The sequence below is a fragment of the Macaca mulatta genome, chromosome 6 (genome assembly GCF_049350105.2).
Source record: "Macaca mulatta isolate MMU2019108-1 chromosome 6, T2T-MMU8v2.0, whole genome shotgun sequence".
Taxonomy (NCBI): Eukaryota; Metazoa; Chordata; class Mammalia; order Primates; family Cercopithecidae; genus Macaca; species Macaca mulatta.
The window spans coordinates 80,678,766-80,744,953 of NC_133411.1; the positions used below are offsets into that span (position 1 = coordinate 80,678,766).

The 66,188-nt window shown below is 41.6% G+C and overlaps 3 long non-coding RNA genes across 4 annotated transcripts; 1 reads left to right on the forward strand and 2 right to left on the reverse strand.

Moving 5' to 3' along the window:
• Positions 1–15,720: 15,720 nt before the first annotated feature.
• Positions 15,721–17,615, reverse strand: LOC106998798 (uncharacterized). The gene is made up of 3 exons (XR_001445339.3): positions 17,418–17,615; positions 16,438–16,513; positions 15,721–15,828 (listed from the first exon to the last, which is right to left on the reverse strand). It is a non-coding gene; the product is annotated as an uncharacterized LOC106998798 (long non-coding RNA).
• Positions 17,616–18,808: 1,193 nt separating this feature from the next.
• On the reverse strand, positions 18,809–49,540 carry LOC114678688 (uncharacterized). Its single transcript, XR_003730151.2, has 3 exons — positions 49,407–49,540; positions 19,535–19,642; positions 18,809–18,942 (listed from the first exon to the last, which is right to left on the reverse strand). It is a non-coding gene; the product is annotated as an uncharacterized LOC114678688 (long non-coding RNA).
• On the forward strand, positions 31,253–50,004 carry LOC106998809 (uncharacterized). Of its 2 annotated transcripts, none has more exons than XR_013418382.1 (5): positions 31,253–31,524; positions 34,081–34,168; positions 35,457–35,582; positions 48,624–48,781; positions 49,608–50,004. It is a non-coding gene; the product is annotated as an uncharacterized LOC106998809 (long non-coding RNA). The 2 variants fall into 2 exon arrangements; XR_013418383.1 differs by lacking the exon at positions 31,253–31,524 and adding an exon at positions 32,168–32,680.
• The last annotated feature ends 16,184 nt before the right edge of the window (positions 50,005–66,188 follow it).

The following is a 66,188-nucleotide window of genomic DNA, read 5'->3' on the forward strand; positions in this document are numbered from 1 at the left end:
GACAGTGAGTGAGGGACTAAGGGCACATATCCCATAGGTCCTTGTGGACTATGGGCAGGACTGTGGGTGTTATTCCAAGTATGTGACAGGAAACCACCGGAGAAGGGAAGGGAAGTTTTACAAAGGAGCTGCTACAGTAATAAAAAGCAGCAAATTCCGCTGCCTTTGTGTCCCTGGATCGGAACGAAATTTGTTCCCTATTTTAAACAGAAGCCTCTACCATGCTTGAAACTGTAGTGCAGCTCTTTAACCCTGGCAATAACTCAAAGCAATTCGATGTAAAGACCCATTTTTAGTGTAAAGGTTAAAATGACAGCAAAGACTATTGCAGGCAAATGCAAAATCCCTCACTAAATCACATAGATTTTTAAGCTAGAATAGCATCTATCACTCACAGCTCACCTATTTCTCCATCCAGGCACGACTAGGTATGCTAGCATTTGTGTGTTGGCGGGAATAAAGCTTTTTTGCTCAGAAGTAATGATGGGGGATGTGTTCATTTAACAATAAAATCTCATTTTTTTTCTGCCTGCCTGCTTAGGACAAAGGTCTAGGGTTCCTTTCTTAATCTACAAAGTCTGCTCTTCAAGTTCTGATTGGGGACACCAATTTTGAATTGTCAGCCACATAACTCCTATTAAAAGCTCACATAAAAGAATATATTTAAGAGGGTTTTCAGTTTTCCATCAAATCGTTCCAAGGGTCAGCAGAGAATATATTTATCACAACATCTTAGGTGTAGCCTGAAGTGACATGATGAAGAAGAAATTTTTTCAAAGCGATTTCATCATAAAAATATTCTTGGCTGGGCGCGGTGGCTTATGCCTGTAATCCCAACACTTTGGGAGGCCAAGGCAGGCAGATCACCTGAGGTCAGGAGTTCCAGACCAACATGGCCAACACGGCAAAACCCCAGCTCTACTAAAAATACAAAAATTAGCTGAGTGTGGCAGCATGCACCGGTAGTCCCAGCTATCCAGGAGTCTGAGGTTGGAGGATTGCTTGAACCTAGGAGGCGAAGGTTGCAGTGAGCCGAGATCGTGCCACTGCACTTCAGCCTGGGTGACAGAGGGAGACTCCATCTCAAAAAAATAATAATAATAAATATATATATATATATATATATATATATTTGTGTGTGTGTGTATATATATCCTTGTGATTTTTTTGTTATATACCATACATCATAATCTGTCCCTGTTTATTTTAACATGTAGAATTCTAAAATGCCAGTTAAAATGCTCAACCTTTTCTCCTCCTTCTACTCTTATATTTGAGTGAGATGTGCATCCTTGATTGTGCCCTGTGTTGATCATGTAGCTTTGGGTGCTCCCTGGCATCCAGGCTAGGTACTCAGGAAGAAATGCCAGCAGTCAGCCAGTTAATCCTTCAAATCAAACCACCAAACCACAGCCAAACTGTACTAGTAAATTCTCTTTAGAATCCCTTCACATCATTTTGACTTCAGATCATGTTGAGTGTTTTTATTAAGAGCCACTGTGAGAAACAGCCATATTTATAGCGAGTTGTTACCATGCCCATCATGGAATAACCCATGCAATAAATCGCTCTCAGCCCTCAGGACGTTTCTCTCTGTGAAACAGCATGCTTTTTAAAAACAAGAACTCGTGAATATAGCTTTTTTTTTTTTTTTTTTGCTTTAATTGATAGGAAACTTGGAGATATTTTCATCCAGTATTAGTAGCATTCATCAGTCTACATTTCTAATATATCATTCAGAAAACACTGACAGAGCTCCTCCTCCATCCAGGTCCTGGGCTAGTCTGGAATGAGGGGCACTTGTAATGTGCAAAGTGCTTCTTCTTTCTTTTCACTAGGGTAAACTAAATGGCCTCTAATGATACTTCTAGCTCAATGTGTCTCTTTCCTTAAAAAAAAAATGGATCTTACAGACTTAGAGGATCTTATTGTGGAGTATGTGTCCCCAGACACCTGCATTCCCTACTGGGCTTCCCAGAGGAACTATGCCAAATTTTTATTAGTTACATGATGAATTTTGTTGAAGTTCATGATATATCATTTGCCATTTTAAAACAAATGCCTACTTTAAGATGCCAAAGGTGTATGGAGTCTGAAGATGTGAAAGTATGTTTTGACACTGCCTCTGCAAGCTCAGATTTTGGCTGCAAAGACCCTCCTGTATAAACCATGGTGCAGGCTGGAACACAAGACCCAGAAATACTTTAGCCACGTTCCAAGTATTTGCTTCTAAATATTTAAGAAGCCAACTCTCAGATGCCTCCAAGGAGGCAAATAGCAGTGAGCTATTGCTAGCTCCTAGGGCAAATGATGGCAGCCTTTGTTCCCAGTGCCTTTTAGATTTGATGTGGGACACATGGCTTTGCAACATTCATACAAACCTTCTTCCTCTGTTTCCTGCCACCTCAACATCCACTTCATATGAGATCCGGACACGTAAGCCAAGTGGTTCTCACACCAACAAGACTCCCTGGGAAGAAATCAGCCATTCTCAGTTCAAAAACACACAGCAGTGCTCCAACCACTGGGAGAACACTTCAATACCCATGCCCTTCTCACACCCACACTGTTAAATACACACATACCTGCATTTTCGCTAGACAATGCCTATTGCTTCAAAAAGTCTGGAATCCTGTTATATCACGTGGATGATTTAAAAGCAGTGTTATTAAATTACCTTCTAATTAATTGGCTCTCAGTGTTGCCAAGCCAGATCGCTAGAGGCTGAGTCCCTTTGTTATATGATGTGCTTATTACCAAAGCCAATTCTAACAAAGTATAAACAACTATAAACACAATTTTGAGAAGGCCAGGGACCAGCATGTAACCATTTCTAATCCACGTTTCTATATTTGCACCAGTTTATGCCACAGGCTAAGGGTGGGATTAAATTTACACATGAAGGCAAGTTGGGAAAATCGGTTTCCCAAGAATTTATAATGCTTTAAACATAGAGGTCATTCCATAAATATCAACGAGATTGAGAATGTTTCTCGAAGTGTACATTCTAATATTTATTGGTCCTGGGCAGCCCAATAATCCTGCCAACTGAAGCTATTTGGGTCCACTCTCAGGCCCAGCTGAGTTTTAAGACCAGCTCAAGCCTTAGATTGAGAAAACAGAAGCATATCTGGCTTAATGTGACTTGAGGTTCAGGAACTCGTCATTCTTGCTGCTACCTTTCTTCAGACACATCTATTCTATTTAGTATCATTCCATTTGTCTCTTGTTCCAACCCAGTCAACCTCCTAGCTCATTCATCTCACCACCCATCTTTCATTAATCCCCTCTAGTCTCAGAGAAAGGGTCCCTGCTTCTTTTTAAAGTTAGTTTCAACCTGAAGGCTCACCTGACACCCACCTCTGCCAAAGTCTTACTCATTAAATCATTTCCTCTTTGCTATCTTCAGAAGTTACATCCTCCCCCACCCCTTCGACCTACCCATCTTGTAAAATCTTTCTGTCCCATTTTAAAAATAAATTCCCCTTGACTCTGTTCCCCTCCCACCATAGCTTTCTCGCCTTCTTCCCGTGATGACGAAGCCTGGCACCTCCTCTTCTCACTTCCCAATCTCTCCTCAACACATGGCCATCTGTCATCTACCTCCAATGTTCCAGAAATCCAGCTCTCACGAAGGTTACCAGCGGCCTCCCTGCCACCCAGCCCACTGGTAAATCTTTCCTACTCATCTTGTGCCATATTTGGCCTTGTTGGCTGTGTCCCAAAACCACCTCTGGCTCCTGGCCCATCCTTTCTTTCTGATGTTTCTCTTTTCTGACTATCCTCTCTCTGTTCCTCTTCCCTATTCTTCCTCCTTTGCTTCCCCTATGAAATACTGTTGCTGCCTCTGACTTTCTTCTCTTTCTCTTCTACTTGCTTTCCTTGGAGGCAGTGTGGCCCTGTGCTTGGTCATGGATCTTTGAAGTCAGACTTACTTGAACTTCACATTCTGGTTCTGCTGCTTAAAAACTATTAGGCCTTAGAAAATCACTTTGTCTCTCCAAGCTTCAGCTTTCTCTTCTATAAAATCAAGGCAAATGATCAAAATAACAGTAATAATAATTGTTCTTTCACTGCTCTGTCATTCCAAGCATGCACAGGGCTTAGCCCAGTGCTACTATACGGAAAACTTGATGCACGGCAGCTATTACTATTTTATTATTATCTTCATCACCATGACACCCAGAGTGATCTCTTCTCATCTTCTCCCCCGACCTCAGTTCATGCACAGTTTATGACATTCACCTCTCCATCCCCAACCCTCTCATGTCCCCTGAGCTCGAGTGTGTGCTTCAAACCACCCATCTACTAGGCAGGTTCTCTGGAATGTCCACCAGTACCTCAAACTCTGCCTGTCCTGTTAGAGACTGAATTGTGTCCCCACAAAATTCATCTGTTGAAGTCTCACCTCAGAATGCAGCTACATTTGAAGATAGGGCCTTTATGTAGTTAAGTGAGGGCATTATGGTAGGTCCTGATTCAATCGGACTGGTGTTCTTTTAAGAAGAGGAAAACTAGACACGCAGAGAGACACCAAGGATTTGTGCACACAGAACAGAGACCATGGGAGGACACAGCAAGAAGGCGGCCATCCATAAGCCAAGGAGAGAGGCCTCAGGAGACAGCAAACTTACTCAGTATCTTGATCTTGGACTTTTCAGCTCCCGAAAGTGAGAAAATTAATTTCTGTTGCTTAAGCCACCCAGTCTGTGGTATTTTGTTATGGCAGCCCTAGCAAATGAATATATGGCTTAGGCTGAAATTGCTAGGTCTTCCTTAAAACATGCTCCTCCTCCTACTGTAGACCCTCTTTGAACTTACCTGTATCTCTTTCTTCTCCCTAATGACCCACATCTAATCAGTCTCCAAGACTTCATAGTTTTAATTTCCGAATAGCTCACAGTCTATGCACCACCTTTCTTAACTCTGGCCTGCATGATCTTTCATCTGGTCTATTGCAATAGCTCTCCCACTCCATTTGTCTCTCTCACCATAACATTTCTCCATTTCAATCCTTCCAGGATACCAGTTACATTAATCATTCTAAAGCACAGGCTTGTTTGCATCTGCTGTCAACAAAAAAGTCCTTCATTACTCCCACAGCCTAGCAGTTCCTCAGCCTGACACTGAAACCGTCCACAGTTTGGCTCTAGCTTACCCATCAGCCTTGGGCCTTGCTATATCCTTCCTCAGACCTTTATTCTAACCAAACAGGAAAACGTACTATTCCTGAAAAAGGACTCTACCTTTTTAACCACTCCCTGAACTAAAATACCTCACCATTCCTTGTTTCCATTCCACACCACCAAGGCTTTCTTCCCTATTTCCTAGAGGAAGGGATCTTTGCACTGGTCTCAGCCCCCATGATAGTTCATAAGGACAGCCTGTGACACGTGTGTATCCTCTCACTTCTCGTTCTCAACTGTAAACCCAATCAGGCTAACTCTCATTCACCCTTTATCCCTCATGATGCCCAGCATAGTCCCTGGCACATGTCTCTTCCACAGTCTTGATGGAATGGGCAAATGAACAGTGCTGATTGCAAGGTCGTGATGACAAATAGCCTTGACACCCTAAATAAGCCATCTCAAAAAAGAGCTGCTATGTCTGATTTCCCTCTAGTAAGTTAGGTTGTTTGCTCAGATAACCAAAGCGAATCACTAATCTATAGTATTTTCTAGAATTTAAGCACTAAAGATGAGGCAAATAACCAAAGAGTTTCAAAAAGAAAATGGTGAGAGGCAGAGGACCCAGTTGTGATGTCATTAATACTCAGCCATCATAACTGGACCTTAACAATTCTCCAGGAACAATTTTCATCTTTATTAATGACCCTTTGAGAGCTATCCTCATACCCACCCCAAACTGTTCAATCTGTAAGAAGCATTTTCCACCAGATGCCATCATATCTGACCTTTCTAGCTTCCCAAATGATCCCCCAAGCCCTGCTTCCTCCCCTTTCCTCCCCTTCCCATGATGATCAAACATCCACTATAGAACATAAGTGGCATGGAGCCAGGTCAATGGTGTGCACTGTGGAAGCTGTTCTGACTGCTCGCTGCTGGCAGCCGCTGCTCAGGCTCAAAGCATTATAGCACTCTGGTACTTTCCCAAAGGTATTCTCAAAGGGCGTTGATGCATCTGGGTTCTCTTTCTACTGATCAACAGAACATACATTTTTAAGCATCAGATTAGACACAACTGTTTGGGTCATTTTATATGGTTTCTAAATTGAGAATGAATGCATCTCCATGTTCTGTGCCAGTGACTGACTGTCAGAGGCAATCACAATAGGGCTGATCAGGGGTAATTATGAGGTGGCTGCTTTGCCATGGCCCTCATGTGTTATAACTTGCTACATCCATTCTAAGAAAGGGAGATTCTGCCAAGCTAGTTCCTAATTTGCTCATCTATTTTGGCAAACAGAGGTATAGTCTCGTCTCTCTTAAAAAAAAAAAAAAAAAAAAAAAAAAAGAATGAGCTTGTCCAAACAAAGCCTCAAAATAAACTGCAGGAATACCTGAGACTCAGAATGTGTAAGCTCACATACTCATTAGTCAGACACAGTCTCTGCCCTCTGAGCCTCAGTTTTCCTGTCTGCAAAATGGTATAACACCTATTTCTCTCACCCTCATTATTGTTTGAATCCAACCAGGTGAATGAATATGTGATTTAAAAATTATAATACACCACAAAACTATATTACTTATTTTGCATATATTTTATAAGTAACAATGCTTAGCTTTCTTATCTACATCTGAAAGTTTCCTGCCATTAAATATTAGGTATTTGTGCCAATTACATAGTCCCCTGCTGCCCACCACCACTAAATTTCAGTGTAAGTATGAATGAGAATGTGCTATATTTTGCCATGTGATGGATACATGGTAGGATGCAGTAGATACTCATGGAATTAGTTAATTGCTTAGTCCCACAAGCTTTTTCTGATGTGCCTGTGGTTACACAGTGGCCAGATTCATACTCCTTAGTTCTATGGTTCTTTCTACATAGTTTACAAAAAACAATGGGCCAACCAGCAGAGGGTCTGATGCTATGGAGTAAAGTGTTTTATTCACATTCTGCTTGGTTCACTTCATTTCTCCTCTATTCCCTGGGAGGCTTCTGAGGCTCCTCCACCGTTTTCTTGGAGAAAGGCTCAAGTGGGAGATGAGGAGCTCGAGCTCCTGGGGCTGAGACTAGAAGGGGTGTGGAAGCAGGTACGGGAAAAGTGTACACACAGGACTTTGATCAGAAGACCTGGGATCGAATCGAGACTCTGACACTTTCTACCGAAGCTTCAATTTTCTCACATTAAAAAAAAGGAGTAATAAAAAGGTTATGTGATGAATAAGATAATGCTACGGATTCTAATTATTTTCATATCATAAAAGATGCAAGAACCCCTGAAGTTAAAACATTGTTTTATTTGATCATGGAAGTATTAATATAAACATGACTGTGGTTCTTAAATGAGCAGCCATGTTCTTCTCCAACTCATTCTCTAAGGGTTTCTGGGAGTCAGACACAGTGTTGCCAATACTTTATCCTCACAGAGGCTTTCAGTCTGGCCCTGTTCTGGCTTTAGTTGGTGGTACATACGTAATCTTCTAATATTCCTTATCTTCCAGGTGTTCTGAGTTCTTTAGACTTATTTAAGACTTTGTCAAAGTTCTGAGAGCCACCGTCTAAAAAGCTGAATGATGGTACACATATAACTAACGGGAGAACATATTCTGGGAAAATAAAACTTTTTAAAGTAGATTAGTTTCTCATCATACCATATGGTCCTACAAGTGATCAGATGCACTTCTATGTGCTGTTGATAGAAAAATAGAGTATATTACATATACTTTTAATTGTAAGGAATTACATCATTAAAGAATTTAGAAATAGAAATTGTCTCTTATTTGAGTTAGAAGGAGTATTGGGGGAAAATTAGAACATCACCATATGGCTAACCTTAATTCTAATTTGCATTTTAATGGAAACGAAGCTTTAAATGCCTCATTCTCTTCAGAGTCTTTGAGACCGTAAGCCTTTTGTGGTTCTCTCTAGCTTAAGCAAACCAGATTTCAGCTAACTGGCTTGCCAGAGAGTTCATACCACCTAAAAGCATTTAAGGTGAAAATGTTACATATTGATTTGTTAAGCCACGTCTCTGGGAATCCTTTAAACCCTGCTGCCAAGAGTACATACTTTTTTTGTAAAAAAAAAAAAAAAAAAAAAAAAGTTTTTGGGCCAGAGCAGTGGCTCATGCCTCTAATGCCAGCACTTTGGGAGGCCAAGGCAGGAGGATCGCTTGAAGCCAGGAGTTCGAGACCAGCCTGGTCAACAAAGTGAGATGCATCTCTAAAAAACTTTAAAAATTAGCTAAGCATGTTGATTGCATGGGATCTATGATCCCAGATACACAGGAGGCTGAGACAGGATCCCTTAAGCCTGAGCCATGTTTGCAGCACTGCACTCCAGCCTGGACAATAGAGTAAGACACTGTCTTCAAACAAAAAAAGAAAAAAGAGAAATGTTTTCTCTAATTTTAAAGGTAGTTTACACTCTTTGAAAAAGAAATATAAAACAATAGATTGTCTGGAATCTTAACATCCAAAGATAAGCACTGTATATTTTTCTACATCCGTTTCTATACACACATAAGCAATTATAATTTTTATTGTTTTTATACTTACAAAAATGAAATACCAGATTTCCTATTTGTGATCTCTGCATGTTCCCCTAAAGCATGTTGTGAATATCTTTTCCTGGTCACATATGTAAATTAACATCAAGATTCTTATTGGCTGCAATATTACACTATACGAATATGCCATGATTTATTCAACTTGCCTCCTGGTGGTATATATTTAGATTGTGATGGGATTCAGGACACACTACCTCAAGATATGACACCTTGGCATTTGAGAAAACTGCAGAGAAAGGAGGGTCTCTCTTTCTCCTGCCCTTCTGCCCTGGAGTAGGCCATAAAACCTAGAAAAAATTTTCTGACCTTCTCCTGAAGTAGGTCATAACAAGCTCATGTGAAAGGTGCCCACTCTATACCCACAGAAAAGGAACATTCTCATTTCTGAAGACACAGAAACACAAGGGAGAATCTAAACAAACAGGCCTTTCTACGTTCCCCCCAGTTTATTACCATTAGATCATACCTCCTTTGTCCAATCACATTTCTCCACAACAATCGACTCCTTCATCAAACTTACCATAAAAATATACAGGTTTCTTTGTCTGAAGCCTCCTGTATTGTATAAAACATATTAAATAAAACTGTATGGTTTTCTCTTGTTAATCTATATTATAGTGCCTCAGCCTTGAACCTAGTGATAAGTGAGGAAAAGAAATCTTTCATCCCCTACAACTGTTTCCAGCTTTTATCATTACAAACAATGTTATAATAAGCATCCTTGCATACCGATCTTTGAGTACCTTCTTAATAACTTTAATTTTTAAAAATGGTACCCAATAATTTGATACATCTTTTTGAAGGAAACATTTTGGCATAACTGAAAAAAGAAAAAAAAAGACAACTTTCAATTATTTAAAAGTTACTAAGTATGTCAAAGTAATTCAAGGATGGTCTTCAGCAAATAGTGCTGGGGAGAAAATGGATGTCTATGTACAAATAAATGAACCTCAATCTTCACTTTACCCTATAAAATAATTATCTCAAAATGAGTTCTAGATCTAAATTCTAGAATACTATAAAATTCTACAAGACAACATGACAAAATCTTTATGACTTTGGAATAAGCAGATTTCTTTGGTAGAATGCAAAACATGCAAACCATTTTAAAAATTGATAAATTGAATTTTATCAAAATTAAAAATGTCTCCCCTTCAAAAGACACCACTAAAAAAATAAAAGGCAAACCACAGACCAGGAAAAATACTAGCAGAAGATAAGTTCAATAAAGGAGATCAAGAATATGTAAAGAATTCTTATAACACAATAAGAATAAGATAATCTGTTAAAAATAAATGGTCAAATAATTTGAAGAGAAGGTCTCCAAAGATGTGGAGACCTTTGGTAAAAGGTCACCAAAGATGTGTAAATGACTTATAAGCCCATTAAAGATGCTCAACATCATAGTCATTGGGGAAATGAGAAGTGAAATCATAATGAAATACCACTACAAATCCACTAGGATAGCTAAAAGAAGAAATATTACCGTATTAGTCCATTCTCACACTGCTATAAAGATACTACCTGAGACTGGGTAGTTTATAAAGGAAAGAGGTTTAATTGACTCACAGTTCTACGTGGCAGGGGAGGCCTCAGGAAGTTTACAGTCACAGTAGAAAGTGAAGGAGAAGCAAGGTACATCTTACATGGTGGCAGGAGAGGGAGCGTGTACAGGGGACTTTACCACTTTTAAATCATCTCTCACTAACACAAGAACGGCATGGGGGAAACGGCCCCCCACGATCCAATCACTCCTACCAGGTCCCTCCCTCAACACATGGGGATTACAATTTGAGATGAGATTTGGGTGGGGACACAGAGCCAAACCATATCAATTACCATACAAAGTGTCTCTGAAACTGGGGTGTGGGAACTCCCACACTTTTCTGGTGGACATGTGAAATGTTCAGCCACTTTGGCAAACAGTTTGACAGTTCTGTCGAAAGTCAAACATATACTTACAACTTAGCATTCCCATTCCTAGGTATTTATCCAAGTGAAATGAAAATTTACGTCTGTGCAACAACTTGTACTTGAATGTTCATAGCAGCATTATTCATAATAGCCAAATATCCATCAACTGGTGAATAGATAAACAAATTGTAATATGATGAACTACTACTCAATAATAAAAAGGAATGAACTACTGATACATGCAACGACATGCAGAATCTCAAAAGAATTATGCTCAGTGAAAAAAGCCAGATGTAAGAACATATATCCTATGATTTCATTTATATGAAGGTCTACAAAAGGCAGAATTATAGTGAGAGTAAGCAGATCAGTGCTTCAAAGGGATGAGAACTGGCTGTAAAGGGATGAGGGACTTTCCTAGAGTGATGGAAATAGTCTATAGTTTGATGTGGCGATAGTGTATATGTTTCAAAACTCATCAAATTATATACTTAAAACTGGTGAATTGTATTGAATGTAAATTATGCCTTAATTTAAATAAATCATGGAATTATAAACTATAATGTTTGCAAGAGATAGCCTTACCCCAGTCCTAAACTTCATCCCATCCATCATCTTGCAAGGAGACCCCCATTTTTTTGGTAAAAACAATTTTTAAAATTGTTCTGATCCATCAAACAAAAATGTTGTCCACATCAACAGGCTGTTTCAAATTCATCACAGGAAAGAGATTTGTTTCTTCCCAGCCTTGCCCAGGATAAAGTTTTGTCTTTGATTCTTAATCTGCCAAATATCTAAAAGCAGACTAAAAATTTGTCAATGCTCCAAATATTTAGAACAACTTAAATGTTTGGTAAAACATGGAGTGAATAGCTGAACATTTGATTGAGTTTTTCATTTTTCATCCAGGTGTTCAGATGCAAAATGAACATAAGAACAATGAAGTGGATGGGCAGATTTCCAAGGCAGCTGGAAGTAAATGGGACAACTGTATGACCTAAAGATGTAAATCCAAAATTTCACATTCAAAGCAAGTCAGGAGGTAAAACTATACCACGGAGACGTGAGGGAGATTGTCAATAAGACTTTCATGCCTCAGAATTTGATGATGATGGTGATGATGGTGATGATGAGGGTGATTGATAACAATTGCAGCAGCAATTATTTCTTGAGTGCTTACTAAGTATCAGGCTCTGTATTGAGCCATTTACATACATTATCTTATTTATTCTTCACAATAGCCATGTGAATGAAGTACTGTTGATAGCCCTGCTTGACTGTGGAGAAAACTGAAATGTAATGAGTTCAGGAATCCTCCCCAATTTTGCACAAGTAGTAAATGTTGGACAAAAGGATCTAATCCTAGAAAACGATTCAGAGAGAAACACAGAGTGCAAGGGGAACAGAGCTTGAACTAAGTTTGTTGAAAGCAGCAGATTGGAGAGTTGGGGCAGACACACGAGGCCCACAGCTGAGGGGAGGCAACAGTGTTGAGGTAGGGTGAAGGGAGCAACATGATAGCCACAGAAATCATTAGAGAACCATAGTAGATCCAACTTTTGTGGCCAAAAGTACTTCAGTTTCCACTATTCTGTTGTTAAGGGATGTTAGAAAGCACTTTATTTTCATCTAAAATAGACTAACAGGAAAAGTATTCCAGTTTTCCCTTATCTCATTATAAGCTTTAAGATGATTATTTTCTTCCTCATAACTTCTGTCAAAACTTTATTTTGTCCTAGAGGGTCTCTCTCCCACAAAATCTGGACCCATGGCAGGATGAAGTCCTCTTGTCCTGCCACTCTGTGCAGGGAGCAGTGTCTCTGAGGTGCCAAGACCAGAAGATGCCATTTTGGTCCTATAGACAAAACCAAGAGGTTTGAATGGATCAAAATTTTCTAATTAAGTCCTGATTCATTGATTTAAGTATTTAAAAATTAGTCAAGTTTTGTGTCATTCTGTCAATCTAAAATGGCTTTGTTCTTTTTCTGGGAAAACAACTCTTTAAAAATTGTAAGATCTCACGTTTATTGAGCATTTACCATGTAGCACATAATTTGCCTAGCACTTCATATGCATTGTCACATATGAGTTTCATGATACTATTATCCTAAATTTGCAGGCACCGAAACCGAGAGTAAAAAAAAATTTCAAGGGGCCCATGGTAAAGGCATGGCTGAAGCCAGCAACTCTCTGACTCCAAAGCCCTTGCTCTTCACCTCTTCTCCTTCCTGACTTTTCCTTTGGAACCAGACTGAGGAGAGTTAGATGGTTAAAAGACCCAAGTTTCTGGCCTGCCTGTGTGTCTTTGTGAGTAGAAACCTGAGCCTCACAGAAGCTGGCTATGTATCTTACCGATGGAGGTCTCAAGGATGTTTGCAAGCACAGCTTTCTTCCGGGAGTGGTCATCACACAGCAGCCCAACCCACAAAGTTGCCCCTTCTTGCATTATTTATGGGTGTTCATAGAGGATTCAATAATTGCAACATGTGCTACGGGAGTGTTGCAATGCATTGGCAACAAGTTCTTAGCTTTTAGTTAAGACAGTCAATTCCAAGGAGTTTTCATGGAGCTAGTCAAGATAGAAAGGCAATGACTAAGGTCAAAACCAACAGTGGACTCAGGAAGAAATGGTGGTACTGCTCTTGACAGATGGCTGTTGCCTCTTACCTAGGTACTTCCCATACCACTGGGATTGTTGGCTTATTTTTTAAAAGATATTAAAAATATAACAAGGAGGAGAAGGACCAAAAAGGAAAGGATTTCTCTAAGAACTATCTCCAACTTTGTTTTATTGTAGGAAGCATTGTTAGTAATCCATGCTGTAAGGAAATCAGGAGAGTAGTTACTGCTGGGAGGGGTCCCAACTGGACCGAAGCACAGTTGCACACCTAGGTCCACTAATATTCTGTCTCCTAACCTGGGTGCTAGTTACACACACAGGTATGTTCAGTTTGAAACTTCATGGAGCTGTATACCTATGATATATACACTTGTCTGTATGTATATTACGCCTCCATAAAAAGTAAAAGAAGAAACATTGCAGACGAAGATGACCAATTAAGAACTTCACCCTCTTTAAATCTGGAGCACAAAACTTTGCAAGAAGCATAAGTTAAAACTTACCTGTGATGCAGACCCAGGTATCTATGGCTCTGCTAAAGACCTCAGCAATGGCCACTGTCATGGGTTCCTTTTGGTGACCCCCTGTGAGCAGGTCTCTCTTTAAGGCTTTGGACACCTCCAGTGGAGAAAGAGGAAAGGAGGCAGAGCAGAGGTCAATTCACTCTGACTCCGACCTCCCACAGAGACCAGACTGTTGGTTCCTGCTCATTTTCCACACTTCATTTCTGATTTTAGTGACTGTCAGCACTAACATACCTATCACAGATGCCTGCCTGGCCTAACAGAAAAGACTAGATGGTTGTCTGCCCTCAGCAGAGGGATTCCCAAGAGGCAGCTCATACCACATGCACAAGTCTTCTTAAGCTCAGGATCTCCTGAGTTTTAGTTAGAGAAAGTCTAGGAATAGGGTATATTTATGAATTTATTTTGTAGTAGTTATAAATAAGTACCCTATGTTAAATTAAGTTTAGCCTAAAGCTGCCCCCTTACATATTTTAAGTTTGGCCTAAAGATTTCCAGATAGTGAACTGAAACCTAACTGGATGTATAAAGAGACTATAAACGACTTTGATACAAATCATTGAGTTTCAGCCAATCACATGTGGCCAAGTGTTCAAACCACATTCAAACAAGACAAACACCCGGCTATAACCAATCCAGCTGTTTCTGTACCTTGTTTCCATTTTCTGTCTGTCACTTTTCTTTTTCTGTCCATAAATTTTCTTAGACCATGTGGCAGTGCTGGAGTCTCTCTGAACCTGTTCTAGTTTGGGGGCTGCACAATTCACAAATTGTTCTTTGTTCAATTAAACTCTGTCATATCGAATTTGTCTAAGGTTTTTCTTCTAACACCTAAAAATTGTTTCCAAAGAGAAAAAATATTTTTTTCTTCCTCAAATCTCAGGTTCACCAAACTCCTCACAAATTTATATCAGACAAGATGCTTTGTGCTGGAAAGAAACAGGTTGACACTCAGTGAGACACAGGAAAAGTCAACCAGCACACTCCCTACTTCCAAGAATGTAAGTGGTGAAGGGGATGGAAGTGGTCTGGCAAATAAAACAAGATTCATCAGATATTGATCAATCAATATTGAAGCTGGAGCATAGGTACATGGGGATTTATAATACTCCTCTTTCTAACTTACATAGTTTTGAAATTTTCCATGATTCTAGAAGTTTTAACAAGATGACAAGACATTTAAGGTGAGTGCCAGATGGCCAGTATGGGTGATTAAATCTAATACGATCAAATTCACAAATGAAGACAAATGTTCAGGTTATAAAAGAAACTGTCTTTTCATTGAGGAGGAGTCCTTCTCATTATCAACAGGGTTTGGCATTAAACAGGAAGTCCTAGAGGTGAGGGATTTTTCTCCTGTCGAGTGCTCATTTTGTAAAGCTATTCCACCTGGTGTAGTAGATAATACGTGGGCTTTGGAGTCAGGTTGACCTTGGTTTGAATACTAACTCCATTGTTTACTGGCTATATAATCTCAGAAGCAATATTTAACTTTCCAAAACTCAGTTTCCTCAACTCCAAAACACAGAATTGTGCCGTGAACTAAATGTGTTAAAGTGCTAAATACAGTGCCTAGATTATAGAGGGTGTTTACTTTTAGCAATGTTGCATTAATATTACCAACATCATTGAAACAAAGACTATGCATATGGTATAAATTACATGGATGCTTAATCTGTTATTTTCCTGAGGTATTAGCATTCCCTTCCATGATCTCTGATAGTAGTAACATTTATCAGCTTAAGATTTACCAAGAATCTGTATGATTTTAGTGATTTGAGCCATTAAGCTAATTGGGTCATGTTGTAGAATTCTCTCTCTAGATCACATTCACTTTCTTCAGCTGATATGTTGTAATGCCTAGAAGGTCATCTTTGACATCCTAATCACAAAGTTAAAGGCCTTTTCCTGTTTCTCCTGCTCTTTGATTCTTCTACAGCCAATGGGCTATTGGCCATTCTTCCTTCTTGAAATTATACTCTTTTATTTTCTGACACGATGCTGTGTTGTCCTGGTTCTCTTCCCACCTCTTGACAGCTTGTTTCTTTTTCTTCATTAACTCCCTCTTTACCTACCTTTTAAAAATGAGAAATTCTTTAGTTCAATCTTTGGCTCTGGCTTTCCTAGGATATACCCTCTCCTCTTACTTCCAACATCTCCTCCATGCAGATGACTCCTGAAACTCCACCCAAAACCTCACTGACAATCAAAACAACAAAGCAATGAACATTTTACTTGATCACTGAACCTTCACCAAAACCTCAACATCTAGATCTAAGTTTCTCATCTGAGCTCAAAACTGTGTTTCTCTACAGATTCCTCCATTATTCCAATCTTTTAGGACTGAAATCTCAACTTTATGTCTTCCCTTTCCTCTATGGAAATTATCTAAGTAGTGACCACTAGAGTTCGGATGTGGTTCATTTGTCCCCACCAACCCTCATGATTAAATTTCATTCCCAGTGTAGCAGTGTTAGGAGGTGAGGCCTAATGAGAGGCGTTTGGGTCATAGGGGTGGATCCCTCATGAATAGATTAATGCCTTCCCTGGGGTTGGCGGTTCTGAGTGAGTTTTCATTCTATTAGTTTCCACAAGAGTTGGTTGTTAAAAAGGAACTGGCACCTTCTCTCTCCCTCTCACTTCCTCTTGCCATGTGATCTTTACAGGAGCTGGCTCCCCTTCACCTTTTGCCATGAGTGGAAACTTCTGAGAACTTCACCAGAAGACAACCAGAGTTCGGTGTCATGCTTCTTGTATAGCCTGCAAAACAGTGAGCTAAATAAACTCTTTCCCTTTATAAATTACCCAGCCTCAGGTATTTCTCTATAGCAACACAAAATAGACTGAGAGTGTGACCAAGTCTTGTTGATTCTTATTTCACAGTGCTTGGTGTATTCCTATTGACAACAAGCTAAATCAGACTCTTTTACCTTTCCTAGGATTGCTGTAAAGGCCCCTTAATGGTTTCCTCAATTTCAACATTAGTTACCTCCATTCTATACCTCACATCTATGTCAAACTACCCCTCCCCAAAACACTGTCAGACCATGCCACTCTGCTACTCAGAAGCCTTCCAGGACTCTTCATTGCTTACTGGATTGTATCTAAAACTTTCAGCTCAGAGTTCAAGAGCCTCCACAATGGGCCTCAATATACTTTTACTACCTCCCCTTCCCTCAACTTGTCTACATAAAATAACAACTCCAGATAAACTTATTTACTCATTCTCTTCCAAATATACTTTGATCCTTCCATTCATCTTTCTTTTTCTTAGACTACTTTCCCCACCAAAACTGCCTTCCTAACCTAATCCTAACTCCCAAATAGGACCAAGGTCAGATCTCACTTCTTTAGTAATGATGTTCCTCATTCCCTAAGTTGAACTAATCACTCCTTTCAAAAAATTTTCCACAATTATTATTCAGATAATACATTTGGTAATTAACCACTTACTGCCTACTGACATCTTTTCCATGATTGCTTGCTACTATTAAGTGCTTTATTGTTATTTGTTTTCATATTTGTAAATCTTGTATCTCCAACTTGATTGTTTACCTCTTCTTTTAAAAGGGGCAAGCCTATCCTCTTTGTATCTCACAAAGCATTTAAGAGTAACTTGTACCATGTATTAACTTTTTGTCCAAATAATTTTAGAAATGCTTACCTCCAATAGTTAGGACCTATTCAGAGTCATCACTGCATATTCTTTCAGTCAATATGTCTTCATGATGGTTCTCAGAGCTTTGAGAAAGCATGCATCTCCAAAATGTGTGGTATTCTGTCATGGTTTGTCCTGGATCCTTCCTCCCGGCTTCATGTACTACTTACTATATGGCAGATTTGGCCTTTAACTCTACCACTAAACCAACTGAATGTGATTTCTAAACATAGAGAGTAGACAACTAGATTAGTTATGCTGTAGTAATGTGAACTGAGAATTTTCTTCCCCCTACCCTACACAGATCTTACTCAATAAAATTGTTTTTAAAAATGTGGGCTTGATTACTCACTGTTATTTTCATCTAGTATTATTTTAAATATTCAAGTGTTTTGAAAAGAAATGAATGTGATATGTTCATTGAGCTATTTGTAAGAAGCTAGATATCTGCAAATTGTGAAATACAGACAACTAGCAATTATCCTCATACAGATCCAGGCTTTTCCTGATGACTAGTGATCTGTGGTCTGTTGCCAACCAGTTGTCTTCTTCCTCCAGCTCACACCCAACCTACTTTACCCAACCACACTGAAAATAAATGTTCACTTGGTCCAATCTACTAATATTAATCTAACACAGGCTGAAAAATAAATACCTTATGTGCCAATCTCCATTGATTTGCACCAGCTGCCTGGATTGCAGTGATGCAAAGAATTCTAAAGCTATATCCAGATTCATCAGGAAGGGCCTGTTTGTGAGTCTGCTATGAGCACAAGACAAGATGTGTTGGCACTTGAACCATGAATTTGCAATCTCCAGCCAAAACAAAACTTACTCACTTAAGGTGAGTGCCAGGTGGAATAGCTTTACAAAATGAGCACTCGACAGGAGAAAAATCCCTCACCTCTAGGACTTCCTGTTTAATGCCAAACCCTGTTGATAATGAGAAGGACTCCTCCTCAATGAAAAGACAGTTTCTTTTATAACCTGAACATTTGTCTTCATTTGTGAATTTGATCGTATTAGATTTAATCACCCATACTGGCCATCTGGCACTCACCTTAAGTGAGTGGAGTTTCTTGCAGGGACCAAAGTAAAACTACCCCTTTGCCCTCTGAAGTTTCACTGAAAACTCAGCTGACAAAAAGAAGATTAATAGGAGAAAAGGCGTACAAAATTTTATTGTAATGTGCATAGCATGGGGGATCACCAGAGAATGATAGAAGTGATATACCCTTTTCCATAGGGGAGGAAGGAGATGGGAAGTGTAGACATTTCTTTTAAGGAGCAGTAAGTCATTAGGGAAAAATAATGGACCTGGGAGGTGGGAGGCAGACATTATGGGAAGGTGAGGGGTGGAACTGCACAGGAACAAAGGTCATCTTGTTATGCAAATTGAGTCCCACAGGTAATCTCTTGGAGTTGCTCTCAGAAGAATAGATGAAAAGACTGTCTTGGCAGGGTGAAGATCCCCAGTCTCTTCTCTTCTCTTCTCAGGTGATTAATCTTTCCTGGTTATTTGATGATGTCCCTAAGGAAAGCATTTAAGATAATTGCATTTCTTTTGGAAAAAAGCTTTTTTGGTCACATGAAGAAATTCTAGGAAGAGTCCCTTCTTGTGCTTAAGAGACAAGACAAAGGTAGAGGTAGCTTCTAGCTTTTTTGCAAAGTATTGGCTTTTCAGGCACCTATGCTCCTCAGCACATCACAGCATCAGCCTTTGGGACATCATTTTCTGGGCCCCAACATTCCCAAAGGCAAAGATTCTCTTTTATTCATCTCTACACATCTTCCTCTCTTCCCCTTGTACTAAGTCATGGCAGATACAGCCTGCCATGAAGTTGGCACCATTAGAGAAAGTATGGTTGCTTAGCTATATCTGTGCCTATAGTGAACGTGTGTACTCTTAGTCACACCCAGTTTCTACTTCCACTTCTTATGGAAACAGTCCCCATCTTCATTTAGAAATCCATTCATCTCTTCTTTTCACTCTATGTGGTCCCAGGGAGATGACCATAACACAAGCTCATTGTGACATGTGATTCAGACCACCCAACATGATTATTACATTTTCAATAACTGGCTTAGAAAGGACATTTAACCCTATAGGCATAATGAGATACCTTAGAGTTTTCTTCAGAGGTGTTTGTGAGGGAAACAATCACTCTTCTTGCTTGCCGGATTTGAAACTAAGAACTATTTTGCTGTCACATGGAGTGGAGACTTTTAAGCTTACCAAAAAAAAAAAAAAATGATTAAGTCAAAATATGATAACAATAGTTGTGATTAACTAACCTAAGCCCCCAAATCTATCATTCCTGAAGCCCTGCATACCTTTCGTTAATAAATTCCCTTTTCTGCTTAAGCCTTTTTGAGTTTTCTGTCACTTATTATTGACACAGACTCCCTGAGACAAAGCTTTATAAGGACCTTCTTTGACTCCTATCAACTGCAAAAACAATATCTAATAAAAAACATGAGAAACGGCTGTGTGGGTGGTATTTATGCTGATGTTAGGAAAGCTCATACCCCAGCAGTAGAAAACATAGCAATTCAAAAGCACATGTTCTGGGAAGTGACTGCTAGCTGGGTCTGTTTTTTGTTTTATATCATTGCTCTCTTCTATGAGTACCAATAATTGAGACTAGGTTATATACTTTATAAGTGCTTCAACAGCAGTGCAACTGGGCCAGGACGGGAAGTTTGGCAGCTGAGTCACCTGTCAGGATAGCGTGTTGCAGGAAATCTCCAAATCAAGGAGATACGCCTTCCCAAGAAGAGGTGGACCTGGACCAGGCAGCTGTGGAAAAAGTTGGTTTCTAGCCACAGGCTTTTTCTGTAGGCAAATTAAACCAGCCTAGGTTTCCAATCTAGGCACAGAACAGGCACTCCAGTCTCAGACACCTTGATCCTTTCCATAGAGGACAAAGAGGTAATGGGGAGAGGCGATAGCCTATTCATTCAAGAAGGTAGTTCTCAGGATGAAAGTTCATCACAAATGTGTGTGTCCTCTCAATTTTGGCAGCTTTGTTGCATGACTTGAATACTGGATCATGTCAGAACATTACCTAGAGGAATATGCCCACTGCTTAGTGAGTATCTTTGACATTATTAACCTTGAGTAACTTCAGGAAACAGTAGAGTCTTGGCCATAATGATTCTCTTCATCTTAGGTTGATATTTTTTCCAACTACAAATAGTAGCTTCCCGCTTCCCCAGATCAGACTCAGAGCGTGCCTTAAACGTCAATGCTGAAATACTCATTTCAGCTCCAGGAAAATAAGTCTGTTGTGTCTCAAAAGAATTGTTCTCTGAGGCAAAACTATCTTTTGCTGCAACGCCCCCACAAAAGCCTGCAGGAAAGGGTCACACAAGTATCTACAAAGGAAAGATCAGCAAAGATTTCCTTTCTTCTCTTTCCCTTTTTTTCCCTTTAGCTCTGAGCTATGAACATGCTTAAAAGTCCAAGTGATGAGATCAGTTCTGAATGGTCCTTGTTCTTCAGGATAAGTTCAAAGGTATCAAAAGTCAGCCTTTAAGGCTGAAGGAAAAATGCTTTCTACTTTGCCGCCAAAAGAGTTTAAAGTCTGGGGGCTTCATAGAAATTCCAAGGTGAGAACCAGGAGGGAAGTCACAGATTGTTCCCCGAAATTGGAGGATATGGCTTTTTTTTTTTTTTTTTTTTTTGTAGGCAAATCAAATCCACACAGCTGTGCCTTTAGAACAATAGACACACCTAGATGATCACACCAGGATGCTAAGAAAATGTCCCCATGAGACAAACAGTGAGCATTCTGACATCATATACACTGATTGGCTTTTTAAATTCTGAGGCCTTTTCACACAGATTTTACCCAGATAAAAATGCAAGCATCTGAACCATATGCTTAAGTGTTTTCTCTGTACCGCTGGCTGGAGCAGCTGGCAAAACATGATGTCGGACTGCTAAAACTGTTCTGACAAAAGCACTTTAGTGGGGTCTGCAGGACAGGGTCTGAAAGATGTCAGAATTTTTAAAAGGTACTAATTGCTCAAAGGATGAAGCAATCTCTCTGAAAACTAACCCAGCATTTTAATAGAACCCAGAACAATACTGAGAGAATCTCAGAGGGAAAATCTGCTGGTTTTCTAACTCCTGCTGATAAAGAGGAAAAACATAACCACTAAGGACAGGGCAATGTGGATGAATGTATTGGCTTTTCAGGCACCTATGGATCCTTCAAGAACTGTACCCAAAACTTTAGCAACTGAGCAAGAAACAAAAGAGCAGAAGCCTATTACCAAAGCACTGTTGGAAATAAGGCTCGTTGGCCTCTGTGCAAACCTCTGATGTCTGTCAGTTCAATCCTTCCAACAGCTCATGCAGAGGTCGGCCAGGAAGACGGTGAGGGGACTGTGGCCAAGGGATGTGGAAGAATGTCCTGTCCTCACAGTCAGGCCCATTAAGCCTCCAGGGAGAGCTCAAAACCCACAACAGATCTCTGACCCAGTTATTTGGCTCATGCAAACAATGGCCATCTGATAGGAATTTATCAAACCTATGAAATCTTATATTACTAGGCAGTAAAACCAAGTAAGGACTAAAAAAACCAAATGCCATCTGAATCAGTCAGGACTTGGGGACATGGGTCCTCATCGTGATGTTTTACATGGCCACAGTGCGTTTCTACATCAGAGGAGCTCACAGATTCTGGGCTCCTGATAACCATTTCTCAATCCTGTGAATGTAAACCAAAACTAAAATTCTAAGTTCCTCAACCATCTGAATGGACCCATCTTCTCAGCCAGAGGCATTCCAAAATTAACCTAAAAAACTAGCTCAGGCATTCCAAAATTAACCTAAAAAACTAGCTCAGGCCATGATGGGAAGGGGGAGCTGGACATGCCTCATTATACCTTCCTTCCTGTTGGAATTCAAGCACAGCTGACCAGCTTTTAACATCAACACGGAGACCTTAAGATTGACAGAATAGACTTTTAAGCCTGATAAGAAACATTTACCATCTATTCTCTCTGAAGCCTGCTGCTGGAGGCTTCTTCTGCATGATAAAACCTTGGTCTTCATGACCCCTTTATAACCGAGACATTCTTTCTATAACCCAGACATTCCAGGTCCTTAGATAATAACTCTTTCAACCAATTGCCAATCAAAAAATCTTTGAATCCAGCCAGGCGTGGTGGCTCACACCTGTAATCCTAGCACTTTGGGAAGCCAAGGCAGGCAGGTTGCCTGAGCTCAGGAGTTCAAGGCGAGCCTGGGCAACACTATGAAACCCCATCTCTGTTAAAAATACAAAAAAATTAGCCAGATATGGTGGAGTGCACCTGTAGTCCCAGTTACCCAGGAGGCTGGAACAGGAGAATTACCTGAACCCAGGAGGTGGAGGTTGCAGTGAGCTGAGATTGTGCCACTGCACTCCAGCCTGGGTGACAGAGCAAGACTTTCTCAGAAAAAAAAAAAAATCTTTGAATCCATCTATGACTTGGAAATACCCCCCAACCTCAACTCCCAATCCCGCTGCCCTCCACTTCCAGTTCTCCCACCTTTCCAGACCAAACCAATGTACATCTTACATGTATTCATTTGATGTCTTATATCTCCCTAAAATGTGTAAAACCAAGCTGCAGCCCAACCACCTTTGGACACATATTCTCAGGATCTCCTGGGGCTGTGTCACGCGGGCCATTGGTCACTTACATTTGGCTCAGAATAAATCTCCTCAAATATTTTATAGAGTTTGACGGGTTTTTTTTTTTTTGACACCTATTTTATCAACAGAGTTAGGAACTTGAAGATGAATAAATAACTCAATATCTAACATACACAAATACATCACAGTAGGATCCTTGGCTCATGATCCCCATTGCCAATGGCATTTTCAATATGAACAGATGAACTAAATCAAGCAAAGAAAGATGGTTCCAGGATAGCCATTCTATTCTCTAAATGAGCAATTAATATATTACTGCTGTCTGAAAAAATATGATCTAAATAAATAACAGCATAAAACATATCCCAGGTTATTCAGTATACACACAAAACACATTAGTCTCTGATGATACATTCAGAAATTGAGTATAAAATATTGTGTGGAAATGAGGACACTCTCATAGCAATGAAGAAGAATAATGGTTTTACAAAATACAGCAGTGAGCCCAGCATCCCATTACCCTCCCCTCAGTCCCCTTCCTCTCTGCCTTTTCCTTCTGCCTGAGACAGCAATGCACAACCGAGGGAGTCGCCTGAGATGACTAAACGGAGGGCATGACTTCTGCAGATTAATCACAGCTCTGTGGCCTACTGCTCCCTCAGAACTCAATCAGAACTCAGGAGACAGTCGCTCTCAGATGGTAATAGCCTCGTTACTGAGGTTATAAAGGCAGCAACGTGTCTTCTCTGAAAGATAAAGCAGTATTATCCACATTTTATTCGGTAAATTTAATCCCTTTGAGCTTATTTACCATCTTGAAGATGGTGCTATTCTCTGTGAGCAGAAGTTTCAAAATGAGATTATGCTAATAACTCATCCTTGTGTTTCACTAGCTTAGCACACAGGGATGACTAGTGACATGGTATCTACACAGAGGATGCTCTCTCCTGTCTCCAGAATATGCTGGCGTTCAGTCTTCTGCTTAGCTGGAATTTTTAGTTTTGGGGTCTTTTGATATTTGCTTAGGGAGTGAGGGAATATTATTATTACCTTGACGTTACATACCTTGGAGGTTTTAGAACTTCTGGCTCATGTATCATTTATTGAGCACCTATTTCATACCAGACCCTGTGCTTAGTTCATGCACATGCATTATCCCAACAATTGTCTCTTGAGATGGATATCATATCTCTCCATTATGCAAACTGATATGTCAAGAAGTTAAGCTTCTTGTCCTAGCTAAAAGAAATAGTAATGATTTTAAAATTTTAAGCTAAATATACATCTATTGACTATCTCAGAGCCCCCTCCCCAGGACTGTAGCTTTGCCCAACCATCAGAACCAGGAAGAAGCTGCCACTGGGTCTGTGAACTGTAGCCACACAAACATGTCTGCAATATTCCTACCTACACAAAATGTGAATGTGTCAGCATTTGCCCAGCTTCTTAATAAGGTGCCTGCCATTCTTCCCAGTCACTGGGAGCCCAAGAACAGCAGGAGCATTTATTTCTTCCTCTGCATGTGAAAACCTACAACTCAACCTCAGTACATAACCCATGGCTAGTAAGGTGGGCAAAAGAAGTACCTAGAGCCTACCAAAATAAGAAACATGCAAATGGTATGTGAACCATCCAGTGTTACCAGCTCTCCGGTCAACCCAGTGCTGACTTTCCTACTTGGCCTCTTGGGAAAGAGAGAATGATCAAAGTAAACAATTTTACCACACGTTAGAAAGTTCTAGGTATGGGATAGTTAAATTCAGGGAGAATACAGCCATAAATTAATACATTTTTTTGATTATTTATGGACTTATATGGTCTGGTTAATGCAGAGAATTAGAATATGAAAAGAACCATATTGAAGAATATTAGTCCTCAATGTGAAGACAAGCTGATCTCATCACCACCTCTGGCCACCTATATTTCTTTTATTGCAGCTAATCAGTATGGCCCACCATAGTGAGAATAATTATGATTACATAACTATGTATCTGAAATTTCATCAGGTTAGAATCTGCTCAGCCTTTTCCCAAATCCATGTCTCCCAATTCTGCTATCCATGTGGTCCACAAGAAATCACTGTTCTTCCAAGAACTGGTACAGAGATAGTCAAAGGTCACCAAGGGTCACCAAGTCATAGTGCAGTTCTCATACTTTTCCACCAGAATCTCTCGAGGGCAGAGGGAGCCAATACATCACTTGGAGGGTAAGTCTAAAGGCCTTCAACAAGTGAATGGCTTCTTCAAAGTTTCATGCTTAAAACTTGTGACAATCTTTCATTTTTGCCCGTAAGTCCGTATATTTCAATATAGAAATAGTCTTTTATATTACTTATATACTTCGAGCTGAAGCTTTAAGAATGTATCCTATGAATCTAGTATTTCAAGTGCTGCCTTACATTTTGAGGGTAGAAATATGGAATCTAATGTCCTCAGTTCTTAAAAATCAGAGCAAAGAGTAGGAGACAGAGGAAATGGATGAAAAGAAGCCATCTGGTCAACTGAATGGCAGAGCTAAATTTATTGTAAATTGATAATAAGAACAAACCCCAGCCTGCTCTATTTTAAAGAAGACTATGCAAATATCTGTGCATTGTCTCCCAGTTACACGGGCAGTATAAGCACCATTTCACAGCAAGGAGCACTTGTCACAGGACTACTGAATGGCTCATTTCCCAGGCAGGGCTGCTGGTCTGCAACCAGGAAGCTAACTCATGGGAATGTTTCTACACTGACCCAGCCTGGAATTCCCCAGAGAACCTTCCCAGTCTCTCGTTCCCTCCTCAGCAGTGAGGTGAGGAGGTGAGCCTCTCCATGGGGTTCTCAGGCACCATGTCTCAGCTGCCCTTAACTTGACAGGCTAGTTGTCCCCCCAATTGGAGTCTTCATAGGGAACGGGCCCCAAAGTGTAGTAGAAGTGGCTGCCATGGTGAGGTCCTGTTACACACGCTTCGGGCTGTTGCCACCAGGCCTTATCTGGCCATCTGTGCATATCTGTGAGGACAGTTGCCATGGCACCAGGCTGTGGGCAGTGAGAGAGGTGCTGGAAGGGAATTCAGACCCTAAATAACTCTGGGGTGAGTAACAGAAAGCGAGGAGGCAGAACAGGGAGGGGTAAGGAAGGTGCTAGAAGTTCTATGAGATCATGTCACAGGTAGTGCTGCTCCCTAAAGCTCTCTCAGAAAGAGCCACCAGTCTCCTTCCCTCACCAGACCTCCTTGGGCCATCATGGCTGCCTTGGGCCCTCAGCTGAGGCCACATGTTTGCCCTTGTCTTGTACCCTTCCATTTGCCATGGCCTCCAAGCCTGTCTTCCCCTCCAGCCTCACCAGTATACCACCCACCATATCCTCTCCTTTCTGCTTTCAAAACCTGCTCTAGGAATATTCTCTGGAGATCCTGAAAGATTCCTTAATGTACTCATCTTGGCTCTCATGTCTATACAAGGATAAAATAGATATATGTATATGTGTGTAAGGTGTTCTAGTTGCAAGCAGCAAGCCAGACCTGGAAATAAAAAATCAAAACAGAGTAAAACACTGAATCTAACAAGAATTAAGGGAAAAACAATGTCTACAGTTTTCAAGTAAAGGAGGAAAGAATCTGCATGGGAGTGGAACCTCTGTTCCCTCCAGAATACAGGGGACCAAGGGTAGGGAAGGTTGCAATATCTTCTGGTATGAGGAAAAAAATCCAAAAAAAGGAAAGACAGGCAACAGAAAAAGGAACAGAGAAAAAAGGAAAAAGGGAGCTAACTCAAGAGCAGGGGAAAGCAAGGTCACTTCATAGGCAGAGAGGCAATATTTTGAGTGATTTTGGAACAAAAATACCCTCAGACTTTGCCCACAACAGAATCTGAAGAGACTGAAAGTGCGACTTGAGTACAGAATAAACAACTGGGTTTTGAATGTTCTCCTCTGGGAGCTGGGCAGAGGAACTGGAGCTCGGAGCCCAGGATGGCGATGATGACTAATATTTATATGGTGCATACTATATGTAGACACTCTTCTCCGTGGATCCCATGGTTTAATCCCCTTAATGCTCACAGCAACTCTCTGAGAAGGCAATATGACTCTCCCCGACTATAGTTGTGAAACCTGGCCCCAGAGAGGGCAAACAGCTTGCCCAAGGTCACACAGCTAGTAAGTGGGGCACCGAGGATTTGAACACAGGTGGTCTGACCCTGAGCCCAGCCCTCTTTACCACTACCCAGTAGCGTGCGTTCATAGTTACTCTCAGTAATCGTTTCCCAAAAGCAAAGTTACAAGTTTAATAAAAGAAAGAAATGGGTGCAGACAAATTTCAAGCAGGCTTTAGAAAAGCAACCTGTAAATGTGGGAGGGCTGGATAATTAACGATGCTCCACCACACAGGAGAATGAGCAGGAGTCTCAGAGAAATCCCTGGCTTAGAACCTCTGACTTTCCTTTGTTCTTCAGTTGGTTCTGGGAATTGAGTAGGTAGAGGAAAGGTCTCCTAAGGGTATCATTGTCTCATAGCCCCACTGCTGCTTAAAAAACCTCAGCCTTGAGTTTCTAAGTGTCCTTCAGTCTTCTTTAAAGACTTAAACTGGAGCCAGATGTGATAGCATGTGCCTGTAATCCCAGCTACTCAGGAGGCTGAGGCAGGAGGATCGCTTGAGCCCTGGAGTTCTGGGCTGTAGTGCACTATGTGGATCGACTGTCCACACTCAGTTTGGCATCACTATGGTGACCTCCTGGGAGCAAGGGACCACCAGATTGCCTAAAGATGGCTGAAATGATCCAGGTCGAAAATGGAGCAGGTCAAAACTTCTGTGCTGATCAGTAACAGCATTGTGTCTGTGAATAACCACTGCACTCAAGCCTGGGCAACATAGCGAGACCCTGGTCTCTTAGTAAAACAAAACCCTCAAACTGGAGCTGGAGACGAAAAAAAAAAAAAAAAAAACCCACTCTATTGTAACAACTTAAAGAGTTGTTGACTAAGGATAAAGCACTCAAGTAGAACAATATCAGGAATCATCCAGACACAAAATACACAAAATACACTGGGGTATTCTTCTTGGGCTTTCTGACATCACACCCTCTATGTATCTTTTCTTCTTCCCCCTGGCCTTGAGGAGAAATTGCTGGGAGAAAGTTGCCACCAGAATCTCTGGCCAAAGACCTATCTTTTTTCTATTCCACAGCAGTCTGGGGGTATAGCATTTGGCATCCTCAGCTTTTCATCATCTTTGAGGGGCCTTAGAAGCTACTATGTACTCAGATTGCTTATTAAGTGTCTACAGCAGTTCTACAGATGTAAGTTCCTTGCTGGAAAAAAATTTTTTTCCTTATACGGAACCAAGCCTGTTGGTGTAAATGAAACCTCAGGAAAAAAAAAAAAAAAAAAAAGAAAACACTCTTGTTCATTGTTATAGCTTTGCCTTTCTAGATGCTGCCATGTGACCAAGTCGGACAGGTGGGAATCACTAACCATCTATCTAAGAGAGGAGTGATAGGTACACCTCAGCCTCAGGTTTCAAACCTTGGATTTCAGAGTTTCTGTAAATGGAGAGAGGCATTGTTTCTGATGAGTGTCTCTGATAAACCCACTTGGGAGGAAATAAAATCTTGTTACATGACTGGCTTTCCTTTTTAGTTTTGCTTTTTCCCTTCCTCTTGGTAGCACTGATTCCGGGGGGAACATGCTGTTTTCACTGGGTGTTTATGAAGAAATATTTTGTGTTGTAAAATCAATTCAGTGAGGAGTGGTTCTCAACTGTGACATCAGGACTCACTGATGAGTCTCAATAAGTCATAGGGAGTATCACAAATAAGTCGTTACTCATCATAGAATACCAAGGTGTCAGAATGAGTTCCATTACAAAAGACAAACTACAGCTAACTCAATATTCTCACCATTTCAAAGTCATTCATAAACTCATGTATTCCAGTGTGCTTTCTTAAATGACAGAAAAAGAGACAGAATTACAGCCAGTGAGTGGAACGATATACCCTCAAAATACAACCATGGGCCACCTCACAACCATCAGGATGATTACAATAACAAGCAAAAAATACAAAAAACAACAAAACAGAAAATAAAGTGAGAATATGGAGAAATTACAAATGCCTGTGCACTGCTGGTGGGAATGTAAAATGCTACAGCCACTCTGAAAAGCAATATGGTGGCTCCTCAAAAAATTGAAAATAGAATCACCATATGATGTAGCAATTCCATTTCTGGGTATATACCCAAAAGAATTGAAAGCAAGGCCTTGAAGAAATATTTGAACACCCACATTTATAGCAGTATTATTCCCTGTAGCCGAATAGTGGAAGTAACCCAAATGTCCGCCAATGGATGAATGAATAAACAAAATGTGGTACATATGTACAACAGAATATTATTCAGCCTTAAAAAAGGAGGAAATTCTGACACACACAACAATATGGATGAACCTTGAGGACGTGATGTTAAGTAAGATAAGCCAGTCATAAAAGGAAAAATACTGTATGAGAGTTACAGACAGAAAGCAGAGGGGTGGTTGATAATGTGAAGTTGTTGTTTAATGGGTACAGAGTTTCTGTTTTGTGAGATGAAAACAGTTCTGGAAACTGGCTACACAACAATATGAATGTATTTGACACTACTGCACTGTCAAAAATGGCTAATATGATCAACTTAATGCTATGTCCATTTTACCACAATTTTAGATGTTTGTAATTTTTCAAAAAAGAGAACTACAACCATGGGCCCATGGAGTGTTTTGCCTGTGAAGCATCACCCAGCACACATGCACGGGGGAGAAACTACTTTAGACAATGGAGTATTGGGAAGTTGCAGAGTATTGCTAAGACCATCTTTTCTTACCCTCCTTTTTCTTCACCTCCTTCCTCATAGTCTATGTAAATTTATCACCAAAGCCCGTTATTTGCAGAATCTTGCTGACTTACCCTTTCTTTTCTGCCAATGCAATCTCCATCCTCTCATACAATCTACATTCTAAATCATCTCCTTGATTCTAGTTTTCTCTTCCCCTCCAATTCTTTCCTATGCCACTCCCATGCAAGTGTTTCTAAAAGAGCCCTTATCCCATGTCTTTAGCTTGTCCAATAAGATATAATAATTCCTCTTTAATTACTGCATCAGGTCTAACCTCAATACCCTTTATGAGCAGACCCTGTTTTCTGTTGCTTTCTTCCATGGACTTTCATCCTAACTGGAACAGATTCTTCATCAGTCTCACCTCTGTGCCTCATGCTAAATCTTGCCATCTTGAAATACAGTAGATCCCTGATTTCATGTATTTGAAAGCCACCTGTAAGGCCTATGGCCTGTCCTTATCTGTCACGAACCTAAGCCCTGCACCCTGGAGTGGAGGCATGAGTCACTCAGCTAGGAGGGAACCTGCCATCCTCTGCATCTCAACATTGTCTTGTGGTTCTCTGCTTGTCATTTCAGAGGCAAAAACTCTTTTTGTGTTTGACTGTTTGGTGGAAGAAATTATCACGATGTTGGTGTAATCAGAAGCTCACAAATGTCAGGGACCTATCAGACTTTCTTTTTCTTTTCCACAATTTAAGCTTTTCTTCCTCCTGAAAGCTTTCCCCAGGGACTCTGACACTAGTTCTCTCTCCTTTCTCTTTTCCAATGGCAAGAAAGGAACCTCTGACCTGCAAACAGGTAGCATAAGCTTCTATATAATGTCTATCTGATATAGTTTCTAAATTAATTTATTTGAATAAACCTTATCACTTCAACCACAGTATAGACTTTTTTGAAGATTAGAAACCAGGTCCTCTACATCTCTTGCCTTCACATCACCAAGCACAAAGCTGGACACATTGCAGGTGCTCAATAAATACCATAAATTGTTGATCTAGAAATAGTACACTAAGGTCTCAGAGCAGTACATGACAGCCATGGAGAAACAATGCTGTATATTGATCCTCCTAGAGAGACACGTGTCTTCAAGGAGACATGGCCCCTTTCAAACAGCCACCTCAGTTCTCTTTTACTGCCCTATCCTTTCACCAGGTTTCTCCTTTCAACTTTGAGAGTTGACTGACACGGGCTTAGGATACTCAATCATTCTGGAATTCTGTATCAGCATTGAATCATGAGTGGGGAAATTCTAAGAAATTTACTTCTCTTTTTCTTTTCATATTTTCCTCATTCCAAAGTGGAACTAAATCGAGGTTCCCTAGCAACCCAGGGCTCTGTGAAGATTCATTATTCTATAAAATCCCACCACCTTACAAACACAAAATGTTACATAGTTGCGCAGTTACCCCGGCTTCTGAGATGAAGAATATTATTGAAGTCAAATCTGGTGGCTATCACCCTCCATGGAACTCGGGGCAACACTTAGGTACCTCTACCCAGGAAAGAATCTCTGAGAAATAGGTGGCAGGTTCTCTAGCAGCATAAGAAGAACCTTGACAAGCATCATCCGTCAGTCCTGACAGCAGTGGATGACTAGTCAGGAACCTGTCCAGGTAAGCCCACACCCTGGCAGGGCTCTGCTAAATGGTTCCAATGGCTTGGAGGCCTTACTGAACACTGGGGATTGATTTCTGTTGAAAACAAAAATGAAAATGAGAAACAATCAAAATCAGGGCTCCTTCCAACCCTGGCTCAGTAGCCCTTTGTTTTGCATATTCTCTATGCAAGATGGTGAAATGTAGAGATATAATTAGAATATCAAGGCTAATGAAACTAATCATTTCAAATTAAGCCCATATACAACTGTGGTACCACAAAACTGCCTTCTCGTCCCTGCTATCTTGGAGGAACATCCCAGATGCACAGGAAAAATTAGCTGTCTTTTCTGGAAATTAAAATGGTAAAATGCCTGATGCACAGAACATACTTCATAAATCTTAAGTGAGCCAAACAAGGCTTTTATCCCCTGATAGCAATGTTTCATGAGCTGGACAATTGTCCCCAGTGTGAGGCAGTGAAGTCTGGCTAGCACCCTGCACATAGGAATATCAAGGCTCCTTTTCCCTTTCTTGCTTTGCCTCCTCAACCACACTCTCCCCTTTGTAGTATCTGTGTCACTAAGGAAACCATGGTAACATCAGTGCCTCTGTTGAGCACGGTGACCACTCAAAAGACGGAGAGTGAGTTCAGCCTATCATCTGAGATCCGAGTATGGTTGGGGAAATATCCTGAAATAGTTCATGATTTGAAGAAATGGATAGATTGCTAGAATAATATGCTAGATGGTATTCAAATTACTAACTGCAGAATTGATTTGATAAAATTCTCATCGTGTCTCCTAATTTAGGAGAAATATTAGGTCTGATGGATGGGTAAAATTCCCAGGTGAAAGAATTTGGTCTGTAAGATTTGGCAGCACCCTGAGGTTTGCCATATCTGATGGTCTGGCTTTAGAGGCAGCATCTAGTGAAGGCCCAGGTGTCCTTCTGACAACCTTTACCGCCTACCATTTTGTCCTTACTCATGTTGAATCACTACGCACAGGCTGTTGAATTCAGCTGTCTGTGGAAAAATTATACCAACCACATGGTTAGACAGAAGGAATACAATATATTGCTTAATTTGTATCTACAAAGCTAAGCAACATGGAAAAAAAAAAAAACAAGCCTGCTCAGTCACTTCCATGAGGACAAGTGAAGACACTTCAAGGTAACCTTAGACCAAACACATATTAATCTATAATCAGATGCCATTCAAAATAATAAGAGACATTGACTTGCATCTTAGAGCTCATGCAACTGAGTGTGTCACCTCAGTATTCATCAAGTAGGGGGTTGTTTATTGGGAGGGCTTGGGCTTGCCAATCAGAAGTCATGGCTGATTCTAGGACTTCCTTGTTCTCTTTCTTCAGGTCAGTTACTTTACTTGTAAAAGTGTACTCCTTCTTAGTAGCTATCAACTCCTTCTTGGTAGAGTTATTTCTTTTACTTCTTTGTATTCCTTCCATTACAAAATACAAACCCTTGTTCATAGTTGGACTCTGGTCAATATTTTCTGAAAGAACAAATGGATGAAAGAAGGATGATTTATGATATGTCCCCGGTTGCTGGAAGAATGGGGAAAAAATGTATCACCTTGAAAAGTTAATAGATAATAAATACAAGAATTTTATTTGTAAAAAGTCAATAGATAATAAATACAAGAAGTTGTATTCATGATAAGTAGATGCTACTATTTTATCCATGTCCCAAAGAAATAAATGTGTCCAAAGAACATTTATTTGACCAATTCAATCAACTAACCAGAAATTCAGTTGAAACCTCAGTTTGACAGGTATTGACTGAAGTGGCTGGGTAGTATAGTTGATCTCATTGGCCCTTTTGAGGTCCACATTTTAGTGGTGACCCAGTATTCTTCTCGGAAACCAGAAGGAAAGGAAAAGGGAGGTGAGGCTTTAGCTATGCCATGATGTGGTTCAGAGAATATTGGATGAGAGCTAGTAGACCTGGTTTCTCCTCATTCTTGGGGAGGGGCTTCCTGGCCATTGCTATGTGACCTCCCTCTCAGGACAGTATACTGAGAAGAGACAGGGCAAAGAGCTAGTCTGAAAGAGAGTGGACTATTGTCTGCTGGTCCCAGATCCATGCCATTCTTCCATTCCTTCCTCTGTACTGCAGTCCACTTGCTAGAGGAAGGCTAAAAGATAGGAGGAAGAAGGCTTTTTTGTCTGCTACTGGTAGAGCCACCAATAACAGTAGTACTGAGACCAGCAACTATGGGCTCTGGCAGCTCCATGGGTGACACTGAGCTTTAGCGGTGTCAGTCCTGGTTTCGCCAGCATCAAAATGTGGTGTCCCGGGTTCCTGGTCAGAGGGAACAGCGTAGATCCCACTGTAGCAATGGTAGCAGCAGTAGCATCTTTAGAAACTCAGCAGACAGTATGGGCTTGCAGGTTTCAACCCAGGTTGAAAAAACCCAGCTTCCTGATCTCTGGGGCACATTTCCCTCTCTGTGTGCTTCCCCAGTCCATCTAATACCTTTGTAACCTTCTTTCTCCATTAATTCCTTCTGTTTGAAACATCCAGAATAGTTTCTGTTTTTCTGTCTAGATAATGATTGATACACTTCCCATGCCCCACCTCTCACCCAGGACAGGATCAAAGTGTTGGGGCAGCCACAGCCTGCTTCACCTACAAAGTAAGATAGAAAGACAACTGAACAGTACCACACCTTACAAAGTTCAACCCCATTTTGAAAATTAGGAAATGTGATAAGCCACCCTTAAGTCAGCCAGCTACTGGGGACATGTATTCACGGTGGTGCTGTGAGATCCCCCATGAAGACTGAAGGATTTATCCCACAGAAGCTGGAATTTGCTCCCAAAAGACCATCCCCAGCTGTAGGTCCTCTCCAGGATTTGTCTAGGCTTATGAAAACTAGGCAGAGGCAGCCCCCACCCAATGACTGATCAGCAGGGAGTTATAAAGGCCCAAGCTCATATTCCAACAATGAAGCACCATACCAGCTCCAGACCTTCCCATGGAGTTAGCTGAGACCTTTGCTGGGACTACATCACAGCTCAACTTCTCCCTCATCCCAATCTGCCCACTTCCCTTCTCTTCCATGGGAGTTTATCCCAAGAGCACTCCCTAATAAGCCGTACATACTCATCTCTGCCTCAGAGCCTGCTGCCAAAGAGACATATATGTGTGCTGGAGCTGCCACAACAAAGTGCCACTGATGAGGTGGCCTAAACAGCACAGAGTTATTGGCTTACAGTTCTGCAGGCTGGAAATCCAAGATCAAAGTGTCCACAGCAATGGTTCCTTCTGAAGGCTGTGAAGGAAGGACTTGCTCCAGGCCTCTCCCCTTGGCTGATAGAGAACTGTCTTTATGTTCATATGGCAGTCTCAATGTATATAGATCTGTCTCCAAATATCCCCCCCACCGACCTTTATTTTATTTTATTTTTTTATTTTATTTTAGAGACAGAGTCTTGCTCTGTCTCCCAGGCTGGAGTGTAGTGGTGCAATCTCGGCTCACTGCAACCTCCACCTTTCGGGTTCAAGTTGTTCTCCTGCCTCATCCTCCCAAGTAGCTGGGACTACAGGCACGCACCGCCACACCCAGCTGATTTTTGTATTTTTAGTAGAGATGGGTTTTCACCGTGTTGGCCAGGATGGTCTTGATCTCTTGACCTTGTGATCCACCCACCTCGGCCTCCCAAAGTGCTGGGATTACAGGCATGAGTCACTGTGCCTAGCCCAAATTTCCCCTTTTTGTAAGGACGTCAGTCATATTGGATTAGCGTCCACGCCAATGACCTCATTTTAACTTGATTGCCTCTATAATACCTTGTGTCCAAACAAGGGCATGCTGAGGTATTGTGGGTTAGGACTTCACCACATAATTTGGGAGGGTTGGGGGGAAAAATTCAACCCAACAGGACCCAACCTGCAAACATATCAGTTTTCTTTTCAACTAGGAGGCCATTGACATGGATCTGCCAGCTTTCTAAGCCTTTCCCCAGATTTAAGCCCAGTCACATCAAGTTGCCGTATTAAAGGATCTGCCCACTCAAAAGGAGAAAGTGCAAAAGATGCTCAGCAAGGTTAGTTATGGGTTCCCCAACACAGGCTGGCAATATTTTAATCAGGAACGACAGAGTCTGGTTCCCAGGCTAGAGGGAAACCTGAAATGGGGCATCTATTGGGAAATATGCATTTACAGGGAAGCTATTTATTACACACAGCTGGGTGATGAGAAATGTGGCTGAAACATTCACCTCTGGAAGGGTGTCTGGCAGTCTAACATAATTAGGCTCTTATGTCCTTTGTTTCCAAAATTAATAACAGTATGACAATGAATAAAGGTGGGAGGAGGAAGGTACAGGCAAATAGATGATAGATTTTTTTTTTTTTTTTTTTTTTTTTTTTTACTAGAAAAGGAGCAATTTTCCTTTTTTTTCTTCTTCTTTATTTATTTTGAGACAGAGTCTCACTCTATCACCCAGGCTGGAGTGCAGTGGCATGATCTTGGCTCACTGCAATCTTCGCCTCCCAGGTTCAAGCGATTCTCCTGCCTCAGCCTCCCGAGTAGCTGCGATTACAGGCGCGTGCCACCACACTCAGCTAATTTTTGTATTTTTAGTAGAGACAGGGTTTCACCATGTTGGCCAGGCTGGTCTCAAACTCCTGGCCTCAAGTAATCCACCGGTCTTGGCCTCCGAAGTGCTGGGATTATAGGTGTAAACCATCATGCCCAGCCCTATTTTTTCAATTTACTGATAGAGTTATCATGGCATTCCTATGTTTTTCTCCGCATACACATTGCCTTGGTTTCAAGCTGAAAATGCAAAGATGCATTGCTGTAGAAAGCATTGTCACGGTAAAATGCCTTGAGAGTCAGCATTTTGTTAGTGGGGGCAGGGCAGCAGGAAATGTGGGCTATAGAGAAATTTATGCATGAATGCTTAAAAGTAACCTAAAGCCAGCCTGCACTTTGGAACTCAAGTTGGTGTTACAGTCTGTATCTGGAGCCATCAAAACCATGCTGGGATGGGGCATTTGAAGGAGTACAAACAGACAGGGTTACAATCTGGCCCTGGGCCCTAAATCCCAAGAACGCTGGCCTCAAAAACATCAGAAAGCAATGGAGGTCTGAGAATCAAGTGCAAATGTGCTCATGTGCCAAGAAAACCTAAGACGGCTATTTTCACAGCATATTGGGGCTTGGCCAGGTTCCAGAAACCATCAGCAAAGTAGCCTGCCCTGATACTTCAAAGGAAGAAGTCGTACTGATAAATCCTGCCCACACTTTCCACCGCACACACTTCATCTTGAGGTATATAATACTACAACAATGAGTCACTGGGCTGGAGCCTGAGGCCTGTCCACAGGACAGAAAGAAAGAAAAAAGTCTCCCACATCTGTTGTCTAGGGCAATTCCCCTCACTCTTCAAAACTGCATAAAAACAGAATAATAAAAACTGTCACAGGACAAATGAGTTATGGCCTGGTTTACCTGTACAGTGTCCCTTAGTAGAACTACGACAAAGTTGGCCCACCATTTTTCTTCACCACATTTTATCACATTTTGATAAAACTCATCAGACAGGGAGGAACCAATCTACTTTATTCCTTAGATTGAGCTCAGATATCTCAGGAGGACTTTAAACCATGAGACAAGCTGAGAGCTTTTCTTTAACATACTCACACACTCATACCTTTCTCAGGAGATCTGAAACTTGGAAAGCCTCTGTGACTGAATTGTATTCAGTATAAATGAAAATTCAGCATATATTCACAAGAATACCCAAGGTAAAGAATATCAAGCCTAGGTGTCATGGACGAGAAGAAAGCAACAAGGGGATGCCGAGGTCAAGAGTAGGGCCTTTGCTTCTTCGTGGGGGTTGGGCAGGGAGAAATCATAAAAATTCCTTTGCTATAAATTCTGCACTGTCTGGACTGCTCATGGGCTGACTGGCAACTTGGTCAGGCAATCGAGTTTTCCCATCTGGTCATTTAGTGAGGGTCTATGGAGAGATAGTGGAAATCGTCTACATCTTTTGCTGGGTAAGACAAGCAAGTCAACAAATGCAGTGACTGCAGAGTATGCTGGAGGCGAAAGTCTTAAGAGACGTTTGTTTAGATGTGTGCATGTGACCATGTTTGCTTTGGGACAGTTTTTTGGGCACACAGACACATCTCCACCCACTCGTTTACCCCTACCCCACTCCCACCCTTACTCGCACCCCACCTCACTTTCTTCTTAAGACTATAGTTATGCATAACCGCTAAGAGTAAACACTTTCCAGATGACCTACACAAAAATCCTTCTCCAAAGACTCTTCTTGGTTTCAGGTGAGTTCTCATTTTCCTTTCACTCAAGTTTTTGTTTGTCTCCCCCAGGGTACCAAAGGCAGTCAGATGATGCTCCCTGACAGCATCTGAGAGCAAGCCTCACCACCACCTCTGTCAATAAAAAAGAAAATGAGGAGCCGCCAATTCGTCTATTTAAAGATGCCAATAAAATCCTGCACAGAACTTTAGTCAACAAGACTATTTCAGAAGGGGTGGCCAACGGTGTGGCCTTTCACTGGCAAGGGCCACCTTTGTCATCACTTAAGAAATAAAACCTGCCAAGTTTTCTATGAGGCTCTCAATAAATCTTACTGAGTAATTCCATATACATCAGCCACCCCAACTTGAGGAAAGCCCACTCGGTGAGCATTATGTTGATTTACCAAGATAAGAAGCCTAGAGTTTATGGCAAGAAGTTCTTGAGGCCCCTCAGGGAGTGTCAAACAGTCCAAACCATGGGCAGGGGAGGAAGAAAATTATAGCTCTCCTTCAACACCTCCAGATCCCAGGATCCTGCCGCCTGTCAGAGCAGAGGGACAGTGGGTGCTGGCATGGCCCACAAGATGCCTCCAAGGAGAGAGGCACTGAGACAGGGGTTGCATTGGGGTTTCTAAATTCTGGGAGCTGAGAGTCAGATCCAGGATACACACTGGGGTTCCCATTGCCTAGCCCTAAAACATGGCAGTTGTGGTTAGCTCTGGTGAAGCAAAAAGACCACCAGATTGAATTCCAATTCTGCTAACTCTACCACTTACTGCTTTTTAGAACTTGAGCAAATTACTTGATTTTTTTCTGAGCTTCATTCTTTATACAGTTCTTATGATGACTAAATAAAAAGATATTCAATATTAATAGGTAGTTTGTTAAGTATTTCCTGTAAGCGAACGACAGTGCTAAGAACACAAATATCCTAGTGTTCAGATAGGAATTGTAAAGGGTGGAGACTGAGTAACTTGCCCAGAGCTACACAGTTAAAACATGGCAGATATCTTATACATATTTTGGTTATTTTGTTTATCATTTTAGAACCACAAGAACACCTCAGCTACCACTGTAACATATGATTTTTTTTTAATCCAGTGCCAATTTTATTTTTTGGTTGTTTGTTGGCAGAACACAAAACTTATAAAAAGCTTCACCCAGGATAGCCATTGTTGTGTGATAAAGTTGGGAGATTGATTACAATGGCAGTGACATTGTGATATTATTTTAGTTTTGTGTTGTTAGTGGCCAGATCCTTTACAAACACCTGGAAACTAGTGTGGCTTCCGGTTCTAGCTATTTGGTAACAGCTCTGAGGTTGAATAAATTGGAGGTGAGAATGTGACAGTGAAAGATGGCTTGGGAACACCCAGGGTCTAAAATAAAGCTTAGAAAATATACCACGCCTTTATAGAAAAAACAGATTTCTGTTTTATAAGGGAAAGATTGGCAGGAATTCCAGGCCAGCTGCCCCCAAGAAAGAGGTAACTATTTAAGCCAATAAGGTTTCCATCTACACAAGCGCCCAAGTGGAAACCAGCCAACCAGAGTTAGCAGCTCTGTGGCAGAGAATCTCTGAAATCACCGCTGTGTTCTGAAATCACAGAACAGAGGTCTCCTAAGCTTGCCGGGCCACTCAGCCTCAGAGAGCCTCATTTCTACTTCTCTAAGATGTAGGGATTACACCATGCAAAATGGTCTAACCAAAGAATAGATTTCTTTGAGGTTTCTTTCTGTTCCAAAATTCTGAGATTCTTAATTATGTCGAGGAAGCCACTTCGAAGCTACTTTAGATAAAATAATCAGAATCCAAAACAAAGTTCGACTCCAGCCAAGCATAATATTCCTGACCCTTTACACCAAGCTTGTCCAACCCGTGGCCTGCGGGCCACATGCAGCCCAGGACAGCTTTAAATTTGGCCCATAAACTTCCTTAAAACATTATGAGATTCTTTTTTTTTTTTTTTTTTTTTTTTTTAGCTCATCAACTATCGTTAGTGTTAGTGTATTTTATGTGTGGCCCAAGACAATTCTTCTTCCAGTGTGGCCCAGGGAAGCCAAAATATTGGACACACCTGCTCTGCAGTGTGTATTTTCTTTCATAGTGTCTTAAAAGGAAGACATTTCAAAATCCCTACATTTTTCTTCTTTTTCTTCTCCCTCTCCTCCTCCTTCTTCATCTTGTTTGCCATCATTATCATCATGATCGTACTTAGGGTATTTGTTTAATGTGTTATGTTTTTACAGAAAGTGCCTTTTGCAAGCCACTGCTCCTACTGACCTAGTAGTGGAAAGTAAACTGAGTGTCACAGAACTCCAAGCATCCTCACACGTGTACTGAACAGGAAAACTGTGGAGTGCCTGCCCGCCAATAGACCCAAGGGAAGGGGTTCTTGCTAGGTTCAGATCAGGTGACTCTCCTTCCTCATTCACAGGTGATTGGTCTGAACCCTGTATTAGTCAGGGTTCTCTAGAAGGACAGAATTAATGGAATATATATATATATATATATATATGAGTTTATTAAGTATTAACCCACATGATCACAAGGTCCCATAACAGGCCATCTGCAGGCTGAGAAGCAAGGAGAGCCAGTCTGAGTTCCAAAACTGAAGAACCCGGAGTATGATGTTTGAGGGCAGAAAGCATCCAGCATGGGAGAAAGATGTAGGCTGGGAGGCTAGGCCAGTCTCTCTTTTCATATTTTCCTGCCTGCTTGTATTCTAGCCGTGCTGGCAGCCAATTAGATACCAGATTAAGGATGGGTCTGCCTTTCCCAGCCCACTGACTCCAATGTTAATCTCCTTTGGCAACACTCCCACAGACACACCCAGGATCAATACTTTGTATCCTTCAGTCCAATCAAGTTGACACTCCGTATTAACCATCACAATCTAGGTGTGGAAGTCTGACCTCAGAGCAGCTCCTCTCTGAGTCGGCCTGACACAAAAGCCGAGCCCAACACAGACAATGGGGATCAATGGAAGCACTCAGAGTCCCTCTCTAGAAGAGTCTAAATGAGAATCATACAGATATTCATGAATTGAAAAGTTGGAAGGAAACAGAAGCCCAGAGGCCTTCAGCAGAAACCTAGAGCAGCAGAAGCCACAGGCAAGAGGAAGCCTGGGAAGGCAAAAGTGAGGGGAAAGCCTGCAGTCCTAGACAGCTAAAACTGAGTGACATGCAGAAGAGCAATGAGATACTCGTTGTGCAGTGGCATAAATAGTAGAAAATTAGAAAACTCCTGCTGCTGTAGGACCACAAGACAAGCCAGCCTCCCGAGTTGCTTCTGATCCTGTATAACCTCCTAGTTCCTGATGGACATACCATTCTCCATAAGTCTTGGCTCTTTGCAATTCCACCATGAGGTCTGGTACAGATTTCTGCCTACATGTATCCACCAATGGATCTCAATTTCTTCACTGTAACCTGAGTCAGTCTCTCGTTCTGATCATCGAAAAGGCCTATTAAGTATAAAATGCCGTATGGACTTACTGTCTGAATAATGACTCCTAACCTGTTCACAACTCCACTAACATGGATGCTTCTGTTCTGGAAAATTCCAGGGTTTGTCTTCTGTTTTTATTGAAATGACCACTTGCCTGTTTTTCAAATGCTCTAAACCTTTTATTTCCATAATGCCTTTGTACTCTCTCGTGTATTTCTCATACTGTCTCTAGCCTCTCATAACTAAAAGTACTGATACTATTACTTCAACTACCATTTTACATTGGTACTTTTCCAGATTTTTCCATAGTACTTTTCCAAGTGATTTCACCTACATTATCTCTTCTGAATCTTGTAATAGCCTTATGAGGTAACAATAGTAATTATGCTACCTAATATTTACATGGTGTTATATAATTTAATGACCATTTCACACACACAATCTCATTTGACCAGATCGATTTAATGAAGGTGTGGAGTATTTTTCTCATTTTACAGATGAGGAAACTGGGTTCAGGGATGACAACGAACCCATGCAAATCCACACAACAAAGAATGATTTCTCCTGGCTGTCACTTCAGTGCTAAAATGCTCTATAGTTTTTCTTTTTGCCACAGACACCCAGGAGCTGCTCTTACCTGTGTTCCTGTGGCATTGGAGGGTGTCTCTTTTCTTGTCTTCATTAGGTCAAGGGTCTTTTAGGTTTAGCATGCACATTTATGTGACTGGGGTCTGCCCACATGATCTGGGAGTAGCCATTTAACAAGAAAATCACCTTTGTCTTCCATAGGTGCACTAAAAATAAATTGATCATATTAATTTAGCACCTAGAACTGTTTCTCTCCAGTCCCTTGATTTAATATAGATGTGTTCCAGAACCCAGCTACCTGAGGCTGGGTTTTGCTTGAATACAGAGGGCTTTTATTTTTCAGCACCAGGAAACTGATTCTTTCAGAGTTGCGAATCAAACCAGCCTGCTATATAATACACATTGTACCGTTACAGCTTGTAGGACGGAATGTTGAGATCATTTTAGCTTGAGAGAGAGCGAGAAAGACTCAAAATATAAATTGTTCTTCATTTTTATCTATAACAAATGTGGTTGCTCTAATGATAGCACACGAAGCGGGTTGTTTTATCATTCCTTAAATAAGACCTTGACATTCAGTACCTCATCTTCCTGTCATTTGAAAGCCAAGAGAGTTTAAATTGTGTTCACCCTAGTGTCTGTTCTTCCCAGGCACGCAGATGGCTGATGCAGTTTATAATGGTAACTCTGGTGATTAGAGCAGCATTGCACACATAATAAAGCAAGCAATATGCAAACAGCATGAGCTGGATTCTGGAGGGCTCCTCCACAGGGTCTGAACTACTGCAGAGCAAGGCATTTAGAAAAAGGGTGGCAAATTCATGGCCATGGGCTCCACACCATCAATCAAGGCTTTCTAGCTCATAATAGATATAGCTTCTGATTCTTTAAAATATAGAATTCTGGGTGCTTACTTACCAATCAGATCTGACTACAAGACAAAACTTACTTGCCATTTAAAAATTAGATGATCCCTAGCAAACAAGACTGCCAAGGATTGATCTTGGTCCCATGACTAATGGACCCCATGACCTGGTCCCACTACAGATGAACTCCATGGCCCCTGCTGTAAAAGTGACAACTCAAATGTGTCACCTTATATCACAAATGTGCACTTGACACTTACTGCCCCATTCATATTGGGAACTACATTTACACTGATTCAAGGGCCACACTCCAATAATACTGGACAGTGGTTCCCCAACATATCACATGGATCCAAACCTCTGTGCCCTTACATACCCTGTTCCTTCTGCCTGGAATGTCCTTTCCCTTCTAGGTGACTTTTAAATCCTCTTTGACATTTCAAGACTTCAAGATTAAACAATAGCAACTATCCATAACTCACTTCCTCCCTGGGTTATCTGCCACCCTTCCCCAACCCCTGCCAACTCTGGGCTAAGTGATGCACTCCTCTTCTGTGCTAACCATGTACTTTGGACATTCCTCTGTCATTCACTTATCACACTGACATTATTAGTATTCATATTACTACTTCTGTATCTGTCTGCCTAATAAAGTACAAGGCCCTTGAGGACAACAACACTGTCTTATTTATCCCCAGCACCAAAGTCAATGCCTAGCACATAGTAAATGCTCAGATGTGTGATAGAAAAATACATAGATTAATATGTGAAAAATTAAAGAAGTGGGTACGTAATAAAAGGCAAAGGCAATCCTCCATGTGTTCATGTTTGCATCATTCAGACGCAACATTTCCCACTCTACTCCCCTTTAAATTACAAATTTCTGCACAAAGACACTTAGGCTTCCTTCAGTGTATTAGTTAAGAGTGCATGTAGCTGCACAACAAAAAAACCTGAACAACCAGTTTAAACAAGCAAGGGTTTATTTTCTCACATAAGAAGTCTGGACCAAAGTGGCTGCTGATATTGATTCAGTGGTTTGCCATTATCAGGACTCGAAAATTCTATTCAATTATCACCTCAAGATGTTTCCTAAAGCTCTGGAGATAACTCCAACAGTCAGCACAGGAAGAAATGATAAGGGGGTTCCAGCTACATCTGCCTCCTCCCCAGGCTTCTGCTCATATCTCATCAGCCAAAACCACGTCACATGATCAAGGGATAGTCTCACCCCCAAAGGTGAGGCAGGCTGGTAAGCTGAAAGGAAATTATTCGACTGACTTGGGCCAGGCGTGATCCATCACTAGGGCTGGGTACATTGTCTCCCAAACCAAATCAGAGTTCTCTTGGTAAGAAAGACAGGAGAACTAGATATTGAGCAGACAGCTAAAGCATATGCGGATTCAGAAAATAGCTCAGTGCTTTAAAAATAAAGCATTACATCAGAATGCAAAAGAATCAACATTCACCACTCACTGTGAATCTTAAGGTTTCTCCTTAAAGACCCAATAAGCATACCGTCAGGTGCCCTCCTGACTGCCCCACCGCCAGGACTAAGGCTAAGACCATGGCTTTGCAGCAATGACCTCACTATGCATTCAGCACAGATCTCTGAAACAGGAAGCTCACCCAGACGTACTCAAATTCTGATTTTATGATATTACAACAATCAAATATCCTGTTCATTCAAGGAGCATCTCTGGAAAGGTGCTGATACACTGCTGGTGGGAGTATAAAATGACACCAGCATTTTGAAAAGCAGTTTGACATTTTCTAGTTGTTCTGAAATTATACCCAGGGCTTAATTTATAGAGGTATGACTGAGTGACAACACAGAGAAGCTGATGCCACTGTAGAATTTATTACTTCATTTCCCAAGAGAAGGGGGCACGTTCACCATGCAGGGCCATGTGGGAAGCATGGGTATGGTCAGGAGGCAGAAGACAGGAGGTAGGGGAAAGCTGGGGGCACAGCCTTTGTCAGAGTTTCCTTGAAAAGGGAAGGCGGGGTGGAGTAAACAGTTTAGGATGAGCTAGTTTGAATAGCCTCTATCAGCCCTTGGGTTACAGGGGTGGTCTCAAGTTGCCTGGAACTTGGCCCTGGGATAACTTAGGGCAGAAGAAGTACTGGCTTGGTGTGTGAGAGTTAGATAAGGAGGGTGGTTGGGACTATAGATCCTGGATTGGTTTGGCTTGTGTATGAGAAGTATGCTTTCTGCCAAGCCCTTTGCAATCTCTAGGAATTGGCTAACTCTGGGAGGGGCAGCATCTGCTTGGATCTGCAATGCCTCCAAGCGCCACAGAATCAAGAACACAGAAAATAAGAAAAAAACAGTTAATATACTTGGCCCTGTGATGAGTGGATGCCAAACAGACACACACAGAACACTAGTCAAGTTGAAGACATACATCTCTATGATCCAGCAATTCTATTCCTACATAAAAACCCTAGATAAATTCAGGCACCAGGGAACATACCCAGATGTTAATACCAGTGGGTAAATAAATACCCAGTGGGGGTGGGTAAACTGTAGCATATTCATACCCTGGGATGCTAAATGGCAATAAAAACAAACCAACTAGAGATGCGCTTAACATTAATGAAGCTCATAAACAATATAGAGTGAAAGAGGCAAAGATACAAAATAATATCTTGTATATGATTTTCCTTATCTAAGGTTCCAAAGCAGGCAACACTAAACTATAATGCTTAGGGATATAGAGGTGGTCAAAATGTAAAGAAAGTTGTGATCACCTTAAAAGTCAGAATAGAGTGCTTTCCCCTGGGAGATGAGGGGTTGTTGGGGGAAAGTAAGATGAGGGTTCCTGGGGTACTGATGATGTTGCATCCTTTGAAATAATGGTGTTCATTATTTGTTATACTGGACTTTTCTGTATGTATGCTATAGTTAATGATTTTTAAAGGGGTAAAAGAAAAAATGTAGTTTATAGTCATTAAATGTGATTTATTAGGTACATAACTTCCCTTTATCAACGTAAAGCCTGCTGCTATAGTAGAAGGGTAAAAAAATATATAATCTTCTTCTGGTATACCATGACTACTGTAGCATAAAATATATGTTTATGAAAAATAGATTGACCTGGTGTTTTTTTTTTTTTTGATGACCCTAAATTCTCACATTGTCTTGTCTGCCTGGAGCCAGGCCCTCAGAAACGTGGTTGCTAGTGTTTGCATTCTCCCTCCTGGGTCACCTTTTCCAGAGAGGCAAATTTGAAAGCTGTTTCTGGAAGCCAGCAATGGCTGGCATTATGACCATATATAATTTTTTATATTTTTTATGTAAGGAGGAATTACAAACTTCTTGAAGTTGGGAGGCAAAGAGATGCATCAAGGATAATTACATCCTGCCTGCTTTGGTGACCCCTGTGGCTGCATCTAGATATGGTGCCACTTCTTCATTTCCCATCCTAAACCAGTGTGCACTGCTGCTCTGTGTATGAAACAGCGGCCGGGGCCCTCCGCAGGCAGCTGCTTCTGGAGGTTGTGTGAAATTAGTTTGATATCCCTGGCGCCTCAGCACCTTGGCTCTAGGGTCCATGATATGCTTCAGTGTACAGGTAAAAATTACATGCTCAGAGCTTGAGATTTGCTTTTGGCTGCTTATTTTGTAAGCACCAAAGATCAGCATTTTATGGGAAAGCTCACATTCTCAGCAGGGATGGAGGCTAAGGGTGGTATCTAATCAGCCAAGTGGCTTGAATTTTTGCCCTTGAACCAAAGCAGGTAGCAAGGGAGATGTGAGGCAGTACCAGGACCACTCTGAAATCTTGATGAAAAATCTAATTGCATAGCCAAGTGCATTACTCTGACTGGAGTTGGCAAGATGCCTAGAGGGTAAAATGCTGAAAGTAGGGGCAATATGGTAAAGGTTTTTCTGTTTTGGTTTGGTTTTTGGTTTAATTTCTGGAAGATTTACTTATGCTATTCGATATTGTAGCGTTAAAGTGAAGAAGTGTTTTGTTAAAAAAAAAAAAAAAAAAAGAAATCTGCTAGGAAAACAAAGAAAGACAGGGATATACAGGGAAAGAGATTTAAAGAGAGACAGAACATGAAGGAAAACAGAGATGGAGAGAGTTCCTAAAAGCAGAAACACACTGAAAGACAGAGGTTCCTGTTCTGACAGTGGACAGGAACTTTCCTTGCCTTTATTCATTCTGGGGGGTAAATATGTCAAGTTAGAACACTTTGCACTCTCCAGGTTAGTACCATACTTAAACCCATTTAATTACTGTGATGGATTGCATTCTTACCACCAAAAACCTTGTTCTCACTCGCCCTAACTACTAATGGGCTATAAATAGGGCCTTTAAAAAAGAAACCATGTTTGATGTGGATTGTGTTCACCTGTGTTAATGACATGCTGGGGAAATAGATTAGCTGCTGTCTGCCCATGACACTGCATCATGCATTTTACTACTGACCTGGCCTGGCCCAGTCCAGCAAGACGGAGGGCACTGCTCTGACTGTATACAAAGCCAGGCTTTTATCATGAAAAGAAACATCTCCAGTGAAGTAGACCATTTATAGCAGGACAGAAAGAGCTCCAGTTATTGTTTGGTAAGCAGTTGAGTCCTAGGAGACTCTTCCAGGCGATGAGCAACTTCAGCTGGAAATAACTAAACAGCTCTAAAGGGAAGGGGGGCTAAGGGGAAGGGGAAGTAATGAGCTCCAAGCCACAAAAGAGTTAGAGCATAATTAACTCCCCAATGGTCGCACTGATGGTGCAGCAGTGCTGTCCAACCCTCCCGGCGCTTCCTCTTCAGCTAGAATTAAAGTTTAATTCAGTCTCAAAAGGGTATTAGGAAAAAAGCACTGCAACAGGAAGAAATCAATGAAGTTTACGGAGAAAAGATTACAACGTGGCTGCTCCTTCCTCCACAGTTTGCAGAGTGGGCTGACTTTAAGGTGCAACTATTGGACCGTCTGAAGCAGACTGAAGGAAGTCTAAGTCTGGGCCATTTGGGAAAGGAAAGGATGGAAATAGCTGCCTGATGCCTGGAGAAGCTATTTGTTTTGACTACTGCTGCTGCTATTTTCCTTAAGGTTGGAGCTCACAGGACTGTGGAAAATCAATGCCCTTAGCCGAGAAAAAGTATTTTCTTTAAACAACTGGGAGGCCCCGTGCTTTGGCACCTACATGCCTTTTTGGGTGTTCTATGTTCAGGACAGGGAAACCTATTGTCAGTGGCCTATCTCCCACATTTCACACCCACAGCAGATCATCCTTAATACCTCCTCCTCTATTCAACAAAGTTATTTCTATCAATAATTGGAAATTTTAAAAATAATGTGGCCAGGAAAGGCAGTGAAAATTTTTCTTTATTATATTTTTGTACATATAGCCAGCCTTGCAAGAAAGAAAAGAAGAAAGGAAGGGAGGGAGGGAAAATTTATTATACATACATAAAAGGGAAAGGCACAACTATTTAATCAAGGGTTTTATATCCACCTTACAGCATGAGCTTTGATCCTTTCTTTATAATATATTATTTTATATAAAGAATTGTCTGGCGACTTCTAAGTAAATTTTAATAAAACCAAAATGTCTACAAAAAATACAAGTCAGGCAGCTGTGAAATCATGCCATTGTGGTAATATTTTATTTACTGGATTTATTATTTAGTTTTAAAAGGAATAATTATAATTTTAAAATAATAGTGCATTTCCATTTTAAAGCTATGATTTACATTCAGTAAAATATTTTATGTATGAACTAAAATTTGCACTTAACAAAAATTTCATACCGCACCAATTTTCAGTGTTTCAGTTTCAAATTTTAAACACAAATAAACACTCAAAATGTTTGAGTGTCAGAAATGAGGTAATTCAACTTCTGTTTGTCTTTTGCAATCATTGTTTTTTTTTTTTTTTCAAATCTATTATAGGAATATTCAGCACAATAAGCATGGAAGAAACAAATGGCAGGCAACGCGAGCTCAAAGAATTCCAAGCCATTATGAACTGACTCTTCAAATAAGCGCTTATTTTCACATAACCAGGAAGTTTCTGGATTAACTTCCATATAAGACATATTTATTAAAAGGTAAATAATTTGGCCAGGTGCGGTGGTTCACGCCTGTAATCCCAGCACTTTGGGAGACCAAGGCAGGTGGATCACGAGGTCAGGAGATTAAGACCATCCTGGCCAACACGATGAAACCCCATCTCCACTAAAAGTACAGAAATAGCCGGGCATGGTGGCGTGTGCCTGTAATCTCAGCTACTCGGGAGGCTGAGGCAGGCGAATCACTTAAACCTGGGAAGTGGAGGTTGCAGTGAGCCGAGATTGCGCCACTGCACTCCAAAAAAAAAAAAAAAAGGTAAAGAATTACAATGTGCTGATTTGAAGCCTATAGAGTACTAAAACTCAACAGTAACCACAGCTATCGTTTAACATTTAGATCATTAAAAATTTTGTCAGGGAAGAGTTTTTATTATGACATTATTTAGAAGTGGGGGTACATGGTGCTAGTAAAAAACAGATCTCAGGGGCTGTATGCAGTGTTTAAAGAGGCCAGGCGTGGTGGCTCAAGCCTGTATCCTAACACATTGGGAGGCTGAGGTGGGTGGATTGCTTGAGCCCAGGAGTTCAAAACCAGCCTGAGCAACATAGTGAGCCTACATCTCTACAGAAAATACAAAAATATACTGTGCATGGTAGTGCATACCTGTAGTCCCAGCTACTCAGGAGGCTTAGGTGGGAGGATCACTTGAGCCTGGGAGGTGAAGCCTACAGCGATCTGAGATTGCGCCACTGCACTCCAGCCTGGGCGAAGGGAGTGAGACAGTGTCTCAGGAAAACAAAAACAAAAAACCAAAAAACAGATCTCATTTTAGTTGATTTGTCATTGTTTTGCAATTCTTTATAGATCTGCACCCCTATTGCTGGCACTGGGTGGAGCTCCCCATGCCATGTCCTGCCCTTTGCACTCTTCTGCCTGTTATTCTCACCCATGACCCCAGAGCCAGGGAGAATCTCACCAATGCAGCCCAGGGCACCTCCGATAACATCTGACCAGAGTGAGGGAGAAGAAACGCACGAGGCAGGTGTCTCATTTATGGAAGTGCTCCTCTGGGTCAAGCCCTCTGCCAATAATTTTCATGCACAATGGCCCTTCCATTCTCTCCAACAATTCTTCAAGGGAGGGGTGATAATCCCAGGATTTGGAAACAAGGAAAACCAGACTGCAAGTAGTTAAGCGACCTCCCCAATGGCCCGCTGCTCATAAATGGAAGTATCGGAATTAAAACCCAGATGAGGCTGCCCAGGACTGAGGTTTGAGTTACCCCCTGAAGGTAAGGTGAGCACCATGGAAAATGGCCTGGAGTTCCCTGGCTGCCTATAAATGCAGGAAGACATGCTAAGGGTTCTACTGCTCTCGGTAGAAGAAGCACACTTCTCTCGGGCTCTTTCCTGAATTCAAGTCACCACACCTCGCACACAAACCCACTGCCAAGAAAGAGCTTTTATTTGACTCAGGAGGTAGAAAAAGTTTCAGCGAAGGGTTTCTAAGCTTGTTCTCTTTCTTTCTTCCTTCCTTCCTTTTCTTTCTTCCTTCTTTCCTTCCTTTCTCTTTTCTTTCTTTTGTTCATTCTTACTTTCATTTTTCTTTCTTTTTTTCTTTTTCTTTCTTTCCCTTGTCCATTTTGCTTTCCTTTCTTTTTCTTTGCTTTTTTCTTTCATTTTTTTATGTTCCCCTCTTTTGCTTTCTCTGAATTTTTGTGTCTCTTTTTCCTTCTTTTTTATTCCCCTTTTAACCCACTTCCCTAACATCTGTATCTCGAGTGAAATTGCTGGAACTATCACATTAAGTTTCAGAGAATTTCTCATTTGGGACCTTGCTTATCACACATGGCTCCAAGGGGCCGGTGGATTCCTTTTATATCCTCTTTACTACTAAAGCTTATGGGGAACATCTTGTGTCTCTCTCTCTTTTCTCTGCTACATTAAAAAATGATCCTCTAGCTCTCCACATGGCCAAAGTTTGAATGAGGTCTTGCTTACTGGTTAGTATTGATTAGTACTTATTTATGACTGGTATAATATTTTTCCTACAGAGTACAAATTGCAATTTGCAGTATCAGACCACAGAAAGCTTTGGACTACATAATAAATGCAAGATTTGACAAACATGAATCATGTTCTTTCTTCTCCTCTCCACTTTTAGGCAGAGCTATCTTGTGTTCTTTTGTGGTCCTGCCTTTGAGTATGACCAGGGGCAACAAGTTTAATGCTCGCCATCTAAGACTACTGGGGGAAGGGCTCCTCCCCACTCACCAATGTGAATGGCACAATGAGAGCTAAGAACAGCCCAGGGCCATGGGACTGCTACACAGCAGAGCCTTCCTTGAGTTTGTCTCCTCTGGAGGCATGTCCTTGACAATCTTCATAGCAACAAAACAGGTCAGTGAGGCAGGGAGAGAGCAATTGAGGGCTTTCTTTCCTTACATAGCTGGCAGAGCAACAGGTGTCCTTACTATTATTTTCATTTTTTACCCATTTACCTAGTCAAAACACATAGGAAGAGAATAAGCATCTTCAGAATAACAAAAATGTATCAGTTAGGATTAGGTTCCTCTGCATATAACAGTAGCCCACATAAGTGACTTAATGATATACAAATTTATTTTCCCCCACATAAAAGAGGTCTTGAGGTGGGCAGCCCCAGGCTATAATGGAAGTTCCACAGTTACTGAAGACCAGGTGATTTTTTATCTTTCTTTGCCATCATACTTAGCTGTGGCTTTCATCCTCAAAGGTCACCTCATGGTCCAAGACAGCTGTTGGAACGCCAGCCACCATTTCTGCTTTTTAGGAGAGAACCAGGAAAAAGGGAAAGGCAAAACACGTAACTCTCCCAGTTGAGGCAGGATTCTTGAAGATTTCTGGAAACCCAACAAACAACTCCTACTTACAGGAGGCTAGGAAATATGTCTCTGTTTCTAGGCCCATCATCAACCAGAATAAAATCAGAACCTGTGAGTGAGGAAGGAGAGAATCGATACTGAGTAGGCATCCAGCAGTCTCTGCTCCAAGCGAGGTGCCAGTCCCTGAGCTAAGAACTTTATATACATAGCCCCGCTTCTTCCTCAAAATACCTCCACTAGGCACAGGCCATCAGAGCTACAGAAGTCTCGGGAATTATTAATCCACCAACCCAATTTTATTTTAACTAACTTTGAGTAGAGCTTTAGCATTTACAGAACTATGCCCCAAATCTCATTGAATTCTCAAAAACACTCCCTTAAGGTAAATATTATTCTTAACTTGATTTTCCAGTAGAGGAAGTTGAAATCTAGAAAGATTTAAGTGGTTAGCTCAAAGTCACATGGCTAATTAGAGGCAAAACTGGTACTAGCACTCAGATCTCCTGATATCTAGCCCAACATCTTCCTTCCTTTCTTTCTCCCTTTCTTTTTCCTTCCTTCCTTCCTTTTCTTTCCTTCCTTCCTTCCTTCCTCCCTCCCTTCCTTCCTTCCTTTCTCTTTTTCTTTCCCTTTCTTTCCTTCCTTCCTTCTTTCTTTTTTTCTTAGAGATGAAAGATACAGAAAAGTTCAGAGAATATCATAAATGTCAAACCATTACTCAACAAATGCTGATGTTTTTGTCATTTTGCTTTGGAACTTTTTATTTTTAGATTTAAAAAATTACTGAGAAGATTGAAATCCATTTTGTATTCCTCACCAATCACATTCCTCTTCCTCTCAAGAAATAATCAATATCATGAATTTGATGGGTATCTCCCTGGTCCATGTTTCTCTTTTAATTTCTCATATGCATTCATAAATAATATAAATTGATCTTTTTGAAGCCTTTCTTTTTCAATCAACATTGTTTTTGAACTTTATCCAGGTTAATGCATACAGTTCATTCATTCTAATTGCTGTGGGATATTCTATCCATTAGTATACAGTGCATTTTATTTATCCATTTCTATTTTCCTACTACATATATTGAGAGCTTATGATGTGCCAGGAAGTATTCTAAAAGCTTTTTGTGTATTATCTCAATCATCATAACAAGTCCATGAGGAAGACGTTGTTATAATCCCTGTTGCATATAAGACAGAAAGTAAAGCAAGAGAGAAACAGCAATCAGCCCAGGGTTTTACAGCTCTTAAGCCACAGAGCTAGAATTCAACCCCAGAAGATCTGAATCCAGAATCCCTTCCCTTGACTTCCACTCTAAATAACCCAGGAAAATTCAGGCATCCTCACCAGTACAGCCATTCCTGTTATTAAAATATTGCCCCAAACACTCTGCCCTGATCTGGCAGGACCTTGCCCCACTCTATGAACAGCATATGCTGTGATTGGTTGGTGCCTGTACCTATTTTATTGCTAAATATCTTGAAAACCACTCCTATTCTGTACTGACTAGACACTTGGGTTGTTTCCAATTCTTCACCTCTACAAACAAGGAGATGTAGGGGTAGAACTGCTGAGTCATACATTATACCTATGAAAGATTTTACCAAAAACTACTGATTGCTCTCGAGAGTTGACTACATTCATGAACCATACTAATAAGCTAATGTAAACTCCCATTTCTCACCAATAGTTTATGTCATTAACCATTTTGAGTTTGCCAGTTTGTTGGCTATAAAAGGGTATCTCCTTATCTTTATTTGCATTTTGCTGATTACCAATACGATAGAAAGTTTTTTAATGTGTTTATTTGCCATTTGGATTTATTCCTGTTTGAATTGTCTTTCTCTGCTCTTTGCTTATTTTTAAAGTGGCTTCTTTTTTATGTATTATCTCTCTTTTTTTGAATGTTTATATTTTCTTTTCTTTTATTTTCTTCCCAACTTTTAGGTTCAGGGGGTATATCTGCAGATTTCTTACATGGGTACATTGTGTGTCACAGGGGTTTGGTATACAGATAATTTTGTCACCCAGGTAATCGTCGTAGTACCCAGTAAGTAGTTTACCTGTCCTCACCCTCCTCCCACCCTCTTCCTTCATAGAGTTCGGACATTAATCCTTTGCCTGTAATACCTGGTATAAATTCTCTCCCTGCCTCATCCTTCCTGTTTTAATTTTACACTTTATATACTCAAATGGATAAATATTTTTCTTTATAGGATATACTTATTGGTATTTTAAAGAGTTTTCTCACTCTAGAAGTAGTGAAGAAATCCAGTATTTTCTTCTCATTCTTTTATAACTTTGTTTCTTATGTTTATTTCTGTGTGTGGTATGAGAAACGAATCCAGTAATTTTTTTTTCCCTGGAAATTGTTCCAACGCCATTAATTTAGTAAGTTATCTTTTCCCCACTGATTTTTATACCACTTTTAACATACATGTCCAAGTAACATGTGTACTGATCTGTTTCTCAATCTTCAATGCTATTTCATCAATTTGTTTTTCTCTTCTCGGTTTTCTTTCAGTTTAATTCTCTGGCTTAAAAATAATACATGCTAGAGCCTAATGCCTTCTATCTACTCGTATAATTCCTGTTGTCCTGATGCTGCACACAAGCCTAAAAATTTGTTAAGTGTCTGACAGTTCTTCAGGAAGGTAAGCTAGAAGGCATACGGTCTCTTTGATTTCCACATCGGAGATTCCACTTGCCAGACTGAGAGATCTACCCTTTTAGAGTGCAATCCTCTACAGTAGAAGGACGAGTAAGTTCTAAAGGTAGTGAGTAAGAAGGAATGAGTCCCAGGCTCTGCATCCACACAAATATCCCCACTGCCAACATCCATTCTCTGACATCCAAGTAAATGTTAATGACAGCACATTATTCATAACCATCATTCTTATTAATTTAAATAGACCAAGATAACACAGGTATCCAAAAAAGATTGAAAAATAATCAATTCCAGAGCTCAGGCAATAAAGCAAGTTTTAAAATCACATTGCTTTTTGGAAATGATCATATTCATACTATATAATGATCTGTACTCTATAGTACTTTACAGCATTTGGGCATCTGTATATATCCAAGGTTTAGAGTCTGGCTCTGGGAAAAGGCCCTTTGAACACAGTTATATACACTGTAGGCAGAGAATGTGAGGGTTGATCAGTGTCCTGCATACAACACCCGGAAGTAAACCAGGGTACAAAAGAAATAGATCCTGGCCTGGCATGGTGGCTCACACCTATAATCCCAGCACTTTGGGAGATCAAGGCAGGTGGATCACCTGAGCCAAGGAGTTCCAGACCAGCCTGGGCAACATGGAGAAACCCTGTCTCTACAAAAAATACACAGAGAAAAAATTAGCTGGTTGTGGTGATGTGCACCTGTAGTCCTAGCTACTAGGGGGGCTGAAATGGGAGGACCACTGAAGCTCAGGAGGTCAATGCTGCAGTGAGCCATGATCACACCACTGCGCTCCAGCCTGAGTGAAAGAGTGAGGCCTTATCTCAAAAAAAATAAATAAATAGAAAGAAAGAAAAAGAAGAAAGAAAGAAAGAAAGAAAGAAAGAAAGAAAGAAAGAAAGAAAGAAAGAAAGAAAGAAAGAAAGAAAGAAAGAAAAGAAAAGAGAAAAGAAAAGAAGAGAAGAAAGAGGTCCCTCACAGCAATCCTGAGTTTGACTATAGCAATTATCTCTCCTCTGCCTGAGTATAGACTCAGCCCAGCGAACAGTGGGGATGAGGAGGATGGGGACCGGCTAGGAACCAGTATCTCATACAGCCCAGCTTTTGACCCTCACCTCAACCCAACCATAATGGTTAGAAATATGAGTCATTATTCTTTGTCAGTATTAAGAAGATCATAGGCAGTCCTGACAAAGTGCTTTAAAACTCAAACCACCAGCGTTATTTTTCCTCTTCTGTAAATCATAAAGTACCTGATCTGTGGGGTTTTTAAACTCTTGCATTTGCTAAATGAGACTCCTGCATGGCAGCTTCAAGAATACACCACAGTTCAACCAGAAGGCCGTTTTCAATATTCGGATGTATTTTTCCACAGACAATTTGACTCCCAGTGGTGGAATGTGAGGGTGGAGGAGTGGGGAGGAGTAATTCCTAAAACATCTTGACTCTCTGGTTTTGCTGGAGAGTTTGTATAAAATATAGTTATCAAGATACTGATTGCACAGAGCCAGCATTACAAATGCACATCTTTTTACTCCATCTCTTTACTCTCTGTTCTCTTTTTCCAAATGAAATTTTACACAAGTAAAGGAAGATCATTTTTGTTAACTCAAGAAATGTAAGGATATTTCTGATATTTAGCATCTAATTTCTATAATTAAAATTATATATTGCTCAGACTAAATTTGAATAGAAAGGCAATAAACTGTATAGCCAAGGATATTTATTTTTAAAAATATATTTCTCTCCTGCATTAGAGCTGGCATGATTCTTCTGGTCTTCACCAAGCAAAAAAATTGTTTTTAAAAAGGAGAACAATGCCATCTACTCATCCATTCAAAACAAGAAGTTTTGAAGAGGATGAAATGAGAACTCCACAACTCCTTACTTAAAACCATATTTGGAGACTCCCTCTAACATTGTCCCCTGGGTTCATATCTAGGGATCAAATTTTAGGTGAAGCTGTTTTTTAACAAGATTCACCCAATTCTTCCAATAATAAACCATACTGGACAGGTTCCAAGACTAAAATGCCATGTATTGTAGTATGCATAATAACAAGTCATATTTATGCAGGGCCTTGGTATAATTTACAATTGTTTGTCTATTTTTATTTCTTTTTATTCTGTTTCTTGACATGTGGACCTGACTGGCATGCTTACATCAATTGCTCTTTTTTCTTGCTTTGTTATGGTTGTGTTTTAATGAAAACTCTTCTTCCTGAAAAACATCCAGCTCCATGCCAGATCAATGGAATCTGCAGGTTTTCTTTCTGGAATATAAAACAAGAGCTTGGATTCAACTGGCCAACAAATACATTTGCTAAATGAGGCTTTCCTCAAAGGTCACTCATTCATTCAACAAGTATTTACTGAGTACCGCTTAGGCTCCAGGCATTGTGCATGTCTATGAATACAATAGTGAATGAAGCAGACACATGGCTGGGTGGTGGCTGAAACGCAATGGGGAAGACTGAAACAAGCAAATATCTAATTACGCATCGTATTAAGCAGAGGAAGAAAAAAATAGAATACTGTGATAGTGAATAATGCAGCACAGAGTGCTCCTACTTAGAACAGTTGAGGAGGCCCTCATGGAAGTCTTTTAAGCCAAGTCCTAATTGATGAGGGTGTCCCAACCATTGAAAGAGAGGAGGGGAGTATGTCAGCAGAATAGCAGATGTGAGGGTCTGGAACAGGGCGTAGACCCTTGATGCTCACCATCTTTGCCCCCCTACCTGCTGGCCAGCTTCACAGGACAAGTCCAGTCTGTTTCCCCTAAGAAGTCTTCCTGTCCATCCACGCATGGTCCTCTCTTCCACGACCTCCTCCAGCATTTCATCTGTTCCCCATGACTTACCATGGAGCCATATGCTGGGTTGTATGGTCCTCAGATGGTTCCTGTGGTTAAACCTGTCTCTTTCACAAGTTTTGCGAACCCAGTGAGGACAGAGGGCACGTGCCCCTTTTGCACCCCATGCCATGTCTGCTGCAGCGCTGGAGTGGAACTGATATGGGAGGCATTGAAATGAACTGGACGGAAGGCCTAGCGGGCAGGTGAACGGCCGTGGCTAAGCCTCTTTTCTATCTGCATCTGCTCACATTAGACAAAATGCAAATAGATAGGCCCCATCTCTCTGTTCTACTTAGCATTTATATGACACCTTTCAGCACAGAGAAATGAGTAAGTGTAACCAGAAGTGGCTGTTCCATGTGCTCATCCCCAGCTCAGCTGTGGCCAGGCATCTGGTCCCCACCTGCCCCCACACCCCTTCTTCCCAGAGGGGCAGCTCTGGACCCCACCACTTCACTTTCAGCAGAGCCCTTCCCATGGAACCGCACACTGTTGAAAGAATGCATTGTCTGTGCTCAAGGGAGAATGCGGGTAGCACATTGCAAATCTGAGCTGTTATGTGATAGATGAGCAATGAAAAGCGTCCTGACATCATTAAGGTGTTCTGGAACATGCTGTCTGCTCCAGCCTTACCCGCATGCAACTGCGTGAAGACAGAATTGCCTGCATGATAACCAAAGCCTGGCTTCGGAGTCAGCAAATTGGGTCATTCCAACCCCACGGGGTTTTTCTAGATTCTGCCAGTTGGGGACAAAGACATTTCATAGAAACTGCCAGACTCACATCTGCAGATGGTCTTAGAGGGTAGGACTGTCTTCAACAACATGAAAATAGACTTGCCTTTTCACTGTTGCAAGTATTCCCAGAATTTGAAGCTGTCCTTCAGCACTACCTCCTGCCCCACATTCTGGAAGCCCTCTCCCAAGACCCAGGGCATCCACATCTGGACAGGCCCCTCTGTAGAACCCACAGCACGACCTCCTGACTTTGCCAGGGCCCAGCATTAACTGGGAGTTGGGGACAGACCACCTGCTGTGTGGCAGAGCAACATATCTGACATTTATGGGATGAGATTTGTCAGGGTCAGAAAGGGTAACTCTTTAAAATTGTTTAAAGAGCGTCTTAACCTTTGGCATGCTGCCTGGGGAACTAAAAGTAACCTCTCATTCCTCCCTACTGATATTGTGGAATTTCAAGTTTCTAGAAAAGAACTTTTGAGTATCAGTCAGCAAAAACAGTGGAGTGGCTGGATTTATTCCTTATGGCTAATCACCCCTAATTTGCCTACAGGGACCCCAGTGGTCATTGGGGTAGAAGAGGATACATCACTCTACAACATACAGGACAACATCCTGGGCTCTATCCTCATGGCAGCAAGCTCATTTTGCCTCCTGTTTCATAGTAAGAGTCATTGTTCACCGAGACAGCAGCATGTGTAGTGATTGGAACATGCAATTCAGAGTCCGATTACATGGGTACAAATCCTGGTTCTGTCTCTTACTAGCTCTGTGATCTTGAGCAAATCACGTAGCATCTTGGCTTCTGCGTCTGCAAGCCAGAGGGAAATAATAGCTCAGTCAATAAAATATGATGAGGCTCAAATGATGGCAAAAGTCCTCAGTACAGTGTCTGGCATGTAAAGGGGTGTAGTAAGTATTCACTATTTATCGCAGACCTACTTACTACATCCCACACTGAATTATGTGCTTTATTTAATTCTGTAATTTAATCCTACAACAACTCTCAAAGGTAGGGCCTATGCTTATAATCACCATGCTATGCTACTCACCTTGTTTCCCTAAGAGAAATATTTTCATGTCAGTGGCTATTCCCACCTGCAATTTTCCCTTGACAAATTGCTCCAAGACGGGTACTTCCTAAGGGGAAGCTTTCTCCATTAGCGAGACAGGAGGGGAAATGGAGGGGCAAACCTTGACCCACCATTACCAAGAAATCCACTGTGGAAGTGAGTCATCTATCTCTCGTCACTGGGCTGGACTTGATGATTAATGGGAGACATTTAAGATTAATACACTTTCTTGTTTAAGTTTTGAAAATTAAAGATCTTAGAAATGTGAACCCAGAGAATAAAGAAAAAAAAAGGAAGTAGAACAATATTCTCTTTCTAGTTACCTGCTTTCAAGAACTCAATCCCTTTATGCCAGCATTTAGAGAATTGCCTGTCCCCAACCAGGTCATCTTGCTTTCCTCTTCTCCCTCCTCACCTCCAAAAGGACATGAGTTCCAGCCAAAGTGCATATCATAGATCCTCAGCACAAACAGTTTCCAAGTTACCAAATGGGACAGTGGAACAATTGATTGTACTGGCACAGGCCATCAGTGGGAGATAAGAGAGTGACATGTGGGTCCAAACAGCTATTGTTTCTGCGTTTTTCTGTTTGGTTTTGGGTCTTTTTTTTTTTTTTTTTTTTTTTGTAAGCATGAGTGCACAGGCTGTGCTGGCCTAAGACCTTGAGATTCTTGAGAAAGAAAAGATACCTCAGCTAGAGTCTTATTGAGGCCAAGTTTCTAAGAGCTCAGGCCCAATCCTGTCACCTTAACAGAGCTGACACTGCCTCATCCTGAAATGGGCTTTCAGATACAGCTATCAAGAGCTACCCTTTGGCCCCAGATGTCACTACCAGAGTCAGGCCATTTAAATGAGCATGGCTGACATTTATTGAGCACTTTTCACTGTGATAAAAGTGCTTTTCAGGCTTTCATTTAGATCTCGAAACAGATGCATTTTAAAGGGACTTATATTTTCTGATTTCTAGGAATAAGAAGGCAGAAGCCAAGAGATCTTGAGAACCTCACCTATAATTGCACAGCTGGTCAGTGATAGGGCAAGAATCTGAGCCCAGGCCTGTGTTGTTGACCTTAAACCCATTGCCTAAGAATGAGAGGAGAGAGAAGGAAAGCACAGGAAGTGGGGGAAAGGATGAAGACAAAAGAAGAAGGTATGATGTAAGACCTAAAGTCAACACCCAATATTACGTGCTGCCTTGACATCTGGCAAAGTATGGCAGGCCCCAAATGACCTAGATGCGAGTTCCCCTCCTCACTCCGCTCCCAAGGATAAGGTTTTCTAGCCATACAACACTCTTTATCAGAGATCAGACAGGGCTGGGCATGGTGGCTTGTACCTGTAGTCCCAGCTACTTAGGAGGCTGAGACAGTACGATCACTTGAGCCCAGGAGTTTGAGGCTGCAGTGAGCTGTGAGCTATGATTATACCACTGCACTCCAGCCTGGGTGACATCATCTCTTAAAAAAAAAAGAAAAGAAAAGAAAAAGAGACCAGGTGTGATGGCTCACACCTGTAATCCCAGCACTTTGGGAGACCAAGGCAGGCAGATCACAAGGTCAGGAGTTTGAGACCAGCCTAGCCAACATGGCAAAACCCCATCTCTACTAAAAATACAAAAATTAGTTAGGCGTGTTGGCGGGCACCTGTAATCCCAGCTATTTGGGAGGCTGAGGCAGGAGAATCACTTGAATCCAGGAGGCAGAGGTTGCAGTGAGCCCATATTGTGCCATTGCACGCCAGCCTGGGCGACAAGAGCAACTCCATCCCAAAAAAAAAAAAAAAAAAAAAAAAAAAAAAAAAAAAAAAAGCAGCAGCCAGGTACAGTTCCTGCTTACCCCTGAGTAGTGGGCTTCAGTTCCCTGCCAGACCAAGGAATTATTCAAACAAGGTAACCACATTCTCCCTCACAAATCAGGGGGCACACCACTCTCCTGATACTGCAAAGCTTGCCTGCCTCTGCTTGTTCCCTCCGTTTCCAAGCGCAGCAGCCATGTGGCCTTGCACGCATGAGGTGTCCTCCTCCTGGGGCTTTGAGTGAACATATGTATAAATAAACCACCGTTCATACCATCTGTCCAGTGTCAGGTATCGTATCTCGTTCAGCCATGCCTGCATCCCTAGGATGGAAATCCATCCCTTTCAAGAGGAGGTGATCAAAACAGAAGAAAAATAGTTAAAGAGGAAAGGATGAAGGATGAATCTGAGGTGACCCACCCGTTGATTCAGCCACAGGGTCTTCCACGTGGGTCCAGAGGCTGTGATGCTGTGATTAAGAGAGCAGATCTGGAGACAGCCTGGATTTAAATCATTTGTCTACCACCTTCAGGCAAGTTACTTAACCCCTCTGGGCCTTCATCCCTCATCTGTAATGTGGGAATGGATAATAGCAACCATCCATTTGGTGTAAGAATTAAATAAAATCATCCATGTATAAGGCCTAGCGCTTAGCAAAAACCCATTGTCTTTAATATCCTAAACTTTCAAGCTCTGGGATCACTTTTCCTCCTGAATCTACCAGAGAACCCATTTGCCTTTCCTCCACTGGCCCAGCCAGCTCATCTTTGTGTTTCTGCAGCATTATTTGTGGAGCTGTTGACTGCAATATTCCTTTAAAATGTCTCTAAATTGTGTGCACCAACTTAAGTAAACAACTGAAGGACCTTGTCCTCCTATGCTACCCAACAAGGAGCGCTAGTTTCAAGCACTCTAAAACTGCCACAGCCTTCACACGACAAGGACAGCAGAGAAAGTCGTTCTGAGAGTTTTCCAAGTGAATAGGCATCAACATTCTGAAAAGCTTCAGCAGCGTCTACTGGGTATTCATGTTTGAATATTTATTCACCAATGAGCGCTCACATTTATTGAGTGTTTATTATGTGGCAGGCACTATTACAAGCATTTACATGCATTCACTCTTTATTTTCACAGCAATAGATTTGAGGTAAAGTATTGCCCTAATTTTGCAGATGAGGAAATGGAGGCAAAGGGGGGTTCACCAATTAATTCAAGATTCAGAAATTCTGTTTAACTGGTCTAGGGAAAAGGCCCAGGCAGTGGTCTATTTTCAAAGCACCCTCAAGGGTTCTCAGGTGCTGTCAGGGTCAGAAACGCTTGCCAGAGCCAGCATGCTGATCCTGCGATCCTGTAATCACGTCATGCCTTGCATTATGAACTGTTTCCTCTAAGTGTCTCATGTCTCCAATTACATCATAAATCCCAGGAGTGAAACAGCTCAACAGAAACAATGTCTTCTATTAATCTGGAATCTATTCCTTCAATACTGACACCACTGGGTTTGTTCAGAGTAGCCACTCAGTACCCTTGACATTTACATACTTGGATTGTGCACAGTGACGGGGAATTTCTACCCTGCAAGGCAGGCACTATTTTAGGCGCCTTACATCAATTATTTCCTTTATTCTAAGAAGTGGGAGTTACTCTTATTATTCCCATTTTATAGATGGAGAAACAAAGGCACAAATTGCTTATGGACACACAACTAGTAAATGGCAGAGCTCTGAGTTGACCAATCTGGCTCCAGAGCATGACCTAATCCAACATAGTAGAGTGGAAGGCAAGGGGAAGGGGAGAGGAAAACCATAAAGAGGAAGAGAAAGCCAACTTGAGAACTCCAAGTTATTTAACTAGTATAGTATCAGTTTGGTAGGACTGCTGTAATGAAGTATCATTGACAGGGTGGGTAAAAAACAGGAGTTTATTATCTATCTCACTGTCCTGGAGGCTAAAAGTCTTCAGGGGACAAGAAATATCTTTTTTTCCCCTGTTGGGTTCATGACTGTGGCCCCTATAACAAAAGACAGATTAACAGGAGAAAAGCATGGCAGATTTATTTCATGTAAGTTTTACACAGCATAACCTTTGGAGATGAAGACCCAAAAAAAGAGGGAAACGTCTGTAATGTTATCCTAAGCTTGGTGAAGAAGTGGATAATTGCAGAGAAGTATGATTGGACAAAGGTACCATGAGGTACCATTATTACCTAATGGTAATAAACGGAGTTGGTGGGGGGGAGGGGGGAGAAATTTAGCAAGTCCTGTTTGTTCAGATTCTTCTGTGTCCCTGTCCTCAGAGATAAGGATGTTTCTTTCCTCCAGCTATAGGGAGGGCACCTCTCACATAAAGGTCTTATGATCTGCTGTAGGGAAAGCTCAGAAAATTCTTTCTAGATTTTATGACCTACTTCTGGAGAAAAGGGCTAAGGGAAGGTGATAGTGACTTTCCTGCTTTTGCTGTTTTCTCAAATGCCAAACTGTTGTATTTGATGTTCAAAGATGTGTGCAATCTTTGACTTTACTTACCACATAGAAGCATCTCCCCAACCTCTGCCTTTGTCTTCCACATGGTGTCCTCCCTGTGTGTGGGTTTGTCCTCAAATTTATCCTTTTCATAAGAACACCAGTCATATTGTATTAAAGCCCACCCTAGTGACCTCATTTTAACTTGACCACCTCTGTAAAGATCCTCTCTCCAAATACATCACATTCTGAGGTAGTGGGGGTAGGACTTCAACATATATATTTGAGGAAGACACAATTCACTGCTCCACAGAAGTCGGGGGTTGCATGGTGTGTGGGTTAATAAGCCAGTGCTCCACAGGAGTGGGAAGGAAAACACTCCCAGGACTGGAGGCTGCCAAGAGAACAGCTCTGATGTGTTTAGATGAGGGTGGGTCAAACTTCAGCAGAGGCCAGGATAGCAAGGACCACGCTCAGGCTTCCGCTGGCACTGAGCATGAGCGGTCACCGAATGGCTCCCCCTTTTCCTGGCAATGCCTGGGCTCCTGGATTGCACAACACTCTCATCAATGAAAACCAATAAGCTGAAAGAAAAACTAAACAACAACAAAATAAACCACACACATAAGAAAGAGTAACCTTATGTTGTCTGTAAAAAACCTCAAAAAATGCCAACAAATACTGAGTCAGGAAATTCTCCCCTAATAGCTTTTGTTGGAAACATTTAACATTTCTACTTTATCTCTTCTTTTCTTTCAGACCACTCCTCAGAGGCAATCAAGTGCAACAATACCATCATTCAGGACTTTTGGTTCCCAAAGGACTCACTCTGAGCCTCGGCCAACATACATCCTTATAATATCAGAGCAGCCTAAACTCCCCGAGAGTGGATTTCCTCCAGTCTTTCTGAGCTGAGGGAGGGGAGGATTACATATCTGATACACCAGTTTTGTTGCCATCTGGCCACCAAAAGAGAGCACTGGGTTGATTGTATCCCCTAGGTAGTGACTGCTGAGAAGACACATCCCCACATCTGGCCGTGGTCAAGAAATACCAAGGACCTTCCATAAGGGGCCTTTCAGTGCCACCCAATGGCAACCCTCACTTTCCAGGACAAGAGTTCAGTTAAAGACTGGACCACTGGACCTCACACAGGAAGCTCACACCCCAGCTAGCCCTGAGTTCAGAGTGTGCCAGCAAGCTCCAGGCTTGAGGTTCGCATCTACCCCTAAACTCTCAGGAATGCGTGCAAACCTCTCCCGAGGCAGTGGGTAAACCCCTGCTCTTCTGTACCTCTTGGTCAGCCAGCCAGCGAGCAGAGGACAGCTTCCCTTCTTGCAGGTCCCCCTTACATCGCAAGAGCCAATGAAGGCAAAAGCCAAATGGAGACCAAAATGCCAAATATTGAAATGTTTCAAAGTTACAAGTCAAGTCAAAATTACTATTAAATAAAATAAGTTCTAGCTTCCCACCTTGACAAATAGAGCTCCTCAATGGCCTGAAAGGTCAGTTTGCATTTAGAATGGTCAGTCTTCTTGGAATTTGAATCTGAGATTTTCCTCCCCTCCCCAGACCCTGTCGCTGGCCGACAAGCTGCTCTGCTTTTCTTCCCACCCTCAACTGCTTTCCACACCATAAGGGCAGTGAGCCACCCAGACTGTACATCCAAGATCCACCCACATCCTTCCCAAACTGCTGCCCAGAGCTGAGCACAGTCCACCTTGGGGGAAGGACCCAAAGCAGATTGGAGCAGGCCCTGGAAAGAGACACATTCTGAAGGCCTGGACACCTGGAACATGATAGGGAGGCGGAGGTACTTTTTCTTCTTCCAGGAGGACACGCCCCCTTAATCCCACAGGCTCTGGCTCCTGCTCTGTGGGGAGGAGTGTGCTGAGGAATTCCAGAGAGGGCCTGTCTCCCAGGAAGAGCGCACAGCAGGGGCCACACCCAAGGGCAGTTCTGATGAGGGTTCTTCTCAGCCCTCCTTCACCTGCCTGAAGGGGGCACCATGAGAAGGGGAGGGCAAATGCCACAGCCCCGTCCCCAAAAGCCCTCAGCTCATCAGTCAGCGATTCCGCTTGCTATGAGTCTGTGTCTCCTGCTAATGTGGACTTCACGGGATAGTAGGCAGGGTGAAGGGCAAAGGGCCTGTTTGCTCTCCCTCTGGAGGGGTTGCTTTCTTTATGATATGCAGATACTTACTGCCCATCGCACTCTGCTTTGGGGCTTTAGCCAAAATCCAGAGACCTCCATTTCCCTCGGGGGACAGAATGGACACATAGTTCTAACACGACAAGGATTTCAGCTGGGGGGAGTGTTTCACCTGCCCACATTTTAACACCATGAGGAGGGAGAGAGCGAGCGTGTGGTTCACATATGGGCAACTTTATAAAGCAGGCACTATCGTGTGACAAGACTAAACTTAGGGAAACGTGTCTGCAGTGACACGGGGAGAAGACACCAAATTCCCACTGGGGAAGCTCCACGAAGACTTTGGAAGAGAACGTTCATCTGGATCCACTTTCACACTCACAGAAACCTGCTCTTTCACAAACTTGGTCGTTTTGTGAAATGGCTTGGACTTGGACAGCACGGCGCCGTCCAAGGCCCTGAGGGCAGGAGGCCACTTCCCTTATACCACTGAACTACTTCTGGGTTGGCAGCAGCTACTGTCCCCACCCAGAGTGCCTTCCTTTTGTCTTAGCAGTTGTGAAGCGTGAGGAAGCACTGTCACCTGCCAGGCGCCCAGCCTCTCCCGCCTCCACTCGGCATGGCGGGGACCACCTGGCCTGCGGCTATGAGTGGGCTCAGCCGTGCTCTGGTCTCTGGCCAAGAGGGAGTTGAGGAACTTAGGTCTTATGCGTCAACACAGAGGAGTGCATAGAGAAAACAGGACCTAATTTGAAACTGGAGGCTCTGAATTTAAGTTCTGATTCAGCTGCTTCTTAGTTGTAAGCTTTTTAGACATCAATGGATTTTCT